Source organism: Coregonus clupeaformis, chromosome 1 (assembly GCF_020615455.1).
Source record: "Coregonus clupeaformis isolate EN_2021a chromosome 1, ASM2061545v1, whole genome shotgun sequence".
Lineage (NCBI taxonomy): Eukaryota > Metazoa > Chordata > Actinopteri > Salmoniformes > Salmonidae > Coregonus > Coregonus clupeaformis.
Window position 1 is genome coordinate 1,493,885 of NC_059192.1, and position 72,089 is coordinate 1,565,973.

The 72,089-nt window shown below is 44.9% G+C and overlaps 2 protein-coding genes and 2 long non-coding RNA genes across 5 annotated transcripts; 3 read left to right on the forward strand and 1 right to left on the reverse strand.

Annotated features, from left to right (window-relative positions):
- Positions 1-2,482: 2,482 nt before the first annotated feature.
- LOC121582482 lies at positions 2,483-6,979 on the forward strand. The gene is made up of 3 exons (XR_006003358.1): positions 2,483-2,551; positions 2,780-2,883; positions 6,897-6,979. It is a non-coding gene; the product is annotated as an uncharacterized LOC121582482 (long non-coding RNA).
- Positions 5,482-6,541, reverse strand: LOC121582489. Its single transcript, XR_006003360.2, has 2 exons — positions 6,095-6,541; positions 5,482-5,884 (listed from the first exon to the last, which is right to left on the reverse strand). It is a non-coding gene; the product is annotated as an uncharacterized LOC121582489 (long non-coding RNA).
- A 1,611-nt stretch (positions 6,980-8,590) lies between the features above and the next one.
- Positions 8,591-53,354, forward strand: LOC121568211 (adenosine kinase). 2 transcript variants are annotated; one of them, XM_041878769.2, is made up of 12 exons: positions 8,591-8,736; positions 9,066-9,290; positions 33,666-33,740; positions 37,203-37,256; positions 47,906-47,984; positions 48,131-48,303; positions 48,549-48,657; positions 51,934-52,104; positions 52,360-52,395; positions 52,479-52,593; positions 52,699-52,788; positions 52,935-53,354. In XM_041878769.2, the coding sequence occupies exons 2-12, from the start codon at positions 9,118-9,120 to the stop codon at positions 53,057-53,059; spliced, it is 1,200 nt and encodes a 399-aa protein (XP_041734703.1). In that variant the 5' UTR covers positions 8,591-8,736; positions 9,066-9,117; the 3' UTR covers positions 53,060-53,354. The 2 variants fall into 2 exon arrangements, with proteins under 2 accessions (XP_041734703.1, XP_045079222.1); XM_045223287.1 differs by lacking the exon at positions 8,591-8,736 and having other exon boundaries at positions 8,853-9,290.
- LOC121568200 (E3 SUMO-protein ligase ZBED1-like) lies at positions 17,708-19,631 on the forward strand. Its single transcript, XM_041878764.2, has 3 exons — positions 17,708-17,870; positions 18,388-19,016; positions 19,101-19,631. Exons 1-3 carry the CDS (start codon positions 17,798-17,800, stop codon positions 19,404-19,406), a joined length of 1,008 nt encoding a protein of 335 aa, XP_041734698.2. The 5' UTR covers positions 17,708-17,797; the 3' UTR covers positions 19,407-19,631.
- Positions 53,355-72,089: the final 18,735 nt, after the last annotated feature.

Sequence of the window (72,089 nt, forward strand, 5' to 3'; positions counted from 1 at the left end):
TTATCCAGAGCGACTTACAGTTAGTGAGTGCATACATTATTATTTCTTAGATTTTATTTTTTATACTGGCCCCCGTGGGAATCGAACCCACAACCCTGGCGTTGCAAACGCCATGCTCTACCAACTGCGCCACCTTCAAAGAATAGGCAAGAGGACCAACCATGGATAATAGTAAGACACTTAATTATTTATATAACTACGCTATATTGTTTGTCCTCATGCGTCTGTGCATGTTTCTCAGTATAAAGTACTCTGCAGCCACTTAATGGGGACACCAGGTGAGACCACACACAGATTCCTGTTGAACGTTGTCTCTTTAACAACCTTATTTTCTCAATAACAGTGTCTCTCCTTCACTTCATCCCTCTCCCCCCTTCTCCTTAAATCCTCTAGGTTATATCAGCTGTGTCGGTGAACCCCTCCTGCATCTGAACTAGCTGACAGAGGGCACAGCATGATCAGAGGTGAGTGGTCACTTGGTCGGGTCAACAAAGTATTATTAAAGAGATGCTTTACATTGAAATACAGAGAGATGTAGGAGTCCCAGAGTTATTGATACAAGGTCAGTTTTGCATTTCACCTCCTGATGATTATGATGACTGACAGTGTTAGAATAAAAAAAAAAAAGCCTTAATCATGCTCTCTCGTCTGCAGGTATGTTTTGATGTGAGAGAGGGTGCCAACCCCAAGTCCCGTCATCACCATCCCACCCGCTCTTAAGATAACCTTCGGGCCAACTGGGGGCCCAAGGCTGTTAGTTGACACCACTAGAGACACTATTATGTAAATGTGATGAACTGAGAGAATATAAAGTTAAGCAGCACTGTAATTCATTAATCATATGCTGTCTTCCCTGCTCCTCTGTTCTTACCTCTTTGCCTTTCTGTCTTTTACACTCTTTCTTACACCTCTCTACCCACCTCCTCTTTCTTCCTCTGTTTTTATAATGCACACCAGATGTGCATTGAAGTACAGATTTAACTTGTATTTAGGATATAATATTATAATATTTATAATGCATGTATTATGTATTTATAATACTTGGATAATTCACTTCTTTCAATAAAGCGTTTCACATTCTCTACTGGTTGAAATTAAGTCTCTCATTTGATGAAATACTACACCTATCCAGTGTCTTCAGATCAATGCAGATGAAGGAAATTAGATAGTGAGATGAACCTGCTTTAGAGTATTCACATGATGCATAGGAAGTGTAGTGTACTGTTTAAAAAAATAAAATGTTTCTGTATATATGAATGACAAATCAGCCTTTAAGTAGTTAAATCATGTTTGTAGTCTATTGCATAGTTACAATGTGTAACCATTGATGTCCCAGGATTGGTAAACACTGTTGAAGTGTATAATTGTAATACATACATGCAGACAAAGTGTTAATTAAAGTTTGATACTCTGATTATGATACTCTGATTATGACTGAAAAGGAATGTCTCACGGAAATTCATACCTGAACTGCACCTTTATTTGCCAAGGTAGAGTACGTGATCAGTGAATATATTCAATGTACAGGCTACAATGTGGGGATCTCATGCATGGTAATAACTACATGTATATACGACTTCTTGGCACAAAGTTATATTATATTCTACTCAATCCATAGGCTTCTTTAATGCCATTCAGACTGTTTTGAAGTTGATACAACCTGCTCTGATAGCTGAGGTTCATAGCTAGGTTCTGAACTAATATTTATACCAATATACGGGGCGGCAGGTAGCTTAGTGGTTAAGAGCGTTGTGCCAGTAACCGAAAGGTCGCTGGTTCTAATCCCCGAGCCGACTAGGTGAAAAACCTGTCGATGTGCCCTTGAGCAAGGCACTTAACCCTAATTGCTCCTGTAAGTCGCTCTGGATAAGAGCGTCTGCTAAATGACCAATTCATTCAAACGTTTTAGGGTCCATACACCGATCGGCTACATAGCTAGCTACACATCCATAGGCATACATGTATTTTTATCCTCCACTGCGCAATAAGCAAGAAAATAGTTGCTAGCTATGTTACTTCAGCTGCATTGCATAGCAAATATCAGCAAGGCAAGCATACAAAATTGTTCATTCAATTTGCAGTAAATGCTTTAGCTAGCTAGATTATTTACATCCACTGTTTCACAAGAGGACAACCTGGTTTGCTGGTTGTTTCAGGAGTCCCTAAAACATTAAACAACCAGAATTACAATTTCATACTCATGTCACAACGCCAATAAAGCTAGCCAGCTATTGAAAATGAATGTGAAGCGGTGCCACACTAGTACACGGTGCCGCGCGGTGAAGAACCGCTTCCCATTCATTTTCAATGGAAGGAAAGCGGTGAGAAGCGGAACAGGCAAGGGACCTTTGGGCGCCGCGAAGGTGGCGTGGGAAGTGGTGAAAAAGTTAAACCTTTCCCAACTTTATGCAAATCACCAGGGGCGACCGTTGGGTGATGACCAATCATATGGAGTGGTTCCCGTGACGAATTTGACGCTATGCGACCCAAGGCTGGTGACTTTCTTCAGCAAAGATGGCTGACAAAAATACTAGGATGGAAGCAAATTTAAGTAATTAAAATGTCATAACGAATCATGCAAAAAATGTACAGTTGAGAGGAATATGTTGGTTAATCTAGAGACAAACGATTATGCATATTTTTTTGTCATAAAGTTAATTTACGAAAATCGCTATTTAGCAAGCTAGCTTACTAGCTAACATTAGCCAGCTAGCTGCCTAGCTTTATTGACGTTGTGACATGAGTATGAAATTGTAATTCTGGTTGTTTAATGTTTTAGGGACTCCTGAAACAACCAGCAAACCAGGCTGTCGTCTTGTGAAACAGTGGATGTAAAGAATCTAGCTAGCTAAAGCATTTACTGCAAATTGAATGAACAATTTTGTAAGCTTGCCTTGCAGATATTTGATATGCAATGCAGCTGAAGTAACGTAGCTAGCTAACTATTTTATTGCTTATTGTGCAGTGGAGGATATAAATAACCGTATGCCTATGGATGTGTAGCTAGCTATGTAGCCGGTCTGTGAATGGACCCTAAAACGTTTGGTATAAATATTAGTTCAGAACCTAGCTATGAACCTCAGCTATCAGAGCAGGTTGTATCAACTTATTTATTTATTTATTATACATTTAGCAGACGCTCTTATCCAGAGCGACTTACAGGAGCAATTAGGGTTAAGGGCCTTGCTTAAGGGCACATCGACAGATTTTTCACCTAGTCGGCTCGGGGATTAGAACCAGCGACCTTTCGGTTACTGGCACAACGCTCTTACCCACTAAGCTACCTGCCGCCAGGTACAGTATGAAAACAGTATGAATGACATTAATGAAGCCTATGGATTGAGTAGAATATAATATAACTTTGTGGCAAGGATGCAAGTCATATATACAGTGGGGAGAACAAGTATTTGATACACTGCCGATTTTGCAGGTTTTCCTACTTACAAAGCATGTAGAGGTCTGTAATTTTTATCATAGGTACACTTCAACTGTGAGAGACGGAATCAAAAACAAAAATCCAGAAAATCACATTGTATGATTTTTAAGTAATTCATTAGCATTTTATTGCATGACATAAGTATTTGATACATCAGAAAAGCAGAACTTAATATTTAGTACAGAAACCTTTGTTTGCAATTACAGAGATCATACGTTTCCTGTAGGTCTTGACCAGGTTTGCTCACACTGCAGCAGGGATTTTGGCCCACTCCTCCATACAGAACTTCTCCAGATCCTTCAGGTTTCGGGGCTGTCGCTGGGCAATACGGACTTTCAGCTCCCTCCAAAGATGTTCTATTGGGTTCAGGTCTGGAGACTGGCTAGGCCACTCCAGGACCTTGAGATGCTTCTTACGGAGCCACTCCTTAGTTGCCCTGGCTGTGTGTTTTGTGTCGTTGTCATGCTGGAAGACCCAACCACGACCCATCTTCAATGCTCTTACTGAGGGAAGGAGGTTGTTGGCCAAGATCTCGCGATACATGGCCCCATCCATCCTCCCCTCAATACGGTGCAGTCGTCCTGTCCCCTTTGCAGAAAAGCATCCCCAAAGAATGATGTTTCCACCTCCATGCTTCACGGTTGGGATGGTGTTCTTGGGGTTGTACTCATCCTTCTTCTTCCTCCAAACACGGCGAGTGGAGTTTAGACCAAAAATCTCTATTTTTGTCTCATCAGACCACATGACCTTCTCCCATTCCTCCTCTGGATCATCCAGATGGTCATTGGCAAACTTCAGACGGGCCTGGACATGCGCTGGCTTAAGCAGGGGGACCCTGCGTGCGCTGCAGGATTTTAATCCATGACGGCGTAGTGTTTTATTAATGGTTTTCTTTGAGACTGTGGTCCCAGCTCTCTTCAGGTCATTGACCAGGTTCTGCCGTGTAGTTCTGGGCTGATCCCTCACCTTCCTCATAATCATTGATGCCCCACGAGGTGAGATCTTGCATGGAGCCCCAGACCGAAGGTGATTGACCGTCATCTTGAACTTCTTCCATTTTCTAATAATTTCGCCAACAGTTGTTGCCTTCTCACCAAGCTGCTTGCCTATTGTCCTGTAGCCCATCCCAGCCTTGTGCAGGTCTACAATTTTATCCTTGATGTCCTTACACAGCTCTCTGGTCTTGGCCATTGTGGAGAGGTTGGAGTCTGTTTGATTGAGTGTGTGGACAGGTGTCTTTTATACAGGTAACGAGTTCAAACAGGTGCAGTTAATACAGGTAATGAGTGGAGAACAGGAGGGCTTCTTAAAGAAAAACTAACAGGTCTGTGAGAGCCGGAATTCTTACTGGTTGGTAGGTGATCAAATACTTATGTCATGCAATAAAATGCAAATTAATTACTTAAAAATCATACAATGTGATTTTCTGGATTTTTGTTTTAGATTCCACCTCTCACCGTTGAAGTGTACCTATGATACAAATTACAGACCTCTACATGCTTTGTAAGTAGGAAAACCTGCAAAATCGGCAGTGTATCAAATACTTGTTCTCCCCACTGTACATGTAGTTATTACCATGCATGAGATCCCCACATTGTAGCCTGTACATTGAATATATTCACTGATCATGTACTCTACCTTGGCAAATAAAGGTGCAGTTCAGGTATGAATGTCTGTGCGACATTCTTTTTCAATCATATCCAATACCAGGAGTATCAAACTCCAGTATTTTAATGAACACTGTCTGCATGTATGTATTACAATTATACACTTCAACAGTGTTTACCAATCCTGGGACATCATTGGTTACACATTGTAACTATGCAATAGACTACAAACATGATTTAACTACTTAAAGGCTGATTTGTCATTCATATATACAGAAACATTTTATTTTTTTAAACAGTACACTACACTTCCTATGCATCATGTGAATACTCTAAAGCAGGTTCCTCACTATCTAATTTCCTTCATCTGCATTGATCTGAAGACACGGGATAGGTGTAGTATTTCATCAAATGAGAGACTTAATTTCAACCAGTAGAGAATGTGAAACGCTTTATTGAAAGAAGTGAATTATCCAAGTATTATAAAAACATAATACATGCATTATAAATCTTATAATTGTAATATTATATTCTAAATACAAGTTCAATCTGTACTTCAATACACATCTGGTGTGCATTATAAAAACAGGAAGAAAGAGGTGGGTAGAGAGGTGTAAGAAAGAGTGTAAAAGACAAAGGGAAATAGGGAAGACAGCATATGATTAATGAATTACAGTGCTACCCTAATATTTTCTTAGTTCATCATAATTACATAATAGTGTCTCTAGCGGTGTCTCCTTACAGCCTTGGCCCCCCAGTTGGCCTGAAGGTTATCTTAAGAGCGGGTGAGATGGTGATGACGGGACTGGGGTTTGGCACCTTCTCTCACATCAAAACATACCTGCAGACGAGAGACAGATGGAGGGAGAGATAGCATGATTAAGCCTTGTGTTTTTTTTTTTATTCTAACACTGTCAGTTCATAATCATCAGGAGGTGAAATGCAAAACTGACCTTGTATCATTAACTCGGACTACTACATATCTCTGTATTTCAATGTAAAGCATCTCTTTAATAATACTTCCTGTTGACTCAACCAAGTGACCTCTCACCTCTGATTATGCTGTGCCCTCTGTGTCAGCCAGTTCAGATGCGCGAGGGGTTCACCGACACAGGTGATATAACCTAGAGGATTTAAGGAGAAGGGGGGAGAGGAATGAAGTGAAGGAATGAGACTGTTATTGAGAAAATAAGGTAGTTAAAGACAGGAATCTGTGTGTGTGGTCTCACCTGGTGTCCACACTAAGTGGCTGCAGAGTACTTTATACTGAGATACATGCACAGACACATGAGGACAAACAATATAGCGTAGTAATAGAAATAATGAAGTGTCTTACTATTTTCAATGGTTGGTCCTCTTGCCTATTCTTTGAAGGTGGAAGGAGCAACAGTTATACACCTGAGCCTGCTTACCGCACAACACAATCCATTAATGTCTCCCGAGTGGCGCAGTGGTCTAAGCCACTAGAGATCCTGGTTCGAATCCAGGCTCTGTCGTAGCCGGCCGCGACCGGGAGACCCATGGGGCGGCGCGCAATTGGCCCAGCGTCGTCCAGGGTATGGGAGGGAATGGCCGGCAGGGATGTAGCTCAGTTGATAGGCCGGCAGGGGTGTAGCTCGTTTGCAACGCCAGGGTTGTGGGTTCGATTCCCACAGGGGGTATGAAAAAATAATAATGTATGCACTAACTGTAAGTTTCTCTGGCTAAGAGCGTCTGCTAAATGACTAAAATGTAAATGTAATTAATCAGATTGATACAAGTGTGTAGGTAGGTGTGGGTTACAGGGTGTCAAATTGTTCTAAATGTTTTCAATATGGGTGACTCTTAAAAGAGCTTGTTTTGTTTTTGTACAGACATTACCCTTACCTGAACAGCACCCTCACCTGAGAAGTCAAAATCAAAAGGAGAGAAACTGGGAATTGAATAACTGCTGTTGACATAGCTAAGTAAATAGAATAATACTCTTATTGCCATATGGATGGCTCTTAAAAATAGCATTTGGTTGTGCATAGTGTAGTCTATGGTGTTGCCAGGGAACAGCACCCTCTTCGAAGAAGTAGGAGGTGAAGATCTCCCGCACATGGATTGCCTCCTGTGCTGCGTTGTTGGCCCCCATCCTTGAAATATCCTGCAGAGCAGCAGACCTCTCCTCTGGCAAACGGCGGCGAGCTGCAGATCCCCTCCTGGTCCTCTTGTCCATCCTCATTAACTTATGCAGGACACAGGTAGCCTTCACATGCATGAATTCCCCCAGGAGGCAGTCCCAGATGGCCCTGGTCACCCAACATTCCAGTGCCCTACACAGTAACTGTAGGCAATCGTTTTGAAGGAATCTCCAGTTACAAGGTATCTGTAGGAATATGGAAAATTGCATTATTAGACTTTAAAATCACCCGGTCATTGTGGATTACTAAAGTATAACTATAACAAATCATGATAACATTGGATAGATATGTGCATGTGACAATAGCAGAATCATATCAAGGATAGTGTCACAAATGAATACATAAATACCACTTGAAGCTTGATGATGACTTGATCATTTGAATCAGATGTGTCGTGCTAAGGCAAAAACAAAACTGCGCACCCCTTTGAGTCCCCAGGACCAGGACTGAGAACCACTGCTCTTCATTGGGACCTCTTCATCTGCAGACAGGCTTTCTTAGCTCTCTGTATCTGTGTACAGAAAACCTCACAAGAAACAGACTTCATTATACTCAAATTAGACCGCACTGAATATTACGTTACTATTATCTCTGTCCTCACTTCTAGGGACTGGAACTACACAAACGTACCTGCTCTTTCCAGAATAGCCTACTCTCTCACTTTGACAGATGGGGCTGCTATCCTTTCACCCTCCTCCATGGCTGTTCGCTAGCTACCTACAAATGCATTTGGAATTTGTTTTTTACAGTGATAAATATATCAAGATAGCTAGCTAATATGAAGTTAGGTAGCTGGTAAAATGTAATTCACTTAGCTAGCTATCTATACAGTATGTAAAGTTTGCTAGATAACTTGCTACGTTAGCAGCTCATTTGAGTTAGCTTGCACTGTGGCTAATAATACATCGGTTTTTTTACATTTACAAAATAAATAATAAATAAATAATTGGTCATTTAGCAGACGCTCTTATCCAGAGCGACTTACAGGAGCAATTAGGGTTAAGTGCCTTGCTCAAGGGCACATCGACAGATTTTTCACCTAGTGGGCTCAGGGATTAGAACCAGCGACCTTTCGGTTACTGGCACAACGCTCTTAACCACTAAGCTACCTTGAATAGGTTCTCCCAGCCATGTGGACGATTGGAAACAGGGCAGCAATGTTTGGTTGTTACCAGAGTGGTTTAGAGCATATTACTATTTACCTGTGAATAACCAGACCTTCATACAAACTTGCTATGCTGAATTCTTGACGCACGATCGAACATGCTGCTATATGCTGCCAGCACGCCCACAAGTGAGCCACTCTGGGCGGCTGAAGCGGTACGCGGCAGGTCCCATGCTAGTGTACACGGGGCATTAGGCTTTGGCTCATCTCGCTCTAGCGACTCCTCGGTTGAACGGGGTTTCCTCCAACACATTGGTGCGGCTTGGTTAAGCGGGTGGGTCATGTTCGGAGGACGCATGACTCGACCTTCGCCTCCCAAGCCGGTTGGGGAGTTGCAGTGATGAGACAATATCGAAATTTGGGGTAAAAAAATCCAAAACATTTTCAACGGTCAACCAACTCGGAATTCCAAGTTGTCTTGAGTGCAACATACATTTCCGGCTGTTGTATTGGGTCGTCACTAGTTACAATAGCCACAAAGTCATGAACCCCGCCTATTTCTAAAATTTCTTCTTAAAGTGTGATTTTTAAACCAAACCACACTGCTAACCTTATGCCTAACCCTAACCTTAAATTAAGACCAAACATAAAAATAAATGTTTTCATGAATTGACGATATAGCCAATTTTGACTTTGTGGGTGTGGTAACCGTTGTATTGTCAATGATTCTTAAAGCCGTTTCCCCTGTCTAGATGCCTCTTGTTATTACCATCTTTACTCAAGGAGGTCTCATCGTAATCATTCATGGCGTCAGGCGAACCTAGTGCGAAGAAACTCCGACCGTCAAAGGAGAAAAAGGAGAACACCACAGAAAAGAAAACTCCAGAGAAAGCTCCAAAGAGGAAAACTCCAGAGAAAGCTCCAAAGAGGAAAACTCCAAAGAGGAAAACTCCAGAGAAAACCTCGACCAAACCCAGGTAGCTAATAGGTAGCTAGCTGAATGCAGCTCTGCTGGGCATGGCTGCTGACACTACTGGCTGCGAGAGTTTTAGCTAGCTTGCAGCTACAGTACACGTCTGTTTGCCAAAACCAGGGGCTAGTTTGTGAACTCAATGTAGCTAATTTACTAGCTGGCTTAATCAGTTCGGAAATGTGTGCACACTGCTACACACGGAAATCATTCATTGAGAGGCTGACTACGGAAATAATGTAATTTACATTATAGTTAGCTAGTTTATTCCAGGGTTTCCAAAACTCTGTCCTGGTGCCCCCCCTGGGTAAACGGGTTGCCCTAGCACTACACATTTGATTCAAATACCCCGGTTTATGCAATGGAACTCGCCAGTTTGTAATCCTAAAAACCGGAAATGATTTACCTTTGGTTCATTCAGCCATTCCTATTGGCAAAATGAACGGGGTTTTGAAATAAGGTCTGAGATTAACACAGGTTTATGAGCTCTTATATGTTTTGTTCTATGAGATAGTATCAGTCAGTTAACATGACCTTTATGAATTATGAAGCCTTTGTTTTTTATTACATTAATGCTTCAAAATTCACAAAGTGATGTTAGCTGATGAAGATTATCTCAGAACAAAACGTATAGCTACAATCTCCTAAACCAGTGTTTACCACAGACCTTATTTTCTGCATTTATCCAAAAACCCTACACATTTCCCCATAGATTTTGTTAAACGAACCATGGCGGAGTTAGTGCCTACAAAAATACACAATTACTATTGCTCTCTATGCGTACATGTTGTGTCCGCTAGCTGTGTGGAAGCATCATTTAGAGGAGAGGTCACAGTGTGTTCCGATGTATAAAGTCCACTGTGTGTGGACTTAGCTGGGTCATTCCTACAATGCCGTGCCTTTTGGACTATATAACTTTTTTGGGGGGAAGTGTGTGTGTATGTTGTGATGTCACGAGAGGCTACACAGCTTTCAGCGGGATTGCTCAAGTAGTGCAAGGAGACCAGGTTCAACCAAAACAAGGATTTTATTAAAGGTCTTGGGAAACTAACGAAAGTATAACACAATTCTGTTCTCTGGTGGCTCTTTAAGGGTTAACAGTTCAGGGATGTCTCTTCCACATCCAAAATCATAACTCTCCCTCGCTCAAATAACTTTTCCCCAGTCTTACTGTATTCCACGTTGCAGCTAGTGGCCAACCCAGCAAAACGTCCTTCCAAATGTCCCACACGTATTTCCACAGGTGCATATATCCAAAGGTGAGTATTTCCCAAAGGTAAGTATCTCCAAATCCTTATATTCCTCATGGAAGTGGACGTGCAGCACTCTTGTCCTCCAGAGAGCCCAGGTTGGAGACCGTGTCTCTTCCCTTCAACAAACCTTCAGCTCATCAACTCCTGATTGGTTTCAGCTGCGTGGGAAGATTGGCCATAGAGGGTTGGAGTTCCCGACCATACCAGCAGATGGAGCCATAGCTGTCTGGGTTTGCAGCCATCTCAGGGGGATGTAACGTCCCTCCAGGACACAGCCTCTCGTGACATCACACATCCCCCCTCTCGGGACCGACGTCCTCGTCGGGGTAAAGGCAGCGAAGAAGGCATCACGCCGGGAGAGGGCGTCCGCATTGCCGTGGTGCTTGCCAGACTGCTCTCTCTTCAACTCCTCCAACTCTAGGACCAGGGACTCAGCCTCCTGTTGTCTCTCCTTGAGTTTCTTACTGAACGCATCAGCCTTGGTTTTAGCAGAGTTTAGCTTCTGTTGAGCAGCTTTCAGTTCCTTCTCTCTCTCTGCCTCCGCATTCTTCATCTTGTTCTCCAACACCTTGTACTTCTCCTCTGCCTTCTTCTGGACCTCCTTACTACTGCGCAGGGTCTCCTCACACTCCTCGATGGTCCTGCGCAGCCTCTCCAGCTCCTCCTGTTGCTTAGGGAAGGAGCTCTGTTGGAAGTTAGCCTGGAGGATATCTAACTCTTCTGTCTTCATGTCTAACTGTTGCTTTAACAAACGATACCTCTCAGCGGTCCCCTTCAGACCAGACAGTTCTTTGTCCAGATTCTGTAGCTCTGTCTCTGTGTCGGTCTGGGCACCTGCCATCCCTATCAGAGCCCGGGGCGGGAGTGAGTAACTCGGAGGATTGCACCGGAGCCTTCCCAGGATGAGTCTTGCCTCTCCGTTTCCGAGGTACTCGGGTTATCCTCTCCTGAGACTCTCTCCAGAGTGGGTAAAAGGCTGGGCAGTCTCGTCCAATTAGGACAGGGACGGGGAGGGAATCAACCACCCCGCCGTCGTGTGTATGGTTCCCCGTGTGCTGGTCATTGTAAGTTCAGTAATGGGGTATTCTCTGGTGTCCCCATGGACACAGGAAACTGGGAGGACTTTCCCCGGGGTCAGACACGTTGGGCCCACCAAATCCTTACGCACCAGGGTGGCCCGGCTACCAGAATCCAGTAAGGCCTCCACATCATGGTGATTCACAGTTACCGGGCAGGTGGGGGGTCGATCTGGGCCGCCATCTACGACTCCCAAGAGCGAGGCAAAACGGTGTGTGGGTGCTGAGCTGGAGGACTCCGCAGTGGGCATAGGTTCATCGGCTGGTTTCCCACACTGCCAGGAGATATGTCCCATCTCCCCACACCGGTAACACTGTCGAGTTTCCCCCTCCTGGTGTACTCTTCTTGGACCCGCCTGGTTTCTGGCTCCCCCTGGAGCCGGGATAAGTCCTGACGTGGCTGGGTTCGAGACCTTGGGGTCCTTTGGACGGGTTCTTCCCATTTGTGGTGGGGCCGCACTCCTGGGGTCTTTTCGGGGAAGCATTCAGCATCTCCGCTGTGGCCTGGTACTTTTCCACAGCTTCCACGGTCAGATCAGCCGTGGTCAAGGCCTGTTGACTGATGAACCGTTTTTGCCTCATAAGGCAGGGCGCGTAGGTAACGATCCACCACAACGGCCTCCACCACCGCCGCTGCTGTATTCCTCTGCGGATCCAGCCATTTCCTTGCGATTCGGACAAGTTCATGCATCTGCGCCCGAGGAGGTTGGTCTGGTTGGAAGGTCCAACTGTGAAAGCGCTGGGCCATACCAAACTTTGTGAGTCCATATCTGCTGAGGATCTCAGACTTCAGGGCATCATAGTCAGTAACCTGGTCAGGGCCCAGGTCCCGGACAGCATTCAGCGCTTCCCCGGTTAGAAAGGGGGGCTAACAGACCAACCCACTGTTGCTTGGGCCAGGCTTCCCTAGTGGCCGTGGCCTCAAATGCATGCAGGTATGCCTCAATGTCATCGGTAGCTCCCATCTTAGATATAAAGTCACTTGCCTTTATTGGGCGGGTATTTTGGACCACCCTCTGTCTCTGCAACTGCAATTCCTCTGCCTTCAGAAGGTTGGCTTTCTTTTGCTCCTCCAAGAGAGCCACGTTTGCTTGCATCTGGGCTTGCTGGCCAGCAACAAGGGCTTTCAATATGTCCTCCATTTCAGTCGGCGGGGAGCCTACGGCCAACTTGGAAAACTGGGTGATCAAACCTTCGGTATCCTCCTCTGACATGCACTATTAACGCTTGAGCGTGCCCGTATTCTCCACCATCTGTGATGTCACGAGAGGCTACACAGCTTTCAGCGGGATTGCTCAAGTAGTGCAAGGAGACCAGGTTCAACCAAAACAAGGATTTTATTAAAGGTCTTGGGAAACTAACGAAAGTATAACACAATTCTGTTCTCTGGTGGCTCTTTAAGGGTTAACAGTTCAGGGATGTCTCTTCCACATCCAAAATCATAACTCTCCCTCGCTCAAATAACTTTTCCCCAGTCTTACTGTATTCCACGTTGCAGCTAGTGGCCAACCCAGCAAAACGTCCTTCCAAATGTCCCACACGTATTTCCACAGGTGCATATATCCAAAGGTGAGTATTTCCCAAAGGTAAGTATCTCCAAATCCTTATATTCCTCATGGAAGTGGACGTGCAGCACTCTTGTCCTCCAGAGAGCCCAGGTTGGAGACCGTGTCTCTTCCCTTCAACAAACCTTCAGCTCATCAACTCCTGATTGGTTTCAGCTGCGTGGGAAGATTGGCCATAGAGGGTTGGAGTTCCCGACCATACCAGCAGATAGAGCCATAGCTGTCTGGGTTTGCAGCCATCTCAGGGGGATGTAACGTCCCTCCAGGACACAGCCTCTCGTGACATCACAATGTATATGTATGTGTATATATTTGGGGAAAGTATGTATGTGTATATATTTGGGGAAAGTGTGTGTGTCAAATCAAATAACATTTTATTGGCCACATGCGCCGAATACAACAAGGTGCCGACATTACAGTGAAATGCTTACTTACAGCCCTTAACCAACAGTGAATTTATTTTTAATAAAAAAGTAAAATAAAACAACAAGAAAAAAGTGTTGAGAAAAAAAGAGCAGAAGTAAAATAAAATAACAGTAGGGAGGCTATATATACAGGGGGGTACCGGTGCAGAGTCATTGTGCGGGGGCACCGGCTAGTTGAGGTAGTTGAAGTAATATGTACGTGGGTAGAGTTAAAGTGACTATGCATAAATAATTAACAGAGTAGCAGCAGCGTAAAAAGATGGGGTGGGGGGGGGCAGTGCAAATAGTCCGGGTAGCCATGATTAGCTGTTCAGGAGTCTTATGGCTTGGGGGTAGAAGCTGTTGCGAAGTCTTTTGGACCTAGACTTGACACTCCGGTACCGCTTGCCGTGCGGTAGCAGAGAGAATAGTCTATGACTAGGGTGGCTGGAGTCTTTGACAATTTTGAGGGCCTTCCTCTGACACCGCCTGGTATAGAGGTCCTGGATGGCAGGAAGCTTGGCCCCAGTGATGTACTGGGCCGTACACACTACCCTCTGTAGTGCCTTGCGGTCGGAGGCCAAGCAGTTGCCATAACAGGCGGTGATGCAACCAGTCAGGATGCTCTCGATGGTGCAGCTGTAGAACATTTTGAGGAACTGAGGACCCATGCCGAATCTTTTCAGTCTCCTGAGGGGGAATAGGCTTTGTCGTGCCCTCTTGAGTTTGAGTTGAGTTTATTTTAATTTTTACAGGGACAGTGCACATTAATCAACGTTTCAGTAAAAGTGCCGGTTTTAGCCAGCCGGCTAAATTTTCAACCGCAGTCCCTGGGCAGGTTATTAAAAACAATTACAATATAGACAATAACAACATAGAACAAGACATAGCATACAGACATGTCTTGGTGTGTTTGGACCATGATAGTTTGTTGGTGACGTGGACACCCAAGGAACTTGAAGCTCTCAACCTGTTCCTCTACAGCCCCGTCGATGAGAATGGGGGCGTGCTTAGTCCTCTTTTTTTTTTTTCCTGTAGTCCACAATCATCTCCTTTGTCTTGGTCACGTTGAGGGAGAGGTTGTTATCCTGGCACCACACGGCCAGGTCTCTGACCTCCTCCCTATAGGCTGTCTCATCGTTGTCGGTGATCAGGCCTACCACTGTTGTCGTCAGAACTTAATGATGGTGTTGGAGTCGTGCCTGGCCATGCAGTCATGGGTGAACAGGGAGTACAGGAGGGGACTGAGCACGCACCCCTGAGGGGCCCCCGTGTTGAGGATCAGTGTGGCAGATGTGTTGTTACCTACCCTTACCACCTGGGGGTGGCCCGTCAGGAAGTCCAGGATCCAGTTGCAGAGGGAGGTGTTTAGTCCCAGGATCCTTAGCTTAGTGATTAGCTTTGAGGGCACTATGGTGTTGAATGCTGAGCTGTAGTCAATGAATAGCATTCTCACGTAGGTGTTCCTCTTGTCCAGGTGGGAAAGGGCAGTGTGGAGTGCAATAGAGATTGCATCATCTGTGGATCTGTTGGGGTGGTATGCAAATTGGAGTGGATCTAGGATTTCTGGGATAATGGTGTTGTGAGCCATGACCAGCCTTTCAAAGCACTTCATGGCTACAGACGTCAGTGCTACGGGTCGGTAGTCGTGGTCCTCTGTAGCTCAGCTGGTAGAGCACGGCGCTTGTAACGCCAAGGTAGTGGGTTCGATCCCCGGGACCACCCATACACAAAAATGTATGCACGCATGACTGTAAGTCGCTTTAGATAAAAGCGTCTGCTAAATGGCTTATTATTATTATTTAGGCAGGTTATCTTAGAGTCCTTGGGCACGGGGACTATGGTGGTCTGCTTGAAACATGTTGGTATTACAGACTCAGTCAGGGACATGTTGAAAATGTCAGTGAAGACACTTGCCAGTTGGTCAGCACATGCTCGGAGTACACGTCCTGGTAATCCATCTGGCCCTGCGGCCTTGTGAATGTTGACCTGCTTAAAAGTCTTACTCACATCGGCTACGGAGAGCGTGATCACATAGTCATCCGGAACAGCTGGTGCTCTCATGCATGCTTCAGTGTTGCTTGCCTCGAAGCGAGCATAGAAGTGGTTTAGCTCGTCTGGTAGGCTTGTGTCACTGGGAAGCTCGTGGCTGTGCTTCCCTTTGTAGTCTGTAATAGTTTTCAAGCCCTGCCACATCCGACGAGCGTCAGAGCCGGTGTAGTACGATTCAATCTTAGTCCTGTATTGACTCTTTGACTGTATGATGGTTCGTCGGAGGGCATAGCGGGATTTCTTATAAGCGTCCGGGTTAGAGTCCCGCTCCTTGAAAGCGGCAGCTCTACCCTTTAGCTCAGTGTGGATGTTTCCTGTAATCCATGGCTTCTGGTTGGGGTATGTACGTACGGTCACTGTGGGGACGACATCATCGATGCACTTATTGATGAAGCCAGTGACTGATGTGGTGTACTCCTCAATGCTATCTGAAGAATCCCGGAACATGTTCCAGTCTTTGCTAGCAAAACAGTCCTGTAGCTTAGCATCTGCGTCATCTGACCACTTTTTTATTAACCGAGTCACTGGTGCTTCCTGCTTTAGTTTTTGCTTATAAGCAGGAATCAGGAGGATAGAGTTATGGTCAGATTTGCCAAATGGAGGGCGAGGGAGAGCTTTGTATGCGTCTCTGTGTGTGGAGTAAAAGGTGGTCTATAGTTTTTTTTTTTCCTCTGGTTGCACATTTAACATGCTGGTAGAAATTAGGTAGAACGGATTTAAGTTTCCCTGCATTAAAGTCCCTGGCCACTAGGAGCGCTGCCTCTGGATTAGCGTTTTCCTGTTGACTTATGGCCTTATACAGCTCATTCAGTGCAATCTTAATGCCAGCATTGGTTTGTGGTGGTAAATAGACAGCTATGAAAAATATAGATGAAAACTCTCTAGGTAAATAGTGTGGTCTACAGCTTATCATAAGATGCTCTACCTCAGGCGAGCAAAACCTCAAGACTTCCTTAGTATTTGATTTTGTGCAGCAGCTGTTGTTTACAAATATACACAGACCGCCACCCCTTGTCTTACCGGAGTCAGCCGTTCTATCCTGCCGATGTAGCGTATAGCCCGCTAGCTGTATGTTATCCATGTCGTCGTTCAGCCACGACTCGGTAAAACATAAGATATTACAGTTTTTAATGTCCCGTTGGTAGGATAACCGTAATCTTAGGTCATCCAATTTATTTTCCAATGATTGAAGATTGGCTAATAGGATTGATGGGAGCGGCAGTTTACTCGCTTGCCGTCGGATCCTTACAAGGCACTAGGGCTGAACGATTAATTGCATTCGCGATAATATCGCGATTTGACTGAACGCGATTTTCTAATCGCAACGTGCGCGATTTGAGGTGGTCACGTGACGCGACTTTTCATGCTGTCCAGCGCAATGGCCTCTTGCTCGACGGAACAGTCAGAAACTGACACAGCTGATACTTTAATATCGAAGAGGAACAGCACGTCGGTGGTGTGGAACTATTTTGGTTTTAAAAAAGAAGATGCTGAGCAGCATCAGGTGTTGTGCAGAGCATGCCGTGCTCCGATTGCTACTTCACGGGGTAACACTACAAACCTGTTTCAGCACTTAAAAAATACCACAAATCAATGCATGACAGTTGTATGACCAAAATGCCGAGCATCAGTGCGCGAGACAAGCCAAATACCTCAAGACAGGGATCACTGACAGAAATGTTCGAAAGTGTCACTCCGTATGAACGTAATTCAAAACGGCACGGAGAAATCACTCGGACAATAACCGAGTTCATAGCCAAAGATATGATGCCTCTCAGCACGGTGACCAAGCCTGGGTTCATGGCATTAATACATACGCTTGATAAACGTTACAGTATACCCTCCCGCACATACTTCAGTCAGACTGCCATACCGGAGCTGTACAAAAAGTGCAAAGAGAAAGTCGCCGCGGAACTTAAAACGGTGGAGTTTTTTGCTAGCACTACTGATATGTGGTCAAGCCGCACAGCTGAGCCGTACCAGAGTCTTACAGTCCATTTTATTGATGAAGATTTCAACCTCCGAGCTCGCTGCCTACAAACTACCTACTTCCCAGACGATCACACAGGGGGAAAATATTGCAGCCGGCCTGAGAGAAGGGCTTGTCAGCTGGGATCTCCACGAGGAGAATCACGTCTGCATCACGACGGACAACGCGTCGAATATGGTGCTTGCTGCGCGGCTTAATGAATGGACGAGGCTCCAATGTTTTGGCCACAGATTACATCTTGCCATTGGTAAGTTATCGTGTGTGTGTGTGTGTGTGTGTGTGTGTGTGTGTGTGTGTGTGTGTGTGTGTGTGTGTGTGTGTGTGTGTGTGTGTGTGTGTGTGTGTGTGCGAGTGCGAGGAGAGAGAGATGCGTCGATTAGTAAAGCTGAATATACAAATATATATAAATGATATTATATAAATCGGATGGGATTAAATAAATTCATATTTCCACTCCTTTTCTAATATGTAAATTCATTTTACTTGCTTATATCATATGTCTGTCTGTGGTGGAATGCCCACCTGCATTTTTTTTCTTTTCTTGTTTTTGTTTTTTACATATTTTTTTAGTGTTTATGAGAGAGAGAGAGAGAGAAAGAGAGAGAGAATTGACATGCAAATAAAGACCCTTTGAATTGAGAGAGAGAGAGGATGTGTTGTGGATGTGTGTATTTCAGAATTACAGCTAATTTGAGTGTGTAATAGTGAGAGCCTTGTATCAAAACTCAAATTGTGTGTAATACACTACTTTTTATTTCTTTTAGAAAATGCACTCAAAGATGACAGAGTGTCAAGGGCAACAGCACTGTGCAGGAAGCTGGTGGGGCACTTTTCCCACAGTTGGAAGAAGAAAGCAGCCCTGACGGAGGCACAGAGAGAGCTCAAACTCCCTGAGCACAACCTCATAACGGAGTGCCCAACAAGATGGGGTTCTAAAGAAATGATGATTGCCAGAGTGCTTGAACAGGCCAAAGCCATTTCTCAGGTATTGTCTGGAGATCGATATGCACGCTCCCTTATCCCAACCTGGCAGGATATTGACGTGTTGGAGTCGATTCACAAGGCACTGCATCCTCTACTGGAGTTTACTGATGCTCTTTCTGGAGAGGAGTATGTAAGCATCTCCTACCTCAAGCCAGTTCTCCACCTTTTTGCCACATCAGTCCTGGCTGAAGATGCTGAGGACACTGACCTGACTAAATCAATAAAAACCAAAGTCCTAGCATACCTCAATAACAAATATGGAGACCCAAACATCCAGGAGCTTTTGGATGTTGCCTGTTTCCTGGACCCTAGGTTCAAAATACAGTACATCAGTACAGACAACATCCCTGCTATCAAGACTCGTCTGAAGACAGAGATAGTAGACTTGGCACAACGTACATATCATTGGGTAAATAATTATGTATTTCACAAAAACAAAAATTTTCTGTAAAATCTAACTGGAAAACTAATGGCTGTTGTTTTCATCTAATAGGAGAAGAGGTCTCGTACTGAAACTGTTCAGATGCCTCAAAGTGCACAGTCCTTGGGGGAAAAGACGAAGAGGTCTCTTGGCAGTTTTTTCAAGACCAGTTCAGCCTCTCCTTCTTTGCCTGTAAATCTTGAAGATGTCGCAGAGGCAGAGATAAACAATTACCTGATGACTCCTACCATTGATGGAGAAGATGATCCATTGGCTTGGTGGAGGGTGCACAAGATCAGCTACCCACAGTTGTGCACCATGGCACGCAAGTATCTTTGTGTACCTGCTACAAGCGCTCCCTCAGAGCGTCTTTTTTAGCACAGGAGGGAATATTGTGACTTGCACTCGCTCATCCTTGAAGCCAGAAAAAGTCAATATTCTGGTTTTCTTAGCAAAAAACCTGTGAGCCACTGAGAACAGAACTGTTGGATAAGTATGGCTGGCAGTGCCATACTCGTAGTGAACTTTAGTCTGTGTGGTGTGTTATTGTTGTGTACTTGAGATAAGTGAGGCTCATCTATTTTATATTATAATATTCAAATCGTTTATAAAAATAGTTTGTCTAAATTAAAAGTGCATTTCTCATTTTTTATTTATAACTTTATTTACTTTGATTTTACAAAATATTTTCAAAGCAAATTCCTTGTTTCAGTTGTGTGAAATGTTACTGACTTGGGAGCAGTAAGATACATACAATTTAAAATTATTTTTTTCTTAAGACTGTACCTTTTGCACACAGTGTTTACAAAGTTCATGCCTTTGTTTAAATTATTTAAATGCACAGTGGCAAAGCCACAGATGTTTCTGTAATGAGCAGTTCAATAAAAATGTCATTTATTTCAAGTCATACATGTTTGAATTTAATTCTAACAAATAGACCCAGCCTATGGGAAAGAACATTTCACACTAAATGTATATACTATTGTGTTGGTCATATTTAAATCATTCATTATGTTTTGTAGGGGAAAAAGGATAAATAAATTAAATCGCATATTAAATCGCAATCGCAATATTGGGGGCAAAAAATCGCAATTAGATTATTTTCCAAAATCGTTCAGCCTTACAAGGCACCCCGACCTACGTCCACGATATCTCCGTCTCTTCCTCATGCGAATGACGGGGATTTGGGCCTTGTAGGATATCCTTCGCGGCCGCCTCGTTGAAGAAAAAGTATTTGTCCAATACGAGGTGAGTAGTCGCTGTCCTGATATCCAGAAGCTCTTTTTGGTTATAAGAGACGATGGCAGAAACATTATGTACAAAATAAATTACAAATAACGCGGAAAAACACACATAATAGTACAATTGGTTAGAGGGCTGTAAAACGGCAGCCATCTTCTCCGGCGCTGTTCTGTTCAGACAGTGACAGAGTGTGTGTATGTGTGTGTGTATAATATATATATATATTATTTAACCAGGTAAGCCAGTTGAGAACAAGTTCTCATTTACAACTGTGACCTGGCCAAGATAAAGCAAAGCAGTGCGACAAAAACAACAACACAGGGTTACATATGGGGTAAACAAAACATAAAGTAAAAAATACAACAGAAAATATATATACAGTGTGTGCGAATGTAGTAAGTTATGGAGGTAAGGCAATAAATAGGCCATAGTGCAAAATAGTTACAATTTCGTATTAACACTGGAATGATAGATGTGCAAATAGAGATACTGGGGTACAAAATAAATAAAAATATGGGGATGAGGTAGTTGGGTGGGCTAATTTCAAAATGGCTGTGTACAGGTGCAGTGATCGGTAAGCTGCTCTGACAACTGATGCTTAAAGTTAGTGAGGGAGATAAGTGTCTCCAGCTTCAGAGATTTTTGCAGTTCGTTCCAGTCATTGGTAGCAGAGAACTGGAAGGAATGGCGGCCAAAGGAGGTGTTGGCTTTGGGGATGACCAGTGAGATATACCTGCTGGAGTTCAGACTACGGGTGGGTGTTGCAATGGTGGCCAGCGAGCTAAGATAAGACAGGGCTTTGCCTAGCAGTGATTTATAGATGACCTGGAGCCAGTGGGTTTGGCGACAAATATGTAGTGAGGGCCAGCCAACAAGAGCGTACAGGTCACAATGGTGGGTAGTATATGGGGCTTTGGTGACAAAATGGATGGCACTGTGATAGACTACATCCAATTTGCTGAGTAGAGTGTTGGAGGCTATTTTGTAAATGACATCGCCGAAGTCAAGGATCGGTAAGATAGTCAGTTTTACGAGGGCATGTTTGGCAGCATGAGTGAAGGAGGCTTTGTTGCGAAATAGGAAGCCGATTCTAGATTTAACTTTGGATTGGAGATGCTTAATGTGAGTCTGGAAGGGGAGTTTACAATCTAACCAGACACCTAGGTATTTGTAGTTGTCCACAAACTCTAGGTCAGACCCGCCAGGAGTAGTGATTCTAGTCGGGTGGGCGGGTGCAAGCAGCGTTCGGTTGAAGAGCATGCATTTAGTTTTACTAGTGTTTTAAGAGCAGTTGGAGGCTATGGAAGGAGTGTTGTATGGCGTTGAAGCTCGTTTGGAGGTTGGTTAACAGTGTCCAATGAAGGGCCAGATGTATACAAAATGGTGTCGTCCGCATAGAGGTAGATCCGAGCGTCAACAGCAGCAAGAGCGACATCATTGATATACACAGAGAATAGAGTCGGCCCAAGAATTGAACACTGTGGCACCCCCATAGAGACTGCCAGAGAATTCTCGATTATTGTAGATTTATCGGTGGTGACAGTGTTTCCTAGCCTCAGTGCAGTGGGCAGTTGGGAGGAGGTGCTCTTATTCTCTTTGGACTTTAGTGTCCCAAAACTTTTTGGAGTTAGTGCTACAGGATGCAGGTTTCTGTTTGAAAAAGCTAGCTTTTGCTTTCCTAACTGATTGTGTATATTGGTTCCTGACTTCCCTGAAAAGTTGCATATCACGGGGGCTGTTCGATGCTAATGCAGTACGCCACAGGATGTTTTTGTGCTGGTCAAGGGCAGTCAAATCTGAGGAGAACCAAGGGCTATATCTGTTCTTAGTTCTGAATTTTTTGAATGGGGCATGCTTATTTAAGATTGAGAGGAAAGCACTTTTAAAGAACAACCAGGCATCCTCTACTGACGGTATGCGGTCAATATCCATCCAGGATACCCGGGCCAGGTCAATTAGAAAGGCCTGCTTGCTAAAGTGTTTATGGGAGCGTTTGACAGTGATGAGGGGTGGTCGTTTGACCGCGGACCCATTACGGGCGCAGGCAATAAGGCAGTGATCGCTGAGATCCTGGTTGAAGACAGCGGAGGTGTATTTAGAGAGTACATTTGTCAGGATGATATCTATGAGGGTGCCCATGTTTACAGATTTAGGGTTGTACCTGGTAGGTTCGTTGATAATTTGTGTGAGATTGAGGGCATCTAGTTTAGATTGTAGGTTGGCCGGGGTGTTAAACATATCCCAGTTTAGGTCACCAAGCAGTACGAACTCTGAGGATAGATGGGGAGCAATCAGTTCACATATGGTGTCCAGGGCACAACTGGGGGCTGAGGCAACAGTGAGAGACTTATTTCTGGAAAGGTGGATTTTTAGAAGTAGAAGCTCAAACTGTTTGGGCACAGACCTGGATAGTATGATAGATCTCTAAAGTAGATTGCAACCCCACCCCCTTTGGCAGTTCTATCAAGACGGAAAATGTTGTAGTTGGGGATGGACATTTCTGAATTTTTGGTGGCCTTCCTAAGCCAGGATTCAGACACTGTTAGAACATCAGGGTTGGCGGAGTGTGCTAACGCAGTGAATAACTCAAACTTAGGGAGGAGGCTTCGGATGTTAACGTGCAAGAAACCAAGGCTTTTACGGTTACAGAAGTCAACAAATGATAACGCCTGGGGAGTAGGAGTGATACTGGGGGCTACAGGGCCTGGGTTAACATCTACATCACCAGAGGAGGAGTAGAATAAGGATACGGCTAAACGCTTTAAGAACTGGTTTTCTTGTGCGTTGGGTACAGAGAATAAAAGGGGCAGATTTCTGGGCGTTGTAGAATAGATTCAGGGCATTATGTACAGACAAGGATATGGAAGGATATGAGTACAGTGGAGGTAAACCTAAGCATTGGGTAACGATGAAAGAGATAGCATCACTGGAGGCACCAATTGAGTCGGTTTCCGCGTGTATGGGGGGTGGGACAAAGGAGCTATCTAAGGCAGGTTGAGCTGGGCTGGGGGATCTACAGTGAAATAGTACAATAAGAAATAACCGAAACAGAAATAAGCAAGGCATATTGACATGGGAGAGAGGCATAAAGCATTCACAGGTGTTATTCGAGAGAGCTAAGACAACAGCTGGTAATGGCGACAAAGTTTAGGCTGAGGCTAAACAGGATGCGGTACCGTATAAAGGAACAGTCCATTAGGCATCAGCTGTATAGTTGAGATATCATAAGATCCGGTAAACAGCAATAGGAGAGTTCGGAGGTAGTTCGGGGGCTGCTATAGCACTGGCGAGCAAGAGGCCACGGCTTGCGTGTGCTAGCGGGCCGGGGCTAGCAGATGGATCTTCGTGGTCGACATCGTAACGGGAAGCCTGTTGAAACCACATCAGACGGTTTCGTCGGCAGACCAGTCGTGTTGGATCGGCTGGGCTCCGTGTCAACACTAGGAGGTCCCGTCCGGTTGACAGAGAGGTAGATGGCCGGGAGATAGGCCTGGCTCGAGGCTAGCTCAAGGCTAACTGGTGCTTGCTAAGGGGCAATGGTAATTAGCCAACGACAGCAGCCATTCGGTTGCAGCTAGCTAGTTGCGATGATCCGGCGCTAGGGTCCAGTGATTCCGGCAGAAAATCCGATATGTTCTGGGTTGATAACACGCTGTGCAGACTGGCCGACAAATTGTCCAGGCTAGAGCTAGTGCTGGCTGGTGGGTAGTGCAGGCCACGGACAATGGTAAAGACGCTAACGGTGGCTAATTGCAAGTAGCTAGCTAGCTGGCTACCACAGCCATTCGGTTGCAGCTAGACTAGTTTCAGCTTAAGATTCTTGATAAAAGTTATAAAGAAATAATAGAATCCTTTCCACATTGGGTGAGGCGGGTTGCAGGAAAGTATATTTAGTTAAAGAATGAAAAGTAAAATTGAGAAATATTTACAAAAGACAAAAAACGAAGAAAACTGGCTATTTACACAAGGACACTACAGAAAACACTGCTACGCCATCTTGGATTAACTATGATATACAGATATATATATATACATACATATATACACTATAGGGCTTTTTAATGAAAATACTGTTTATTTCAATCATATCTAAGCCTGTCATCCTCCCTTTCTATCTGTCTTGACTTGAGCTATCACTAGTGAAGTGTAACATTGTCTCAAATCAATCAACTAGATCTGGCCTGAAGCTGCAGCTAGCGAACTTGCAACATTGTATCAACTAGCCTATTCTGGGCCCAGAGTTTCCCTTGCCAGTGAGCTCGGGACAGACAGCTGTTTTTGCGCAAGGGAAATAAAGTTATTTTATTATGTTTCCACTGGATATATGGGATCATCAGATTATGAGATTTTGCTCTTTCACACTGAGGCTTGGTGATTATTATGGGAAGATTTTTCAAATAGGCCTACTGTGAGGAACTATTAGGCTATCATTCGCAATGGATGTACAAAATAAATAAACTGGCTACATTGACTTACTGTGTGAGGTGAGTAAAAAATGTCTGAGAAGCTCAGCTTATTAGTGGTGGATATGGTGATTTTAAGACAATCAGAAATCAAACATCCCCAAATGGGCACTTTCCTAGATTTGCGCGCAGCAGGCCAGGTAGGCTACTTCTATGCATGCTCAGGCGTGCGTGCTTCTTCAACCCCCTATAGTCGATTGACGCACCGGTGCCAATCTAAGTAACATCATTAAAACAAATTCCCATCAAAATCTGTCCGTTTAAGCTGGAGATGTTTATATTTTTTGCATTGGATGCGTGTCCATCCGCCGATGTTGCACTTCCGCATAAGAGGTGAAAGGTGGCAGAGCTAGAGCGGTGTTTGTCAGACCATGAGACATCCCGAAAATTGGTCTTCTCATGAAAACGTCTGTAGTGTTCGAACGGTTTGACCTACAAATTATGACCACTATGGAAAGGGGAGACTCCCAAACACGATAGTGGAATCCGTTTTGCCCTACGACCCCCACAAGTGTCACGAGACTCGTCTAAAGGTAACCGGTTCCGGTTAAATAAACAAACAAAAAACACTTCAAAACTTCAAAATCATATGATTTATGATTTGACCGTTTTTTTTACATTTATGCATGTGTTATTGAATGCGTTTCTTTGGGCTATAGTAATAAAGGCTAAATTCATTATTTTATGAATTACCATAATCTAAATGTGATTGCTGTCATTCTAAGCACAGAGGGTGGGCACCCTGATGGGTTACACACCCAATGCATATGTGTCCGGTACATTTCTCAAATGGCCGGTAAATTTAAAATCTTCCCGGTCACGTTGTCCGGCGCCACATTTTCCTAATGGAAACCCTGGTAAGGTAATCGTTTTCAGAATTTACATTTTTATGAGTATCGACCAGTTAAAACTCAACTCAGTGACGACACGTTTGTGGTGACAGTCTTCTATTTACACACAGGAGTTTCGGAGACGCTAATTATCACAGGTAGTCGACTCCGTTTTCCATAAACAAGCATTGTAACATGTAAATATGGCCATGTGGAAACCCTAACCATATAAAGGTGTGTATCAATTTAGCGTTTTGTTTTTTGAAAATTGTTTCTTGCAAAACCGTACCGCAGGTGATGCGTGTTAATGTTCAGACCGAGCATCGGGGCCCTTAACAAAACTCCCCCTGTCACGGTTCAGACAGACGACCAGAGGACCACAATTGCGTCACACCAGAAAGTTTATTAAACTTAAGGGAAAAGGGAAGTAGGGAGTGAATGAAGGCTCCAGGGGTAACAGGGATCCCGTCCAATGCGCTGGGTCTGTGCCCCCCCCAGTGGCAGCGATGCGTCCTATGAAGCCGGTGGTGGGTGGTCCAGAAGTCCTGGGGGGGGGGAGACACAGACACAACAGGGCGGAATGAAACCAGGCAGCAGTACAGTTCAAGGGAAATCCAAAATACGTAGTAGCAAGGCAGAAGGCTGGTCAGAGTTACCGGGATTGAAGAGTAGTCAGGAGTCGTAATGGCAGAAGCAGGTCTGGATCTCCTGAGGCAGAAGAGTATCCAAAAAACAGGCAGGTCCGGGGTCACAAAACCAGGGTGAGCCAGAAGCGCGAGCAAACAGGTTCCGGGTGTGAGCTTTGCAGACGATCTGACACCGGAGAGCTGAAAGACAGGGCCTTAAATACTGGGAGAGGTTAGTGGGTAATGCAGCGCAGCTGGCAGAGTAATTAGAGCCGAGCAGAGCAGGGACAGGTGGAGCTAGTTAGGCTGAGTAGAGAGAGGGAGGTGAGCAGAGTGGAAGCAAATTAAGGTGGTAACCCGGTGGAGTGAGAGGGCTCATGACAGAACCCCCCAAGGGACGGCCCCAGAAGTCCCAAGAGCAACACCACGCCGGGCGGGAGGAGGGGAGCCGGAGGAGGGCTAGAACTCCTCCGAACGGTCCGAGTGAACGTCCTCATCCTCGGAGGAAGCCGGAGGGCCGTGGTCGGGAGATGGGACAGGTCCCGAGACAGGATCAGGCACAGGACAGGAAGCCGAGCGGGCCGGACGGTTAGGGACCCCTCTGGGGCGGCCCCCTACGGATTGCAGGTTGATCAGGATGCCGTTGGTGGAAAGCGGTGATGAGAGTCCTATCCACAATCCGACTAGCTGGCACCCAGGTCCTTTCCTCAGGTCCATAGCCCTCCCAGTCAATGAGGTACTGGAGACCCCTACCCCTCCGTCTGGACCGAAGCAGGCGGCGGACGGTGTAAACCAGACCACCATCGACGAGCCGTGGAGGAGGAGGACCAGGCGCAGCAGGGACCAGCGGACTCTCATGGATGGGCTTAATCTTAGACACATGGAAAGTGGGGTGCACCCTCAGGGGAATTAGGCAGTTGGAGCCGGACAACAGTTGGGCTAATCACTCTTATGATAGGGAATGGGCCAATGAACCGAGGTGCCAGCTTCTGCGACTCCACCCTGAGTGGCAGGTTCTTCGATGACAACCACACCCTTTGACCAACATGGTAGGTGGGAGCAGGAATTCTCCGACGGTTGGCCCCGGTAGTGTAGCTGGCAACGGACCTGAGGAGTGTGGCTCGGGCTTGTGACCAGGTGCGGCGACATCGACGGGCAAAAGCAAGTGCAGATGGGCAAGTAACCTCCTCCTCCTGGCTGGCAAATAGAGGAGGCTGGTATCCATAAACACATTGGAAAGGGGACATACCGATGGCAGAGCAGGTCAGAGAATTGTGTGCGTACTCCACCCATGTCAATTGCTGCGACCAGGAGTGGGGGTTGCGTGAAGTCATGCATCGCAGTGCCTTCTCGAGCTCCTGATTAGCCCGCTCTGACTGCCCATTGGATTGGGGATGGAATCCGGAAGTCAGACTGACTGTGGCTCCCAGCAGGTGACAGAACTCCTTCCAAAAAGCGGAGGAGAATTGTGGACCACGGTCAGAAACAACATCCCTTGGCAGTCCGTGGATCCGGAAGACGTGTTCCAGGGCCACCTGGGCGGTCTCCTTGGCGGTTGGGAGCTTGGGGAGGGGAATGAAGTGTGCCATCTTGCTGAAACGGTCAACGATGGTGAGAATGACGGTCATGCCACTTGAAGGGGGCAGCCCCGTGACAAAGTCAAGGGCGATGTGAGACCAGGGACGTCTGGGCACAGGCAGGGGCTGCAGCAATCCGGCTGGGGGCTGGCAGGACGACTTGTGTTGGTTGCAGATGGGGCAGGCTTGGGACGAATTCCCGTACATCCTTCCTCAGAGAGGGCCACCAGAACCTCTGGGCGAGCAGGTTGTAAGTGCGGGTGGAGCCAGGGTGACAAGCTAGGCGGGGAGTCATGTCCCCACTGAATGACCTGGGACCTCAGGTCTTCGGGGACAAAAAGGCGGTCAGCTGGGCAAGTGCTGGGACCTGGCTGGTTACGGAGAGCCTCCAGCACCTGTTCCTCAACAGCCCAGGTCAGAGCTGCAACGATGCAGGGACTTGGCAGAATCGACACAGGGTCCTTGGAGGGGGTGTCATCCTTCTGGAATTGACGGGAGAGGGCGTCTGGCTTGGTGTTGCGTGATCCAGGCCGGTATGACAGAGTGAAATTAAACCTGGTGAAGAACAGGGCCCAGCGGGACTGCCTGGAGTTCAACCGTTTGGCCGTGCGGATGTACTCCAAGTTCTTATGATCGGTCCAAACGAGAAATGGAATGGTGGACCCCTCCAGCCAGTGACGCCACTCCTCCAAGGCAAGTTTCACAGCCAGCAGCTCACGGTTCCCTATGTCGTAATTGCACTCAGAGGGGGGACAACCGACGTGAGAAAAAGGCACAGGGATGGAGCTTCCTATCCTCCGCAGCCCACTGAGAAATCACAGCACCAACTCCCACATCCGAGGCGTCCACCTCCACAATGAATTGCCGGTCCACATCAGGCATCTGGAGGATGGGAGCGGAGGTGAACCTCACCTTGAGGGTACTGAAGGCTTTGTCGGCTGCTGGGGTCCAGGTGAAGGGTTGCTTGGTGCTGGTTAGAGCAGTGAGAGGGGCAGCAACGGTACTGTAGTTCCGGATAAACTTCCTATAGAAGTTAGCAAACCCCAGAAACTGTTGCAGCTTCTTTCTGTTCTCCGGAACTGGCCATGAAGTGACTGCTGATACTTTGGCAGGATCCATTTGGATACTTCCTTCTGCCACTATGTACCCCAGGAAGGCCACTGTCTTGACGTGAAACTCACATTTCTCTGCCTTGGCGTAGAGGGAATTCTCCAGAAGACGATGAAGGACTTGCTGGACATGGCGGGTGTGTTCAGACAGGTTTCTGGAGTAAATTAAGATGTCATCCAGGTAAACGAAGACAAACTTGTTTAACATGTCCCGCAGTACATCATTCACTAGAGCCTGGAACACAGCAGGAGCATTGGTGAGGCCAAAAGGCATAACCAGATACTCGTAGTGGCCTGTTGGTGTATTGAATGCGGTTTTCCATTCATCTCCCTCCCGGATCCGCACTAGGTGGTAAGCGTTTCTGAGATCCAACTTGGTAAAAACAGTGGCTCCCTGGAGCAACTCAAAAGCAGAGGTGAGCAGAGGCAGAGGGTAACGGTTTTTCACTGTGATGTCGTTGAGTCCCCTGTAGTCGATGCAGGGGCGAAGAGATCCGTCCTTCTTCCCCACAAAGAAGAAGCCAGCACCAGCAGGAGATGAAGATGAACGGATTAATCCTGCGGACAGAGAGCCATTGATGTAGTCCTCCATGGACTTTCTTTCAGGAGCAGACAACGAATAAAGACGACCCCTTGGAGGAGCTGTTCCAGGGAGGAGGTCGATGGCACAGTCGTGCGGTCGGTGAGGGGGCAGAGATGTGGCTCTTGCTTTGTTAAACACCTCTCTGAGACCATGGTAGCATTCTGGGACATTGGAGAGGTCAGGAGCGGAGTTAGTAGGTACTGGCCGAGGGGGTAGTGCGGCAGCAAGCAGGCAGGTTCGGTGGCAGTCCTCTCCCACTCCCTGATCACCCCGGTCACCCAGTCGAGCTGAGGGTTGTGCCGGGCGGAGCCATGGGTAACCCAGGATGAGGGGTTGGCCTGGAGAGGGGGAGCAGGTGAAACTGGATAGTTTCTTGATGGTTTCCGGACAGACCCATCGAGACCGGGGCCGTGACATGAGTGACCGATCCGAGTAAGTGTCCGTCCAGTGCCCGGGCAGGAATAGGAGGTGTCAAACGGAGGTTCTCCAGTCCCAGTTGGCGTGCCAGCTTGATGTCCATTATGTTGGCTTCGGCGCCAGAATCCACCAGAGCAGCCAGGGTGTGAGTTGAGTCAGAGAGGCGGAGGTGAACTTGCAGCAGGGGGTTTGCGGTCGGAGGACTGGATGGTCATTGAACTCAACCGGGCTCCCCCTACGCCCGGTGAGCTCGGCCCTTTAAAGGGCAGGTTACCACACGATGTCCATCACCTCCACAATAGAGGCAGAGGTTTGAGGTGAGCGGCGCTGGCGCTCTGCAGGAGTGAGGGAGGCTCGCCCAATCTCCATAGGCTCAGACTGATCAAGCTGACCTGGGTGAGTGGCAGTAGATGACAGGAGCCCAGTCGGATCTCTCCGAATGCCGGTAGTAGGTGGACCTTGGCGCCCCCTCTCACGACGACGGGTCTGTATCCTTCTGTCGATCCTGACAGTCAGTGCGATGGCTTCATCAAGAGTGGAAGGCAGTTCATGGGAGACCAACTCGTCCTTGATATAGTCAGCCAAACTATGGAAGAACGCGTCCACCAACGATGGTGTGTTCCAAGAACTTCGTCTAGCCAGGGTTCGGAAGTCGATGGAATGGTCTGCGACTGTACGTCTGCCTTGTCGAATACTGAACAGTTCACGAGACGCCTCTGCGGTGGGTGAATCCAGGTCAAACACCTTCAGCATCTCCTCAGCAAACAGGTCGAAGGTAGCACATGCGGGGGTTTGACGTTCGAACTCTGCTGTTCCCCAGAGTCGAGCTCGGCCCGTCAGGTGAGTGATGGCATACCCAACTTTAGCCCCCTCCGTGGCGAAGGTCCTTGGCTGCAAGGAGAACTGAAGTCGGCAGCTAGTCAGGAATGGCCGGACCTGGGTTGAATCGCCGTTGAACCGCTCGGGGTTTCCAATCTTGGGTTCCGGAGCAGCGGCTGCAATGACCGGGGCAGGTAACTCGGGGGGCTGGGCTGGTGGGCAGACTGGCTGGGGTAAGGTTGGTGAGGAGTTGAATGATCATGGCGAGTTGTTGTTGCTGCTGCTGGAACTGCTGCTCATGCTCATCGGTTTCCATGTCGGGAAAGTGTGCGCTGAGTCCATAATGGTCAGATCGTACTGTCACGGTTCAGACAGACGACCAGAGGACCACAATTGCGTCACACCAGAAAGTTTATTAAACTTAAGGGAAAAGGGAAGTAGGGAGTGAATGAAGGCTCCAGGGGTAACAGGGATCCCGTCCAATGCGCTGGGTCTGTGCCCCCCAGTGGCAGCGATGCGTCCTATGAAGCCGGTGGTGGGTGGTCCAGAAGTCCTGGGGGGAGACACAGACACAACAGGGCGGAATGAAACCAGGCAGCAGTACAGTTCAAGGGAAATCCAAAATACGTAGTAGCAAGGCAGAAGGCTGGTCAGAGTTACCGGGATTGAAGAGTAGTCAGGAGTCGTAATGGCAGAAGCAGGTCTGGATCTCCTGAGGCAGAAGAGTATCCAAAAAACAGGCAGGTCCGGGGTCACAAAACCAGGGTGAGCCAGAAGCGCGAGCAAACAGGTTCCGGGTGTGAGCTTTGCAGACGATCTGACACCGGAGAGCTGAAAGACAGGGCCTTAAATACTGGGAGAGGTTAGTGGGTAATGCAGCGCAGCTGGCAGAGTAATTAGAGCCGAGCAGAGCAGGGACAGGTGGAGCTAGTTAGGCTGAGTAGAGAGAGGGAGGTGAGCAGAGTGGAAGCAAATTAAGGTGGTAACCCGGTGGAGTGAGAGGGCTCATGACACCCCCGTACAGAATACTCCTTCGTCCAATGACTCTTATGTGTAATGGAACGGAGTCATGATCAAGGGCTAGGCCTATCGTTAGTAAATAAATGCACGCATGCCTCCCGCTTGCTCACAACAATGGAATCTTTGATTATTAGCTATAGTCTTTTATTTATTTTTATTTTTAGAAAAAGGAAAAAAAAGTATTAAAACATTACAAAACATACACATACAAACAACAGCATACAGACACACAAACATCAACGACAGCACACCTACCCAGACCCCCCCCAGCTACACCCCCATCTCCAGCGCCCGCATCACTCTGCCACATGGCCTCAAACCATTTTGTTTCTCTGTCACCCACGCACTTTAAACATTTAGATAATAAAGCATTTTACCTTTGTTTACTATGGAGGATTGGTTGATTTCCATAACGATGGAGGATTGGTTGATTTCCAGTTAAGTTATACGTCTTTTCAAGATGATTGACGAGAAAAGTATCGTCCAACCCATCAGTATCTCACTGCACCCTCATATGCCATGTCTTGAAATATGCAGACAGATGGATTAAAAGTACATTTATATTGTAATACTTCTGACAGTCAACTTTCTAACTCTGCCCATAACTTTTGGACTTTATAGCATTCCCAGAAGGCATGGATTATTGAGTCATTGTTAGTTTTACACTTAAGACATGACTCTGCCGTTGTGCTGTAGAATTTGTGAATGTTGTCTCTTGTATAATAAATTCTGTACATTAGTTTACACTGGATTAAGCGTACATTTTCATGAACTATAATTTCATTAGTTATGTTCCGACATTCCCTCCATCTTGTGCCAATATCAGTTATATTTAAGTCTTGGGTCCAATAGTTTATATTTTGTTTCTAAGGTTTCTATGCCTTTAGTTTTCTATGTGGACCAATTTATCGGTGAATTCTGAAAAGCTATCCAAGGATTGTTCCATAGGGTTGTTTTTTTAGGGAGCGATATTGGTTCTTGTTAGAATACGTTTCACTTTTGTCCATATTGTTATAGTGTTCTTAACTATGAAGTTGTAAAGATTCTGGGGATGAGCATGCGCATCTTCAATATGTACCCATTGTTCCTCTTTAGTGCATTTAACCATATGTCGCAAGGAAAAGCCTTGGGTAGCGAGTTGATACAATTCAAAGTCTGAAAGGTTAAAACCACCCTCAGACTTAGGAAGATGTAAAACATTCCTTTTTATTCTATGAATTTTATTTGCCCATACAAAGTCTTATGATGGAGTATACTTTAAAGAATGTCGTATTACCAAAAATACACTGAACAAAAATACAAATGCAACATGCAACAATGTCAAAGATTTTACTGCGTTACAGTTCATATAAGGAAAGCAGTCAATTGAAATAAATAAATTAGGCCCTAATCTATGGATTTCACATGACTAGAAATACAGATATCCATCTTTTGGTCACAGATACCTTTAAAAGTGCAGCCACATTGTAGCTGTTGTTCAGTCCTGTTCTATTATGGGGTCTCTGAGGGGGACGAGAGATGTTGGTTTAGAAACATGTTTGGGATAACGCATGTCACAAGACTGTACAACTGTTACAAACTCAAGCTTTGTGTTAAACTCATCCCTGGAAGACACACACACGCACTGCTGTCCTCCTGATGGGACCTTTTTGTGAAACATGTCATATGATGATGCATGAGTGAAAATAGGACTTCTATTAAATATGCTCACACCACCAGTGTTCACACATCACAGTCCATATTCCCACCTATTTAATGTTAGATAGGTAGAGCGTCAGACCGTTTGGGCCTAAGCCTACTTATTATCCTACGGCCATGTGAATGGTACACTTGTGGACGGTCAATGGAAAGAATAGCCTATGTATGTTATTCCTCCATGTGCATATATTTTCTGATGGTTTGTAAAAATACAAAACTAATCTTGTGAATTATTTTAATGTGTGTTTTGCAGGCTTAATTCTGTGTTCGGGATGGGGAACCCCCTTCTGGACATCTCAGCCGTAGTGGACAAGGACTTCCTGGAGAAGTGAGTCACTGGAGGGAGGGGCTTAGGTGGCTTTCACACCTAGCTCGTTTGGCGTATTTTTTAAAATTATTTTACTCTGGAGTTTTTACCCTCCTATGTTCGGTTTGTTTGTACAGGTGTGAACACTATCCGCACTTGGATGTGCACCAAACAAGCGCACCGTGGTTCGTTCAAAAAGTGTAGTCTATGTCTGATTCCATTCGTACCATGGTGCGGTTAGCTGCAGGTGAGAACGCAGCCTGGATCAAACACAGGAAAAGAACCAGAGGCCGCAGTATTATTGGTTGTTTGGCCGCAAGCATTTTTAATGAATTGCACGTGATATCATAACTTGATTTCTCTGAAACATTTTGTTTATTTCTCAGATATAAACATTTCAACATTTTAATAGAAAGACCAAGGTCTTTGGTTGAAATGGGCACCCTTTTTTCCTCAAAGCTTATACCAAAATGGAGTTCTTAAGCCTATCTATCACACTGTCCACTTGAAATTAAGAGGTGGGACCAAGTCACTATTATTCGAGCCGCAAGTCACAAGGTTCGAGTCTCAAGTCGAGAGCATGCTGACCGGTTGCATCACCGCCTGGTATGGCAACTGCTCGGCATCCGACCGTAAGGCGCTACAGAGGGTAGACTGTTCTCATTGTATGTAAACCAGGGTTTGGCCCCCAAGACAAGGTTCTTATCAAGAGTTCATAACAGATCTCGTCCCTGGTACCTTACAGACACCAATTCAGTCTATGAAAATGCAGGCTCAGTCAGACCAGAGACATCTCCCTCTCACACACCATTAATCATGAAACTGAATAAATTTTTCTCTCACAATGGCCACACACTGATGGTACTCACTGTTATTATCTATGCATAGTCACTTTACCCCTACCTACATGTACAAATTACCTCAACTAACCTGTACCCTAGCACATTGACTCGGTACCAGTACCCCCTGTATATAGCCTCATTATTGTTATTTTATTGTTACTTTTTTATATATACACACACACACCTGCTCATTCAAGGGTTTTTCTTTATTTTTACTATTTTCTACATTGTAGAATAGTAGTGAAGACATCAAAACTATGAAATAACACATGGAATCATGTAGTAACCAAGGAAGTGTTAACCAAATCAAAATGTATTTGAGATTCTTCAAGGTAGCCACCCTTTGCCTTGATGACAGCTTTGCACACTCTTGGCATTCTCTCAACCAGCTTCATGAGGAATGCTTTTCCAACAGTCTTGAAGGAGTTTCCATATATGCTGAGCACTTGTTGGCTGCTTTTCCTTCACTCTGCGGTCCAACTCATCCCAAACCATCTCAATTGGGTTGAGGTCGGGTGATTGTGGAGGCCAGGTCATCTGATGCAGCACTCCATCACTCTCCTTCTTGGTCAAATAGCCGTTACACAGCCTGGAAGTGTGTTGGGTCATTGTCCTGTTGAAAAACAAATGATAGTCCCACTAAGCACAAACCACAGATGGGATGGCGTATCGCTGCAGAATGCTGTTGTAGCCATGCTGGTTAAGTGTGCCTTGAATTCTAAATAAATCACAGACAGTGTCACCAGCAAAGCACCCCCATACCATCATGCCACCTCCTCCATGCTTCACGGTGGGAACCACACATGCTGAGATCATCCGTTCACCTACTCTGCGTCTCACAAAGACACGGCGATTAGAACCAGAAATCTCAAATTTGGACTCATCAGACCAAAGGACAGATTCCCACCGGTCTAATGTCCATTGCTCATGTTTCTTGGCCCAAGCAAGTCTCTTCTTCTTATTGGTGTACTTTAGTAGTGGTTTCTTTGCAGCAATTCGACCATGAAGGCCTGATTCACACAGTCTCCTCTGAACAGTTGATGTTGAGACGTGTCTGTTACTTAAACTCTGTGAAGCATTTATTTGGGCTGCAATCTGCGGTGCAGTTAACTAATGAACTTATCCTCTGCAGCAGAGGTAACTCTGGGTCTTCCTTTCCTGTGGCGGTCCTCATGAGAAACAGTTTCTTCATAGAGCTTGATGGTTTTTGCGACTGCACTTAAAATAAACTTTCAAAGTTCTTGACATTTCCGGATTGACTGATGTTCATGTCTTAAAGTAATCATGGACTGTCGTTTCTCTTTGCTTATTTGAGCTGTTCTTGCTATAAAATGGACCTGGTCTTTTACCAAATAGGGCTATCTTCTGTATACCCCCCCTACCTTGTCATAACACAACTGATTGGCACAAACGCATTAAGGAAAGAAATTTCACAAATTAACTTTTATAAGGCACACCTGTTAATTGAAATGCATTCCAGGTGACTACCTCATGAAGCTGGTTGAGAGAATGCCAAAAGTGTGCAAACCTTTCAAGGCAGGTTACATTAAGGTTGGCTACTTTGAAGAATCTCAAATATAAAATATATTTTGATTTGTTTAACACTTTTTGTTGTTACTACGTGATTCCATATGTGTTATTACATAGTTGTGACGTCTTCACTATTATTCTACAATGTAGAAAATAGTACAAATAAAGAAAAACCCTGGAATGAGTAGGTGTGTCCAAACTTTTGACTGGTACTGTATATAAAATCTCACGGAGTGACAACATTAAGGACACCTGCTCTTTCCATGACATAGCTTTTACCTGGTCAGTCTATGATCCCTTATTGATGTCACTTGTTAAATCCACTTCAATCTCCTCCCTCACCCCTGTCCTATCAATGGGGTCTTGGCTGGCATAGGAACAGAGATGTCACGTGTATGTGTGAGATATAGCTGGCAGGCTGGCACAGTAAGGCTGGCCATAGTAAGAGATCAGATTACGTGTGTGTCACACTCCTCTGTCCTGTCCCAACACAGTGCCATGAAGCTGTATGACACCCAATGAAGAGCGGTGGGAGAGATGAGAGTGCAGAGTGGAGGAAACTGCTCTGACAGTGGGGTTACTTTCCTGCCACACTAGACGTGTAACGTTTGCCGAGCATGAGATGCTCCTATCCATTTCAAGGAAACCTGAGGCTCTCGCTGCTCAGTGTAAAATTGCGCTTTGGTTTTATTTCCAAGATTAGCATAGCTCACACCCAAGAACAATAGGATTAAGTGGCTCGCCCTCTGCTCACACCAACAAAAAGTGACACTTCTAGTGTAGCAGGTAAAAAACGTACGTAAACATTGGATTAAAACTAGAATGGGACCGACCCTTGAACATTATTTTAGGGAACAACAATACATTTCAGTCTAGACGAAACATTCAACACACCCACACACACATCCAGAGAGAGCTGTGGTGTCAAGTAATCCACTAGATCCTGATCATAGTGGAGTGGGTTTTAATCTTCTGTGTGGTGTGTAATCAGATAATCATGGGATATCTCATTGTTGTAGTAAATTACGTTTAAAGGGCACAGAGACTGTTTCTTCACCCTCAATAACTTTGAAAGATAATCTCTTTCCCCCTCTCTCTCGCTCTCTCCCAGGTACGGTCTGAAGCCTGACGACCAGATCCTGGCGGAGGACAAGCACAAAGCATTGTGGGTACTACTCCCATGTAGACATTCAATCCATCATTCAACATCAGAGGTTCATCTGTAGCCTCACGTTTGCCTTATCTCTCTGTTGCATGAATAGTTATTTTCCATTTTAGACTGCTGATTGTCTGTAGTAGCGTTGTGTAGTCACTGGGCAGGACAGAACAGGCATGTTCTAGAATTCACCAGGACGAGTTTAGCCAATGATGGGGCAGGAGGTTCAGAACTAGCCAATAGAAGGGCAAGAAACCTCCACTCCGGGCCAAAGCAGTTTGAGAAAGTCAACATTTAACCACAGAGCGATAAGAAGACTGCAGAGTGGAAGGGAGGGAGAGGGGGGCTTTCTCAAGGTTCAGTAGGGTACAACATTGTATTCAGATCAGATCTGTATATCATTTGGATGTGGTACCCTAAGACATTGAACACTTCTCCAGGCGTTGGGAGATCTGGGCCCGTATTCACTAAGCGTCTCAGGAGTGCTGATATAAGATCAGTTTTGCCTTTTAGCTCACAATTAATAAGATTACATGGACAAACGTTGTGTACGCACAAAGTATGCCCCAAAACAAGCGTGCGCATTCTGGAGAGAGACTCACCATATCTTCGCCCCACTCCCCTCCCCTTCTTCTTGATGCAACATTTTATACTACATTTTATTTAGACAGGAGTAATTATATTGGCAAAACATACATTTGCTTTAGGGCAATCCAGCATCCTAACACTGCACTGTGCACCCGCCAACTTTCCTTTCCAATTCGCAAGAGGCTGAAACCAGAGATCTCTATATAATGACGAGATGCTCATGTCGCTGCCCTAACAATGAGTATTTGTCCTAAAGGTGGGAAGGCAGGCGACAAGCTTAGGTCTGCATATTATTCCCATAGAAACGCATTGGGCTTATACTGGACAGAATTTGGCGAGAGAGCCCTCTCGCTTTGCGTCTTCCTCTCTGCTGAAAGTATATCACCGAAGAAAGCATCAGAGCGAGCGAAACAGCGCCCCTCTATATGTAGCCCATGTATCTGATGCTGTCTGGACAGAAATAGTATGACATGCCATAATCTTTTGGTCCAGACGGCATCAGATACAGTACATGGTCTACACATACTGAGACAGAGGGGCACTGTTTTGCTCGCTCGGATGCTTTAACTGAGATTGATTAGTCTTTCTGTTGGCGTGCGTCTCGGTTAAATAAATGATCAATATTTTTTTGGGACGGACAAGGAGGTACGGTAGGGCGGCCCAGGCCCCCTAAGGCCCGCCCATAACGCCGGCCCTGGGTTGAGCTGTGTTTGCGCTGTGCTCTCCCTCTTTCCCTGTCCTCAGTGTCAGTCCATTCCTGTCCAGATGTTTTGGGTTGTGACCAATACAGACCTTGGCTGTTCTGTTAGCCAACAACCACCCTGCTCTCGTTGAGTCAGCAAACAGACTGGGCCCAGTATCCCAATAACGATGGGACTTAGGCTTACGAGTGTTTTAACTAAGGGCCCGGGCTGGGTTTCTACTAAGCTAGCATATGGAATTGTTTTAAGATGGTCATACCAAGGATCATTTAGCTATTTGATTTGGAATTTTAGGACCCCTGTAGGTATATATATTTTCTGAATTACTGCTATTAGCATTGAATAACATATTCATACATGGCAAAAACTAAATATGTTTTGAAGTGTCTGTCCTATATCTGAGAGAATATTTATTTGGACCCATATTTAACCCCTTTTTTTGGCGCTAGAGTACTTACATATATACTTCCTTTCAATTTTTAAACTGGTACCGGGTTACCTTCAGGTGAGGCTTGTGGGCGTCGTAAATCAAAACAACCGACATGTACATGTTCCTGAGGGTCTCACCTTTAGTTTTGGGGTCATATATTAGTGTGTAGCCCAAACCGTTCGGACGCTACAGACGTTTTGTGAGAAGACCGATTTTCGGGATGTCTGCTGGTCTGACAAACACTGCTGTAGCTCTGCCACCTTCCACCGCTGATGCGGAAGGCGGATGCAGTTGATTGAGATGCCACCCATGCAGAAAAATATATCTCTAGTTTAAACAGACGGATTTTGATGGGGATTATTTTATTATGCTAATTTGAATTATGCTGGGGGCGTGGATATTGACTCTAGGGTGTTAACAATGCATCTTTCCTACAATAGCTGAAAATGTGACGTGTTTCCCAAAACCACGCAGAAAGAACGTTCGCTAAGTGCGTCGTTGGAGCATGTGTCGATACTGATAATATCGGAGGGAAAAATAGGTCTGCTCTCTGATCTGCTTTTCCATTCAAATTTTACCTTAACATTAGAATTATTCCACAATATTGACGACGGATCAGCTCCAGAGAGATATGATCATCTAATGGCTGCAAATATTGAGGTGGCTTATTCTAATGCTTACACTATAATAATGCACTCAATCACAGATTCATTTGGCACATCATTGTGCACATGTTACACATCATGAAATACACTGAACAAAAACAAACGCAACATGTAAAGTGTTGGTCCCATGTTTCATGAGCTGAAATAAGTGTGAGCCAAGATAATCCATCCACCTGACAGGTGTGGCATATCAAGAAGCATGATCATTACACTGGTGCACCTTTGTGCTGGGGATAATAAAAGGCCACTCTGAAATGTGAAGTTTTGTCACACAGCACAATTCCACATACAGTGCATTCGGAAAGTATTCAGACCCCTTCACTTTTTCCACATTTTGTTACGTTACAGCCTTATTCTAAAATTGATTCAATTGTTTGTTTTCCTCATCAATCTACACACAATACCCGATAATGACAAAGCAAAAATAGGTTTTTAGAAATGTTTGCAAATGTAAATAAAATTTAGAAAAAACGGAAATATAACATTTACTCAGTACTTTGTTGAAGCACCTTTGGCAGCGATTACAGCCTCGAGTTTTCTTGGGTGTGACGCTACAAACTTGGCACACCTGTATTTGGAGAGTTTCTCCCATTTTCAGGTCTCTCCAGAAATGTTAGTTCAGGTTCAAGTCCGGGCTCTGGCTGGGCCACTCAAGGACATTCAAAACTTGTCCCGAAGCCACTCCTGCGTTGTCTTGACTGTGTGCTTAGGGTTGTTGTCCTGTTGGAATGTGAACCTTCGCCCCAGTCTGAGGTCCTGAACACTCTGGAGCAGGTTTTCATCAATGATCTCTCTGTACTTTGCTCCGTTCATCTGTCCCTCGATCCTGACTAGTCTCCCAGTCCCTGCCGCTGAAAAACATCCCCACAGCATGATGTTGCCACTACCATGCATCACCGTAGGCATGGTGCCAGGTTTCCTCCAGACGTGATGCTTGGAATTTAGCCCAAAGAGTTCAATCTTTGTTTCATCAGACCAGAGAATCCTGTTTCTCATGGTCTGAGTCCTTTAGGAGCCTTTTGGCAAACTCCAAGCGGGCAGTCATGTGCATTTTACTGAGGAGTGGCTTCCATCTGGCCACTCTACCATAAAGGCCTGAGTGGTGGAGTGCTGCAGAGATGGTTGTCCTTCTAGAAGGTTGTCCCATCTCCACAGAAGAACTCTGGAGCTCTGTCAGGGTGACCATCGGGTTCTTGGTCACCTCCCTGACCAAGGCCCTTCTCCTCCGATTGCTCAGTTTGGCCGGGTGGCCAGCTCTAGGAAGAGTCTTGATTGTTCCAAACGTCTTCCATTTAAGAATGCTGGAGGCCACTGTGTTCTTGGGGATCTTCAATGCTGCAGAAATGTTTTGGGACCCTTCCCCACATCAGTGCCTCGACACAATCCTGTCTCGGAGCTCTACGGACAACCTTATGGCTTGGTTTTTGGTCTGACATGCACTGTCAACTGTGGTACCTTATAGGGCGGCAGGTAGCTTAGTGGGTAAGAGCGTTGTGCCAGTAACCGAAAGGTCGCTGGTTCTAATCCCCGAGCCGACTAGGTGAAAAATCTGTCGATGTGCACTTGAGCAAGGCACTTAACCCTAATTGCTCCTGTAAGTCGCTCTGGATAAGAGCGTCTGCTAAATGACCAATTTATTTATTTATTTATTTATTTATATAGACAGGTGTGTACCTTTCCAAATCATGTCCAATCAATTGAATTTACCACAGGTGGACTCCAATCAAGTTGTAGAAACATCTCAAGGATGATCAATGGAAACAGGATGTACCTGAGCTCAATTGAGTCTCGTAGCAAAGGGTCTGAATACTTATGTAAATAAGGTATTTCTGTTCAAAATAATTATTACAATTGGGAAAAAAATTGAAAAACCTGTCTTCGCTTTGTCAATATGGGGTATTGTGTGTAAATTGATGAGGAATATTTTTTATTTGATCAATTTTAGAATAAGGCTGTAACGTAACAATGTGGAAAAAGTCAAGGGGTCTGAATGCACTGTATGTCTCAAGTTTTGAGGGAGTGTGCAATTGGCATGCTGACTGCAGGAATGTCCACCAGAGCTGTTGCCAGAATTTAATGTTCATGTCTCTACCATAAGCTGCCTCCAACGTCGTTTTAGAGAATTTGGCAGTACGTACAACCGGCCTCACAACCGCAGACCACGTGTAACCACGCCAGCCCAGGACCTCCACATCAGGCTTCTTCACCTGCGGGATCGTCTGAGACCAGCCAGCCGGACAGCTGATACAACTGTGGGTTTGCACAACCCCAGAATTTCTGCACAAACTGTCAGAAACAGTCTCAGGGAAGCTCATCTGCGTGCTCGGTGTCCTCACCAGGGTCTTGACCTGACTGCAGTTTGGTGTCGCAACCGAATTCAGTGGGCAAATGCTCACCTTTGATGGCCACTGGCATGCTGGATAAGTGTGCTCTTCACAGATGAATCCCGGTTTCAACTGTACCGGGCAGATGGCAGACAGCGTGTATGGCGGCGTGTGGGTGAGCGGTTTGCTGATTTCAACGTTGTGAACAGAGTGCCCCATGGTGGCGGGGGGGTTATGGTATGGACAGCCATACGCTACGGACATTGTCGTGCCATTCATCTGCCTCCACCTCATGTTTCAGCATGTTAATGCACGGCCCCATGTTGCAAGCATCTGTAAACAATTCCTGGAAGCTGAAAATATCCCAGTTCCTGCATACTCACCAGACATGTCACCCATTGAGCATGTTTGGGATGCTCTGGATCAACATGTACGACAGCGTGTTCTAGTTCCCGCCAATATCCAGCAACTTCGCACAGCCATTGATGAGGAGTGGGACAACATTCCACAGGCCACAATCAACAGCCTGATCAACTCTATGCGAAGGAGATGTGTCACACTGCATGAGGCAAATCGTGGTCACACCAGATACTGACTGGTTTTCTGATCCACGCCTCTACCTTTTTCTTAAGGTATCGATGACCAACAGATGCTTATCTGTATTCCCAGTCATGTGAAATCCATAGATTAGGGCCTAATGAATTTATTTCAAATGACTGATTTCCTTATATGAAATTGTTGCATGTTGTTTATATTTTTGTTCATTGAAGCAAAGATTAGACTGTTTAGTCTACAAATAAAACTCAATTTACTGGACATTTTACATTTAAATATGATTTAAATATATAGGCCTATGTAGGCAATAGGCCTACTGTATTTATGTTTTCATGCAGTCATCTCTGTTTTCATTTTAAGCATTTTTATCCTTTGCTTGTTCAATTGCAAAGACATCAGCAACTTCATTCCCAAGTTATTGGCGGTCACAGAGCGACAGATACAGTAAACAGCTTGAATATATGTTTAGCGGAGATCTTCTGTGTATAAAGTGACTAGGAAGGGCAAAAAAGCATCTAACGATGCACTTAGCTGTTCTACGAGTGGTCTGAGGCAGTCGGTAAATAGCCAGGGTTTTTAAGTGTAACTTTACTAATGATAGTTTTGGGAAAATGCTCAGAGATTGAACGATTTTCCTACGACTGTTCTAACGATGAACTTAGCCTTAAGATGCTTTTGGGAAACCGGGCCCAGGTCAGTAAACAAACCACTGAGGTTTGGAAATAGCCTAAGTGCTGGAGGGCGGAGGCCTCTGATAATGTCCTGTGCAGAGTGTGTTTCACTCAGCCAATGGTGCTAAAAGTCTCTCAATCTCAGCCTCACCTCCTTGGCTCTGTATTCTGCGGGCCCGGTCCTGTTGTAGTCCATTTCCCTTTCTTCCTATTGGTTCAGCTGATGTTATGTTAATTATACCATGCTGTCCCCTATTGGGTAGAATATCGTGACCTCGGGACTATAAGATTCTAACTGCGCAAAGCATAGTTCTGAGATATGGAGCATCAAACTTTTCACATCTCAGAACTGTTTTGTAGTAAATTCTTCTTTCATAACTGTAGTGACGTGACCTAATTTAATGTCTGACTGTTATTAATCGAATCACCTAACTATGTTTAATTGTCACTCGATTAAATTAATCATGTAACAATTAATTCATTAGGAATTTGGGGCACCACAGAATAAATTGTTTAACGAGTTACCATCTCCCAAAATAAACTCTTAGAATATATATAACATATCAATAAGTCACTTATCAAATAATTACCTCTTATCAGTCTGTCACGAGAATGTATATCTCTAATTAATCAAACTTAATGCTTTGAATAATTCCCAGAGGGTGTAAGGCTCTGGTTTAATCATGAATGAAATGAAGGTCCGCAACCAACGAGTTATCTGTATGTTTTAATCATGGAGAGCTCTGGCGCCAAAAAACATACATACAGCTTTTATATCCCTTGACACACAAAGGCACTTTGCTCCGCCTACCTTTTAAACAGTTTCTTAGTCCCCTTCACCCTGGAATGCTTTCTCAACAGTTTCTAACTTCCCCCCTCTGTTAGTGGGTTGACACTACATTATAACTCTAACACCGTTCACACACTTATACTGTATTTGGGGTGAAATTATTCTTAAAATACAAATTAATCTATCACAGTCTCATTCTGAGTGTCGCATAATCCTTGAACCTGCAATAACCCTAACCTTATTGATGAATCAGCAATACACAAATTGGCTTAATTATTTATTTACTAACTAACTAAATAATAACACTACAAACATACACAGGTTATTGATTACTAACGTAATACAATGAAAACAGGTCCTTAGTGGACTGGACTAACATTAGCATGAATGCTTGGGTAGTGGAGGGGTCAGAATGGAAGGGAGAGACAGATTCAAACTATCGTAGTTACTTTGGAAACTACGTTCACAGTAATCATAATACTTATGCACCCTAATAATCGCTCATTCGGATTAGAAATGCAACATGTTGCTGTCGTCGATAGTTGAGTTGGTTATGTAGGACTCTGGTTTGCCCACCAGAGATCTCAATATCCTTGGTAGAGTTTCTGGTCGTAGTGGTGGTTAGAATGGATACTTCAGATGTACAAGGGATTGTCCTCTCCTCTCTCGTCTTTAGTTAAAGTTCTCTAGACGACTATACATGCCAGCTGTAGACTAAAATGGTCTAGTGCATTGTCTTCTTCTTCACCTCGTGTAGAGGTTGAGAGTTTGAGTTTCTCCATTTCAAACGTGTGGAGTAACGTCTCACGTTTCCTTGGCTTCCTGGTCTGGTAGAAATTCAACCATTTGCAACGTTTAGCTCACGCTTCACGTCTGCTGGTCTAAAGGTTGATTTTGTTTTTCCAAGGCTTTTTATGCCCTCTGGATAAAAGGGGCATTCCATCGTGATGACACAATCTCTGATGTCACTCGGGGCGTGGCTAGTCACTGTGCATAGTTTATATGAAAAACTTATCTCATTAGAAGACTAAAATCACATTCCTATCTTCACCAAAATACTCTCATACTTAATCATATATTTTATACAACATTTAGATGTAAACTTGATAGATAGAATGTCTACACTTTCCAAGTTAGTTATTACTTGATACCATCCTTAATGACATCACAAAATAATAAACAATATGACATGATTATTCTTTAGATCCCCACTGACCATTCCAAACACTTGGAGGTCAGGAATAATGTCCCAATGTCCAATCTTTTGATTTTGGAGTCTTGGCGGGAAGACTTCCTTTGTTAACAAAGGGGTCCTTTCTCCCAATACTTTATGGCAAGGAAGAGAAAGTCTGCACGGTATTTACGACCGGTCATAAAACTGGCCCCCAGGAAAGGGGGTGTTCAAACCTTTGCCTAGCCGGCATGTTTGATCCTCAACCCATGAGGGCAAGTCATGACATAACCTATTAAGGTCCTCACCTGAAAGGTACCTAAAGTGCAGAGTATCAAACTCGAGACATTTGTAAAAATATATATACAGTCAGGGGGAAAAAGTATTTGATCCCCTGCTGATTTTGTACGTTTGCCCACTGACAAAGACATGATCAGTCTATAATTTTAATGGTAGGTTTATTTGAACAGTGAGAGACAGAATAACAACAACAAAATCCAGAAAAACGCATGTCAAAAATGTTATGAATTGATTTGCTTTTTAATGAGGGAAATAAGTATTTGACCCCCTCTCAATCAGAAAGATTTCTGGCTCCCAGGTGTCTTTTTATACAGGTAACGAGCTGAGATTAGGAGCACACTCTTAAAGGGAGTGCTCCTAATCTCAGTTTGTTACCTGTATAAAAGACACTTGTCCACAGAAGCAATCAATCAGATTCCAAACTCTCGCCCATGGCCAAGACCAAAGAGCTCTCCAAGGATGTCAGGGACAAGATTGTAGACCTACACAAGGCTGGAATGGGCTACAAGACCATCGCCAAGCAGCTTGGTGAGAATGTGACAACAGTTGGTGCGGTTATTCGCAAATGGAAGAAACACAAAAGAACTGTCAATCTCCCTCGGCCTGGGGCTCCATGCAAGATCTCACCTCGTGGAGTTGCAATGATCATGAGAACGGTGAGGAATCAGCCCAGAACTACACGGGAGGATCTTGTCAATGATCTCAAGGCAGCTGGGACCATAGTCACCAAGAAAACAATTGGTAATACAGTACGCCGTGAAGGACTGAAATCCTGCAGCGCCTGCAAGGTCCCCCTGCTCAAGAAAGCACATATACATGCCCGTCTGAAGTTTGCCAATGAACATCTGAATGATTCAGAGGAGAACTGGGTGAAAGTGTTGTGGTCAGATGAGACCAAAATGGAGCTCTTTGGCATCAACTCAACTCGCCGTGTTTGGAGGAGGAGGAATGCTGCCTATGACCCCAAGCACACCATCCCCACCGTTAAACATGGAGGTGGAAACATTGTGCTAAGGGGGTGTTTTTCTGCTAAGGGGACAGGACAACTTCACCGCATCAAAGGGATGATGGACGTCAAATCTTGGATGAGAAACTCCTTCCCTCAGCCAGGGCATTGAAAATGGGTAGTGGATTGGTATTCCAGCATGACAATGACCCAAAACACACGGCCAAGGCAACAAAGGAGTGTCTCAAGAAGAAGCACATTAAGGTCCTGGAGTGGCCTAGCCAGTCTCCAGACCTTAATCCCATAGAAAATCTGTGGAGGGAGCTGAAGGTTCGAGTTGCCAAACGTCAGCCTCGAAACCTTAATGACTTGGAGAAGATCTGCAAAGAGGAGTGGGACAAAATCCCTCCTGAGATGTGTGCAAACCTGGTGGCCAACTACAAGAAGCGTCTGACCTCTGTGATTGCCAATAAGGGTTTTGCCACCAAGTACTAAGTCATGTTTTGCAGAGGGGTCAAATACTTATTTCCCTCATTAAAATGCAAATCAATTCATAACATTTTTGACATGCGTTTTTCTGGATTTTTTTGTTGTTATTCTGTCTCTCACTGTTCAAATAAACCTACCATTAAAATTATAGACTGATAATTTCTTTGTCAGTGGGCAAATGTACAAAATCAGCAGGGGATCAAATACTTTTTCCCCTCACTGTGTGTGTGTGTGTGTGTGTGTGTGTGTGTGTGTGTGTGTGTATATATATATATATATACACAAATTTACAAAAATGACATTTTGGGGGGTACATTCGCAGATAGAACCTGATGGCTCTGAAATGTCAATCTGGGTTTAGCCATAAGGTTCTGTCTGACACTTCTGAATTAGACATGGCCAGTTAAGAAAAGTGTAGCTATTTGAATACCTAAATGATAATGACAGAATAACACTATTTTACCAAGATAGTCAGAACACATCAAATACATTAAGAAATGTATTATCATCAGACGAATTACTGTCATCACTGAACAACGATGTGACAACCTGTACTTTCTGACTGTTGTTTTTTGCTTGCCTGCCATTTATTGCTGTCTAGACTAGCTTAGACGTTTGCAAAGACGTGTTCTGATTGGTCGGTCTGTAATTGTTCAAGCTTGTGAATGGATTGCAGATCGAACCTTAGCGCCAAGTTCAACTGGGTTTATGCAGATGGAACTTTCCGTTTTATTTATTTTTTCACTTCATGTACTTTCTCACAAATCTATTAACTTCACAGACATATGAACAACCATCCTAAAGATCAATTATATGTGACGAACTCATTTTTGGCAAAAATGTCAGAACCTTATAGCCCAAGGTCTCTATTTTATTGCACTATACTTTTGCTGGTCAGCCGTCCTCATTGGGAGCTATTGGATGAATGTGCAGGCTTTCGATCCTTGCTCTTAACACACCTGATTCAGCTAATCAATGTCAATGATTTAGTGGATTATTTGGTATTTTCTCTAAACAATGTGTTGCAGGTTTGAGGAGATTGTCAAAAAATTTAAAGTAGAGTACCATGCCGGAGGATCGACGCAGAATTCTATAAAGGTCGCCCAGGTATGACACACACACTTAGTCATTACACTCTATCCCACTGTGCCCTCTCCGAAATGTATAAAGGTCACCCAGGTATGTCTCATTCACACACACACCACACACTCTAACCTACTCTAACACACACACACACACACACTCCTCTCCAGTGGATGATCCAGGAGCCCCACAATGTGTGTACGTTCTTCGGCTGTATTGGGGAGGATACGTTTGGAGAGATTCTGAAGCAGAAGGCCAAGGAGGCCCACGTGGACGCCCACTACTATGAGCAGACAGAGGAACCTACTGGGACCTGCGCTGCAGCCATCACCGGCAACAACAGGTACACACCGACACACACACTATAACTCTCCTAATACACACGCACACTGTCATACACACGCACACACACTCATAATACACACACTCACGCTGTCATACACACACTGTCATACACACATACTCTCACTCTCATAACACATACATACAGTCTCACATACACACACCAAGGACAACAGGTCAAAACTACTCCATCTAACTCTCATCAACTCCACTCTTTCTCTCTTCCCTCCCCCCTCCCTCTCTCAGGTCTCTGGTAGCTAACCTAGCAGCAGCTAACTGTTATAAGAAGGACAAACATCTGGACTTGGAGGAGAACTGGAAACTGGTGGAGAAAGCCAAAGTCTACTATATCGCTGTAAGACCACACACACTGAGTAGCATTGATAATAACAGGCTGTGTAGCATTGATTATAACCGGCTCTGTAGCATTATTACAGGCTGTGTAGCGTTACTACAGGCTGTATAGCATTGATGATAACAGGCTGTGTAGCAGTATTACATGTTGTGTAGCATTGATAATAACCGGCTCTGTAGCAGTATTACATGCTGTGTAGCATTGATAATAACCGGCTCTGTAGCGTTATTACAGGCTGTGTAGCATTGATAATAACCGGCTCTGTAGCAGTATTACATGCTGTGTAGCATTGATAATAACCGGCTCTGTAGCGTTATTACAGGCTGTGTAGCATTGTAACAGGCTGTGTTGTAGGATTGGGCGATATTACGATGGCATTGTCTATCGACGACTTCGTGATGTGACAGATGATAGTTTAGCCTATCTGAACTTGACTGGCGCCGTGCAGTAAAAAACAGAGTCTCACAGCGCAGGGCAGCTCAGAAGTGGCATTCCGAGTAATTTGCCTATTCCTATTTGCTATAGCCTATTTCAATAAATCTGTTATATAGCCTACAGAATGCAAGAGAGGAATGTAGGCCGGACATAGCGGAGAATTCCACCAAAATGTCCAGTCATATAATATTGTTTCTCTCTCGAAGGCATGGGCATAAGCCTAAACCTTTTTATTTTATAATGGACACTCCTTAACTATCTTGTCTAGCTGTTTTATTCCCTTCTCTCTTCATTCGATAGGCTATGAATATGACGGAAGGCTACGCTTCATCGTTTTATGCATTGCTTTCTCCCGTTGTAATGAAGTTATTTGAATAGCCAGAGGACTAATACTGAGAGAACAAACTATCATTATCATCAGCCTTTAGAAAAATCGAATGACAAGCTTATTAAGAAATAAATGATCTATGCGGGCCGGGAAAATCCCTCCACGAGGTTGAAAACCAAATGCCCAATAACCTATCCTCCTACTAGGCCTATCATAAAAGCTTTAAGACAATTTAAAGTTATGAACAGTAGCTTATTTCTCAGATATTCTAGCCTATGTAGGTGTTGTCCTAAAGTTGTTGTGGCTTTCAAAAATAACAAGAATGAAAGTCTATAGACTAGGCATAGGCTATTCTCAAATCACAGCTTTATGAGAGATGGAACAAACAATTAGTATTTTTTTCTCTATTATTGTATGAGGTAAATAAAGCAATTATTATCCAGTTCTGAAGACTGTAGACTGCTTCTATCCAGCCCATTATGTAGGCCTACAACGTAGCTCACAGCCCGTTCCTCATCAGTCACTGCTCCATCATCAGTGCGCCACACAGATCGACACACAAACCTGTTCTGCTCCTCCAACAGAAAGGAATATATTTTTTTTAATTGCCGTTGCCTGCGCTAGGCTTTCAACAACATCATCTTTCGTCATGTTTCATCCAGTTGCATTCGATTTCACGCTATAGGCCAACTGTAGTTTTAGCTGAGATTTCTTTATTAATTTTTTCAACAACAACAAATGTATCATTTGGGTGGTGGCCAATAGGGGCTATTAGCATCGTGCACTGCTCAAAAAAATTAAGGGAACACTTAAACAACACAATGTAACTCCAAGTCAATCACACTTCTGTGAAATCAAACTGTCCACTTAGGAAGCAACACTGATTGACAATAAATTTCACATGCTGTTGTGCAAATGGAATAGACAACAGGTGGAAATTATAGGCAATTAGCAAGACACCCCCAATAAAGGACTGGTTTTGCAGGTGGTGACCACAGACCACTTCTCAGTTTCTATGCTTCCTGGCTGATGTTTTGGTCACTTTTGAATGCTGGCGGTGCTTTCACTCTAGTGGTAGCATGAGACGGAGTCTACAACCCACACAAGTGGCTCAGATAGTGCAGCTCATCCAGGATGGCACATCAATGCGAGCTGTGGCAAGAAGGTTTGCTGTGTCTGTCAGCGTAGTGTCCAGAGCATGGAGGCGCTACCAGGAGACAGGCCAGTACATCAGGAGACGTGGAGGAGGCCGTAGGAGGGCAACAACCCAGCAGCAGGACTGCTACCTCCACCTTTGTGCAAGGATGAGCAGGAGGAGCACTGCCAGAGCCCTGCAAAATGACCTCCAGCAGGCCACAAATGTGCATGTGTCTGCTCAAACGGTCAGAAACAGACTCCATGTGGGTGGTATGAGGGCCCGACGTCCACAGGTGGGGGTTGTGCTTACAGCCCAACACCGTGCAGGACGTTTGGCATTTGCCAGAGAACACCAAGATTGGCAAATTCGCCACTGGCGCCCTGTGCTCATCACAGATGAAAGCAGGTTCACACTGAGCACGTGACAGACGTGACAGAGTCTGCAGACGCCGTGGAGAACGTTCTGCTGCCTGCAACATCCTCCAGCATGACCGGTTTGGCGGTGGGGTGGGGTGGCATTTCTTTGGGGGGCCGCACAGCCCTCCATGTGCTCGCCAGAGGTAGCCTGACTGCCATTAGGTACCGAGATGAGATCCTCAGACCCCTTGTGAGACCATATGCTGGTGCGGTTGTCCCTGGGTTCCTCCTAATGCAAGACAATGCTAGACCTCATGTGGCTGGAGTGTGTCAGCAGTTCCTGCAAGAGGAAGGCATTGATGCTATGGACTGGCCCGCCTGTTCCCCAGACCTGAATCCAATTGAGCACATCTGGGACATCATGTCTCGCTCCATCCACCAACGCCACGTTGCACCACAGACTGTCCAGGAGTTGGCGGATGCTTTAGTCCAGGTCTGGGAGGAGATCCCTCAGGAGACCATCCGCCACCTCATCAGGAGCATGCCCAGGCATTGTAGGGAGGTCATACAGGCACGTGGAGGCCACACACACTACTGAGCCTCATTTTGACTTTTAAGGACATTACATCAAAGTTGGATCAGCCTGTAGTGTGGTTTTCCACTTTAATTTTGAGGGTGACTCCAAATCCAGACCTCCATGGGTTGATACATTTGATTTCCATTGATAATTTTTGTGTGATTTTGTTGTCAGCACATTCAACTATGTAAAGAAAAAAGTATTTAATAAGATTATTTCATTCGTTCAGATCTAGGATGTGTTATTTTAGTGTTCCCTTTATTTTTTTGAGCAGTGTATATCACTGTGTTTTATGAGTACATAATCACGATAGGACAAAGGTTGACATCGCCCAACCCTACTGTGTGGCATTGATTATAACTGGCTCTGAAGCATTATTACAGGCTGTGTAGCATTATAACAGGTTGTGTTTATTTAACAGGCTTTATTATCTACAATGTAGGGTTTCTTCCTGACAGTGTCTCTGGAGTCCATACAGAAGGTGGCCAAACACGCGTCTGAGAACAACAAGCTCTTCACTCTGAACCTCTCCGCTCCCTTCATCTCCCAGTTCTTCAAAGACGCCCTCATGAAGGTCATGCCCTATGTGGACGTGCTGTTCGGAAATGAGACGGTACACATACAAAACACCCTCATTCGATCATTCATCCTGTACCTATGTCTTTCTAGAGAGAGAGACCAATAGAAAGGCATACAGATGGGTAGAGAGCTTGTGAGAGAGAGAGTGACAATGGGATCCTACGGGCAGATGGGTAGAGAGAGAGCAACAGACAGATGGGGAGCGAGAGGACGATGGAGAGAGAGAGACAGGTAGAGGAGGCACATGGATAAAGATATGGAGAGTAATGGGACATTTTCTGTTTTTCAGGAGGCGGCCATGTTTTCCAAAGAGCAAGGCTTTGAGGTGAGTGGACTGCGATTTCAAGCGCAAACACACACACTTGTATTTTAGTATAGCTTGTTTGTGACAACAGTGCGTGTTTGTAGACTGAGGACATCAAGGAGATTGCTAAGAAAGCCCAGGCTCTTCCCAAAGTCAACAAGAAGAGAGCGAGAATCGTTGTCTTTACTCAGGGGAAGGACGCAACCATCATGACCAAAGGTAACTACACACATACTCGCTCACTGATATGAGTGTGGAAACTAGCCTGCCTTCAGCAGCTCTCTTTCACGTTTAATGTGTGTCTATGTCTGTGTGTTTGTGGAGGAGGTGACAAGATAGAGATGTTCCCAGTGCTGAAGATTGACCAGAAGGACATTGTAGACACAAATGGAGCCGGAGATGCCTTTGTAGGAGGTACGTGTCCTTGAGTGTGTCTTTGTTTGTGTGTATGAAAGTTTTGGGTGGCTTTCTGTAGGGATATCTGTCTGGTCCTTGAGAAACAAAGAATCGGTGTGTCTTATTGTCTGTGTGTGTATTTTAATGGCGTGTGTGTCATACAGGATTCCTGTCAGAGTTGGTCCAGGAGAAGGGGTTTGAACAGTGTGTGAAAGCAGGACACTACGCCGCCAACGTCGTCATCAGACAAGCAGGATGCACCTTCCCTGACAAACCAGACTTCAACTGATGACCTGTAACCTTAAAGGGAAGTTTGCAGAATTAGGTTGCTGTTAGACATTCTGATTTGTAAGACATCTCACTTTACATTTATATTTTTATATTTTTATCCGAATTTGACCGAAGTCATGTCGGAAAAGCGGTAGGAAAGTGACGTCAAGAGAGAAACACACAAGTGAATACACAGCAGGCGAGAAGCCACTGTCCACATAAGACGGTAAAGACCCACATCATACCTAGTCCTCCTATTGTTTTTGATAAATATTTTGGCACTCTGAATAAAGCCAACTTATCATCTGACCATATCCTGTGTTTTCTTTATTCTGTATCAGCTAATTTTCTTATTTTTGTATTACATATAATGTTAGCGTGCAGGCTTTAGCATAGCCCCTTTTACACCCCTGCTGGCTTACGTTACCCCTAGCACCCTTGAAACGCATCACTTATTATGAGTACAGCACATCAGCATTTCTCGTACTGTTACACAAAATCAAGATAAACCTTTACCATCATAGTAGACATTGAACGTCTATAACCAAACTGGCTAAAACTATTTTGTTTGCCGATGGTAGCTATAGCTAGCCACATGCTAACCTGAGTGCTACTACTAGCTAGCGGCAGTAAATCCAGGTATAGTGGCTACCATGATATCCTGCAAGTTATTGGCAAATGGAGATCAGGCAGTTAAGCAAAAATACATTATTACAAGACATACCTTGTAATAAAGAATTACATTAATCCGATTGGTATTTGACCATTCATTTCTACAAAATGTGCAGTATTCTGTTGGAGTTGTTGTAGCTAGCTTGCTTGCTAGCTTATTCCATCCCCAAACACCATGCTAGAGCCCGTGTGGGTGGGCCAGTTTGTTTTGCATGGCCTGGTGCACTTTGATATATGGCCATCTTAGTTTTTTTATCATCTACTAACCACATAACATGACAAAACTCTTTGGGCACTGTAGTACCTACTTACCCGATTCACATCCATCACCGAAGCCGGCTGCTGTGGTGCTGTAAGACACCGGTGGTATCAGTGGACTTCAAATCAAATCAAATTTGATTGGCCGCATGCGCCGAATACAACAGGTGCAGACATTACAGTGAAATGCTTACTTACAGCCCTTAACCAACAGTGCATTTATTTTTAAATGAAACAACAACAAAAAAAGTGTTGAGAAAAAAAGAGCAGAAGTAAAATAAAATAACAGTAGGGAGGCTATATATACAGGGGGGTACCGGTGCAGAGTCAATGTGCGGGGGCACCGGCTAGTTGAGGTAGTTGAAGTAATATGTACATGTGGGTAGAGTTAAAGTGACTATGAATAAATAATTAACAGAGTAGCAGCAGCGTAAAAGGATGGGGTGGGGGGGCAGTGCAAATAGTCCGGGTAGCCATGATTAGCTGTTCAGGAGTCTTATGGCTTGGGGGTAGAAGCTGTTGAGAAGTCTTTTGGACCTAGATTTGGCACTCCGGTATCACTTGCCGTGCGGTAGCAGAGAGAACAGTCTATGACTAGGGTGGCTGGAGTCTTTGACAATTTTGAGGGCCTTCCTCTGACACCGCCTGGTATAGAGGTCCTGGATGGCAGGAAGCTTGGCCCCAGTGATGTACTGGGCCGTACGCACTACCCTCTGTAGTGCCTTGTGGTCGGAGGCCAAGCAGTTGCCATACCAGGCGGTGATGCAACCAGTCAGGATGCTCTCAATGGTGCAGCTGTATAATTTTTTGAGGATCTGAGGACCCATGCCAAATCTTTTCAGTCTCCTGAGGGGGAATAGGCTTGGATCCTACATTGACTGTTCTTTTTTGCCTCATCTCCATGTTGAATCCACTCTTCCACTGTTGGTAGCCGGTGTATTCATAAAAGTCATGCCCGCATATGACTGAAGCTCCCCTGACCCAGTCTGTCCGACGCGGTAGTACTTTCTTCCCATCTATCTACTCACATTTTGACCAAACATGCATGCCGGTAAACAGCGCACTGCTGCCACCACAAGTTCTTCTTTTGATGTCAAAGCCCCAATGTATTGTTGTTATATGAGTTTTTGATCAATGTAAATCAAATTGTGAAAGTAGAAGTGTATAATTAAGCAATAAGGCACGAGGTGGGGTGGTATATGGCCAATATACCACGGCTAAGGGCTGTTTTTACGCACAACGCAACGCAGAGTTTTGTCAAAAATAAATGCTTTGGAGGGCCTCCCGAGTGGCGCAGCGTCACTACAGACCCGGGTTTGATCCTGGGCTGTGTCGCAGCCAGCCGCGACGAGAGACCCATGAGGCGGCCCACAATTGGCCCAGCATCGTCCGGGTTAGGGGAGGGTTTGGCCGGCTGGGATGTCCTTGTCCCATCGTGCTCTAGCAACTCCTTGTGGCGGGCCGGGCGCATGCACGCTGACTTCGGTCAGCTGTATGGTGTTGTTTCCTCCGACATATTGGTGCGGCTGGCTTCCGGGTTAAGCGGAATTGTTGGTCATATCAACCCCGCAAGTGATCAAAGTTGTACACTCGCTCACTCAAGCAAAATCTAGGGTCGAGTGGGAAACTTTTGTGAATTGGACCGCCAATTAAGATGGCAGTCAAACTGCATCTGGTTTTGATGGGATTCTCCTGAGGGAAAGTTGCTAGCGTGAGGGCTGAGGGGGTACCGCAAATTTTGACGGTGATGGTGGGAGTGGTTTTGCCTAATGGAATCATGGGAGTTTGAGTCTTGAACAGAAAAATATTGGCGTAAGCTGACTAAATATCGTTCTATAGGTTTTTGAGCATCTATTTAAAATATTCAAAGATGTTATTAGACCAAGACAACCAGAGCAACATATAGCAGGGAGTTCCAATATGATCCGAAAATACAGACGGGATATATAAATAGCTGAAATGACTGTTAGTCATTTATTTTATTAGTCATCTCAGGAATCCTACTTGAAAACGTCACAGAGAAGCAATTTTTGGTTTTGCTCATAACTAAACAGTCAACAGACCTGAAATCATACAATTACACATGGTGTAGGACCTCATTAAATACTTCATAATAACCTCTTACCCCTACCCCTAAACCCATCCACTCATACCCCTACCCTAACCCTCACCCTCCAACTTAATGAAACCAGTTCCCCCCCTTTTTTAATCAACCATCTATCCATGCTTTCATCCAATTCATCCATCGATCATTGCTTTCATCCCTCCTTCGCTTGTCTTTCTGCAACCAGACTTCTGTGCCTGTTCTTGTCCTCCACTAGGAGATGCTCTCGGGCCACACTGCCGGATACTGCAGTAAGTGTTTATACTGATGTTCAACTATCCTCCCTACTGACTCTGCTGAAGTCTACTGACCTCTGTACACTCAGACTGATGGTACTCACTTAATACTGCCCGATTTGCCGTTTACTATCAGCCTCTCTGGTAACTGTCATCTTTACACACACAGCAGATTGCTGCTGGAATGAAGACCAAGCTAAAGCCAAGTTTGTGGGTGAGGGACACAGTTAAGGTTGGTTAATGGGTTAGTTAGGGATAGGTGGTATACTGTAATTTGATGGAAGACATTTCTGTTAAATCTGTAGTGAAGCCGCTCTATCAGAGATAATAAGGAGACTGCACTTAAATGAGATGGGCAGTGTCATTATGATTTAGATTTCCCAATTTTGTAACTGATTGTTTGATTATGACTGAAGGCTTATTGAAGCGGAGAAGTGTTGTTGTAAAACCGAACAGATTCCTTAACCTTAAAGGGATAGCTCACCCAAATTACAAAATGACATTTGGGTTCCTTACACTGTAAACAGTCAATGGACAAGGTATGAGAGTAATCCATGCTTTGGTTTACTTTCCCTGGTACCATTTCCACATGCTAACGTTTTAGCATTTGTGGCACAAATCCCATTCAAGTCATGGGACCGATATTAGCATTCTTCACGCATCATGTTCAAAACATATAAGTGACTGTTGAACTTCACAATCAATTTGAGACACTTTCGGATGATTTCGACATGATGAGTGAAAAATTATAATATCCATTCAATGACTTGAATGGGAATTGTGCCACAAATGCTAAAACGTTATCATGTGGAAACGGTGGCAGGTAAACTAAACCAAAGTATGGATTGCTGTCATACCTTGTCCATAGACTGCTTTCAGGGTAAGGAAACCAATGTGTAATTTGGGTGAACTATCCCTTTAAAGCGCACACTAAACGTTTAAAGTTCTCTGTACACTTTGTAAACGTGTAAAGGCCTCTGCACTTTATAAGCGTGTCAAAACCTCTGTACACTGAGTCAAATGATTTGTCTGTTTTACGAAATATTCATATTTAAATAATCTACAGGTGTAGCCTGTAGATATTGGCTAATAAACACATTTCAGTTGGTCTAAAACACAATGTTTTATAACTGGCTGTTTATAATTTCATAACAGGCGGTATAGTGTCATAACACACTCGTACCTTTTGTGTGAATGTTTAGTTCGTAAAAGTGGAACTTGGTGTGCAGGGGCTTAGGGAAGTAAGCACCTCCTGTCATGTGTATGGTTGTCGATGTCAAGTGTTTTATGCTGCGTTCAAAACAACTGGGAACTCGGAAATCTCAGACTTCCCACTTCAGTGTGTTCAAGACAACTGGGAATTCAGAATAAAAACGAGCTCCGACCTACTCGGAATTCCAACTCAGGAACTCGGGCCTCTTTCTAGAGCTCCAACTTTCCGACCTGAAGTTCACTGACGTCATGATTTGACCTTGTATTTTTCAGAGTTCCCAGTTGTCTTGAACGCACCATCAGTTCGATGCCTCAACTGACGATTTGAATCTCCTGGTGTGTGTATGTAATTTGTGTGGTATGGTGACTTGCTGCGTCTACTTCTTGCATCTGTGTTTTCGCAATACTTCACTCACTGTCCATTGACACTGGCTAGTAATGCATGTTTTATAAAATTGCTGTTATGATTCAGGAAAAGATCCCATGAGCCGATGTATCCTCAATATGAGCTGCTAACCCAAATGCTGACCTCAAAATACAAAGGATATTTCATTAATGTATTTGTCTTAATTTCACCAGGTAAAGTAATTGAGAACACATTGTTATTGATAGGATCCGTCACCATATTGCTTTCACCAGTCAGTCTAACATCAAGAACATATTAATGAAATTACAATATGGTTGATTTGTAATAGTGTAATGGCAATACACATATTTCAAAAAGTTGAGTAAACTATGATATAGTTTCTACTACCATTCATGTTGCTTATAGTCTGTCTCCTGTTTGCTTATTTACTGTTGGGTCTGTGTGTCAGTCTTAATCTGTCCTCCTGTAGTTTTAAATCCAGGTCTCTCAGTTGTTTCAGGAAGCCTCAATTGGGAAGGACACAATGCCGCTGTTGCACATGCCCAATAGCGTCAACCAGTGTTAACCCTCGCTCGATCATCATGTATGCCAGGACCATCGTCACCGACCGACTGCGACCCAACACACAGTGCACCAACACCTTGTCTGATACATACATACAGTGGCTTGCGAAAGTATTATATATTTACATATTTTCATTAAAAACGTTATTTTGATTAATTTATTCATCCTTCCATAGTCCCGACACAGATCTAGGGTTGCTACCCAAGCCGGCTGGTCGTTTGTTCTATCAGTTTGGTTGCCAGAGACACAACCCAGTCGTTCTGTATCTATGGATGTGACCCAGTCGTTCGTTCTAAATGTTCTGTTGCCATACTGGCTGGCAATGTTCTTATCCCTTGCTTGCTAGCGTGCCAATTTATGGCTAACTTACAGTCACATCAAACAGTGCAGTCAGAATAACAACAAAGTAGCTGCATTTGCATTTGTTTAAGCTGTTTTCTAGTGACATTTATTTGGATACATCCATAACAATGAGCTAATGAGGCGAGATTTCACCTGACATAGAAAATGTGCTCTCTCGCCAGGACACTGTTGTTCAGAGGAGCTAGCTAACACAATCACAATCACTTCCAACTGAAGCTGTAAACTAGCCGCACTTCATTTAGTTTTACCTGTTTTCTATTGATATTTCTTTGTTAATATCCATAAAAATGATGCTGATTAATGATTTCGACTGGCTGAGAAAAGCTGCCTGCCTGTCTGTCTCATCCCGACACGTTCATTACTATGCGACAGCTGGAGATCGAATTTGAATATTGAAACAATGTTGCAAATGTCGGAGAGACAGACAGCAAGGTTTATACAAGTCTCCGCTATTGAAAACGAATTGTTAGTCTAAAAGAAATATGAGATAATGTCTAGATGCTTTTTATAGTGGAGATCAAGTTTATAAATTGCCTGGCTGGGCTGATGAGACAGTGGATTGCGCAGTCAGATGGAACAGAGTAAATAGGCATCATAGATTTAGCCGGTGGTAACTTGTGGAATAGACACAGGCTGGAATGTGATTTTAACCAATCAGCATTCAGGATTAGACCCACCCGTTGTATAATAGCTAATGTAACATGTCAGTTACACTACTAGCTCAGCACTGGGAATAAATACTTTTTTTTTCTGTCAAACAGCAGTTACCTTGCCAGCTCGATCAGTCAACTAAAGAGTAGCCAGTTTCTGCTTGCTTTTACAACTCTGAGAAAATGCACAACACACACAGACAGCAGCTGCCTCTGTTCATCTCTCCCGTGCTGGTCCTATATACCAGCCTTTCAGAAGCTTTGCCTTTACACAGCCAGCCTGTCCGCACGCTCTGTGCTGTGGTGTCCTGTAGTGTCCGTGTGGGTTCTAAATCCAGCCTTCTAAAACCGGAAAACAGCCTACCCAACCCAACCGCTCTGAGGCATCTGCATGGTCCTGAAGCACAGCGGTGCCGTGTTTTGTATGACAGTGCAATAATACAGGGGACGACAAAAATGCAATTTTAAAATGTGTGGGGGGGGTCAATGAAAGTTGCGCCCCTGTTAGAATATAACAGTGGGCACTTTGAATAGTGTTGTTTGACATGACAACGAATTAAAATGCCAGGGAGGAGTTAATGTGACAGAGTATGAACCAAAATGTTGACAAGTTTTTCCTAGGTGACCCTATAATCTTTGGCTACATTGAATGTAGCTGTCCAGTTGTGGTTAAGAAAACAGTGTATGCTTAGTGTTGGGCTATGTGAAGAGATGGGCGAAGTGACATGCCTTCCAAAGCAGGAGGATGGTTAAGGGGCACTGCCTAGCAACCATCAAGAGTTTAACCCCCTAGAGTCGATTGACGCACCAGTGCGTCAATCTAAGTAACATAATAATAAAATCCCCATCAAAAGATGTCAGTTTAAGCTAGAGATATGTCTTTTTGCATTGGATGCGTTTCAATCCACCGCATCTGCTGATGTCGCACTTCCGCATCGGCAGTGAAAGGTGGGAGAGTTAGAGCGGCATGTTTGTAAGACCATGAGACAACCAGAAAAATTGGTGTTCTCCCAAACGGTTTGACCTAGAAGTGTCAAGAGACTCGTCTGAAGTTGGTACCGTCGATGTGCCAACTTCTGTTTGTAACGTCCGAATCGTTTGGGCTACAAACTAATATGACCCCACTGTGGAAAGGGGGGATACACACGAACACGATGGTGTTCTCTGTTTTACTCTACGACCCCCATAAGTGTCATGGGACTCGTCTGAAGGTAAGTGGTACCGGTTCAAAAAAATGAATGGCCGTATGAAGGTATACTGAACAAAAATATAAACGCAACATGTAAAGTGTTGGTCCCATGTTTCATGAGCTGAAATAAAAGATCCCAGAAATGTTCTATATGCACAAAACGTTTATTTCTCTAAAATTCTCAAATTTGTTTACATCCCTGTTATTGGGCATTTCTCCTTTGCCAAGATAATCCATCCACCTAACAGGTGTGGCATATCAAGAAACTGATTAAACAGCATGATCATTACACAGGTGCACCTTGTGCTGGGGACAATAAAATGCTACTCTAAAATGTGCAGTTTTGTCATACAACACAATGCCACAGATGAAAGCCAGTCAATATTTAACTATAACAGCCTCCACTCTTCTGGGAAGGCTTTCCGCTAGATGTTGGAACATTGCTGCGGGGACTTGCTTCCATTCAGCCACAAGAGCATTAGTGAGGTCGGGCACTGATGTTGGGTGATTAGGCCTTGCTCGCAGTCGGCGTTCCAATTCAGGCCAGTCATGTTTTTCCACACCGATCTCGACTAACCATTTCTGTATGGACCTAGCTTTGTGCACGGGGGCATTGTCATGCTGAAACAGGAAAGGGCTTTCCCCAAACTGTTGCCACAAAGTTAATAGCACAGAATCGTCTAGAATTGCATTGTATGCTGAAGCGTTAAGATTTCCCTTCACTGGAACTAAGGGGTCTAGCCGGAACCATGAAAAACAGCCCCAGACCATTATTCCTCCTCCACCAAACGTTACAGTTGGCACTATGCATTCGGTCAGGTAGAGTTCTCCTGGCATCCGCCAATCCAGATTCGTCCGTCAGACTGCCTGATGGTGAAGCGTGATTCATCACTCCAGAGAACGCTTTTCCACTGCTGCTGACTCCAATGGCGGCAAACTTTAAACCACTCCAGCCGACGCTTGTCATTGCGCATGGTGATGTTAGGGTTGTGTGCAGCTACTCGGCCATGTAAACCCATTTCATGAAGCTCCCTACGAACAGTTCTTGTGCTGACGTTGCTTCCAGAGGCAGTTAGGAACTCGGTAGTGAGTGTTGCAACCGAGGACAAACAATTTTTACGCGCTTCAACGCTCCCGTTCTGTGAGTTTGTGTGGCCTACCACTTCGGCTGGGCCGTTTTGTTGCTCCTAGACATTTCCACTTCACAATCACAGCACTTACAGTTGATCGGGGCAAATCTAGCAGGGCAGAAATTTGACAAACTGACTTGTTGGAAAGGTGTCATCCTATGACGGTGCCACGTTGAAAGTCACTGAGCTCTTCAGTAAGGCCATTCTACTGCCAATGTTAGTCTATAGAGATTGCATGGCTGTGTGCTCGATTTCGTTGGCTGTGTGCCCTTTCTACATCATACATTTCACAAAATAATAATACATGTTCTACCGTTCCCTCTACCATACAGCCATTACACATTCCAGTACCATGTTTCCCTATCAATTTCAAAGAGGTATTTATTTTCCGTATGCCCTCATCCTACACAACATAACCTCTCCTGTACAGATTTCCTTGTACTATAAAAATGTCTGCCCTTACTACTTTCATCCCATTGTCTCTGCCAGCAATCTAACCCATTTTCCCAGAATCAATGTTTTAATTTCCCCTCTACCGAATGGCACCTGTATATCCACAATATTATTTGTCACTGCTTTTTTTGCTATTATTTCTACTATATAATTTACATGAACTCCTGTATGAGCCGGAATCCAACAGAACTGAATTTCAATACCATTTCTTTGTAAGCCCAACAACAGCATCATTATTTCCAACTATAAATCCTCTCATTCTGACTTTCCAGATCTTAAACTATGCAAAACTGATGCAGAGTCCGAACATATTACTACTCTTCTTGGTTGCACCTCCTCTATCCATTGCAATCCAACAATTATCGCAACCATTTCTGTTGAAAATACAGATAAATAATTTGTTAATCTCTTGCATAGATTAACATCGAACTCAGGAATAAATACACCTGCTCCTGTCTTTTCGTTCATGGGATTCTTTGAACCATCTGTATACACTGCAAGGCAAGAATAAAACGGATTTTTAATATATTGATCCACTATTGTTCCTACATTATCTTCTTCACACCACTGTTTATTTTCTTCTATCAGGCTAAGATCAACATGTGGTCTTGTCTAACACCACAGTGGCACATTTCCTATTGCCACAGATGGCCCTATTCATCAACCCGTTTCCCAATCGCTGGGCCAAAACCCCTCTTTTGATATTGTTCATATTCCCAGCAGTCTTCCAATACTGTCAGTGTAGCATGATCTACCGTACTACCCTTCAGTCTTGCCCAGTATGCCAGGGCTAGCTTAACTCGTCTAAGGGATAGTGGCATTTCCCCAGTATCTACTCGTAAAACCTCAACCGCTGTAGTTTTAAATGCACCATCACACATCCTGAGTGCCCCCGCTTGCATCCTATCAAGGCGCTACAGCGATGTAAAAGCTGCAGAATCATATACAAAGCACCCATAATCTATGGACGATCTCATTAAAGTACGATAAATATTTAGTAAAGAGTGCCTATCTGCCCCCCAATCATGCCCAACTATTGTGTCACGCATTCAGCCGAGGCTGTCCTTCCTCCTTGCTCGGGAAGGCTTCGGCGTTCGTCGTCACCGGAGTACTAGCTGCCACCGATCTATGTTTCTGTGTTCCACTTGTTTTGTCTTGATTGCACACATGTGATTCCCATCACGTTCATTTGTTTCCCTATTTTACCCTCTGGTTTCCTCATGGTGTTGTACATGATTGTTCGTTGTTTTGCTGTCTTTCTTGTGAGCTGGTATTTTTCTTCCCTGCGTGGAAGATATGCTCTGTTACTTTTGTTAAGTAAAGTACGTTGTTTACTAAGTTCTGTGTCCTGCGCCTGACTCCGTCCTACCGCTACACACTGACGCATGACAGAATCACACACCCATAATGGAGTCAGCAGGCACATTCATTCCTCCAGTATCAGTGGAGGAACGCATCCAGCAGCACTCGACCATGCTACAGACTCTCGGCACAGCCATGGATCGAGTACTACAGTCGATGGAGCGATGGGAGAGAGGGGGTTTGCCTACACCTCCTCCCACTACAAATCCCCCCACATCGCTGTCTACTTCTTCACCACCTGGATCCAGTGGGATTCGGCTCTCGCTCGCGAGGGCATATGATGGAACAGCTGCCGGGTGCCAGGGGTTTCTGCTCCAGGTGGAGCTTTACCTGGCAACCATCCACCTGGCTCCCTCAGGATACGAGAGCGTGTCCGCCCTCATCTCCTGTCTGTCGGGGAAAGTGCTCGAGTGGGCCAATGCTGAGTGGGGAGGTATAGACGCAGCATCGGTGCGCTATGAGGATTTCACCCGCCGCTTCCGGGCGGTATTTGATCATCCACCGGAGAGGAGAGCGGCGGGGGAACGGTTGTTCCACCTCAGAGAGGGGAGGTGGAGAGCACAGGACTTCGCACTGGACTTCAGGACCTTGGCAGCCAGCGCGGGATGGAATGAGAGGGCCCTGATCGACCATTACAGATGCAGCCTACGGGAGGACGTTCGTCGAGAGCTGGCCTGCAGGGACACCATCCTCAACCTGGACCAGCTGGTGGACTTATCTATACGGCTGGATAACCTGTTGGCCACCCGCGGACGTTCAGATCAGGGTCCGTCCAGTCCATCTCCCAGCACTTCCGACCCTACACAGATGGAGCTCGGAGGTCTGATTAAAGGGTTACCGGAAGGAGGGCTGTTTCCTGCACCAACTGTGGCCACAGAGGACACACTGCTGGTCGGTGCTGGAGAGGGTCCTCAGGGAATCGAGGCAGCAGGCAGGGCACTGGATGACCATCCCGGGTGAGTAGGCACCCGACTCACCTAGAGCTCCCTGTTGCTCACATGTGTGTTCACGTCGAATTTCCTGAGTTTTCCCCGCATTCCCAGCATAAGGCGCTTGTAGATTCAGGCGCAGCTGGGAATTTTATAGACCGTCTATTTGCACATAGATTAGGGATTCCTATTTTTCCTGTTGATGTGCCCTTCCCTATACATGCCTTAGATAGTTGCCCTTTAGGATCAGGCCTGATTAGGGAGGTCACAGCTCCACGCTGGATGAAAACGCAGGAGGGTCATGAGGAGAGAATCAGTCTCTTCCTGATCGATTCTCCTGCGTTTCCCATGGTGTTGGGGCTTCCCTGGTTAGCCTCTCATGACCCCAATATTTCGTGGCAACAGAGGGCTCTCAGGGGATGGTCACGTCAGTGCTCGGGGAGGTGTGTAGGTGTTTCCGTAGGTGCAACAACGGTGGAGAGTCCAAACCAGGTCTCCGCTATGCACATTCCCCCCCGAATATGCCGATTTGGCTCTTGCCTTCTGTAAAAGGAAGGCGACTCAATTACCACCCAATCGACAGGGGGGTTGTGCGATAAATCTCCGGGAGGGCGCTGCACTTCCTCGGAGTCACGTGTATCCTCTGTCACAGGAGGAAACGGCGGCTATGGAATCATATGTCTCCGAATCTCTGGGACAGGGATACATTCGGCCTTCCACTTCCCCTGCTTCCTCAAGTTTCTTTTTTGTGAAGAAGAAGGATGGAGGGTTGCGCCCGTGCATTGACTATCGAGGTCTCAATCAGATAACTGTTAAGTACAGTTATCCACTACCGCTCATTGCGAGTATGACGGAGTCATTGCACGAGTCAAAATGACCGCATTTCAGCCGTGTGTAATTGGCCGACTCCAACCACGGTAAAGGAAGTGCAGCAATTTTTAGGGTTTGCCAACTACTGCCGGAGGTTTATCTGGGGCTTTGGTCAGGTAGTGGCTTCTATTACCTCCTTGCTGAAGGGGGGACCGGTGCACCTGCAGTGGTCAGCTGAGGCGGACAGGGCTTTTGGTCACCTGAAGGCTCTGTTCACCTCGGCTCCCGCGCTGGCTCATCCGGATCCTTCCTTGGTATTCATAGTCGAGGTGGACGCGTCCGAGGATGGGATAGGAGCTGTACTGTCTCAGCACTCGGGTACGCCACCAAAGCTCCGCCCCTGTGCTTTTTTTTCGAAGAAGCTCATCCCGGCGGAGCGAAACTATGATGTCGGGGACCGGGAGCTGTTAGCTGTTGTTAAGGCTCTGAAGGCATGGAGACATTGGCTTGAGGGGGCAAAATACCCTTTTCTCATTTGGACTGACCACCGCAATCATCACGTTAATTTGTTTCCCTATTTTACCCTCTGGTTTCCTCATGGTGTTGTGCGTGATTGTTTGTTGTTTTGCTATCTTTCTTGTGAGCTGGTATTTTTCTTCCCTGCGTGGAAGATATGCTCTGTTACTTTTGTTTTATGTAAAATACGTCGTTTACTAAGTTCTGTATCCTGCGCCTGACTCAGTCCTACCGCTACACACTGACGCATGACATATTGTTCTCATAAGACTTAATACTTTCTTACATTTAGTCTCAATACATGTAATATGATGTCTCCATGTAAGCTTTTCATCAAACCATAGCCCCAGATACTTCAATTCTGTTACTCTTTTCATTCGTTCTCCACATAATCGAACACTGACATCTTCCTTTATCATTTTGTTAGCGAACAACTTGTGTCACGACTTCCGCCGAGGCTGCCTCCCCTCCTTGTTCCGGCAGGCTTCGGCGTTCGTCGTCACCGGCTTACTAACCACTGCCGCCCCAATTATCATTATCACATTTGTCTTGTCTTGTCAATCACACACACCTGGTTCTAATTAGTCCATGTATAAGTGTTCCCTCTGCCCCCTTGTCCTTGTGGGTGATTGTTTGAATGTGAGAGTAGTGTAGCTCGGTGGAGCTACTCGTACCATTTTGTTGCCAGGGTAGACATTTCCCCTGTGCCTATGTATTGTATGGAGATACCGTTACAGTGTATTGCCAGGGTAGATAGTTTCCCCTGTGCCTGTTTCATTTGTCACTGTTTGATAGAGGAATTTGTATGGTTAGAGTAATGACTAAAAGTTTTCCACCCCGATACTGTATGACTGTGTAAACTGTGTTACAGTTATAAGACAATAAACCCACTAACAGAGAAGGGTTAGAAACTGCTGAGACAAACATTCCAGGAGAAAGGATACCTAGAAACTGTCACACTTAAACATTCTGTACTGTGGAAATTTACAGGCCGCCTAAAGGTGGGCGGAGCAAAGTCCTTTGTGTGGACGCATATAAAAAGGCTGTGTGTGTTTTTAGCGCCAGAGCGCTCTCTGAATAAAATTGCTGATCTCTTGCAGACTGGAGAATTTGTTTAATTCTTAATTAACCAGAGCCTTACAACCTCTGGGAATTATTCAAAGCTTGAGTAACTGTTAGAGATAGAAATTCTTGTGACAATTGGTCCTTCGAGCCGGTGTAAGATCTAATTGAGAAGGGTGGGTCCGTACCTGGGCGGCAGGTAGCTTAGTGGTTTAGAGCGTTGTGCCAGTAACCAAAAGGTCACTGGTTCTAATCCCCGAGCCGACTAGGTAAAAAATCTGTCGATGTGCCCTTGAGCAAGGCACTTAACCCTAATTGCTCCTGTAAGTCGCTCTGGATAAGAGCGTCTGCTAAATGACTAAAATGTAAATGTAATGTAATGACTCATGGTAGTAGAGGCCATTACCAAAAATAAACTAACCTTGTGTTGAGACAATCTGGGATTGTCAATAAGTATACAAGAAGGAAGTAAACTTTGGCGTTTTTAGACGTTTATCTAGAGAAAACCCATGCGCCAGTATTCTAGATAAATATAAAACGGGGGTGAAACTTCAGGGATGAAATGGTGATAGTAAGACGGTCAGGGACCGTCAATAAATATAACATCTAGATAGTCGACATGGGAAGTAAATCCTCAAAGGAAGTCCGGGAATTAACCGGGGTTGAAAGGTATATGGAGTTAAAGGATAAAAGGCATGTATACAATGGACCCAGATGGAGGAAAAAGTATGGGTTTATTGGACGTCTCGATGTAGACAAGTTAGAATCTATGATTAAACAGATGCATGTAAACTGTGGTACTGATCTAAAAAAAACAGCAGGCAGAGGCCTTAGATACAGCCAAGGTATGGTTATCAGAAGCTAGAAAGAGAGTGGAAGAAAACAAGAGAAAGGAAGTAAGGGAGCAGGAAAGTAAAGAGGAGGTTAAGGCCCATCTGCTCCGCCGGGGACAAAGAGGTTGTATCCAGTTCTGGCAGAACAGGCTTGGAGGGAAAACCCAGATGATGAGGTTGTTGTGTGTAGAAGATTAGGACAGGTCCCCGCACCTCCCCCGCCATATGACGGCCAAGACGGGGGGACATTAGTGAAGAAAAGGGGGAGGGGGATGTGTTAGAAAAGGAACTCAAATTCAGAGAGAGTAGGGAGAATGTAGACAGACTGGGTAGGGAACTGGAAAGAGAGAGAAGGGTAGGAAAATGTAGGGAGTCTAAGCCCAGAGAGTTGAAAAGATTAGTGAATTATAACAAGCCAGGGAGAAAAGAGGAGAGCTGGGAAACAGAGTGGTTAGAGGATGATGAAGAGGCACAGTATCCACTCATAGCTTTGCCCAACCCCCGGGCCGGGGACAGGGGAGAACCAGTTACCCTAGAGGTCTATAGAGCTTGGACTCAAAGGGATGTAGTAAGGGCTGTAGAAGGCATTGTGCATCCTAAAACAGGAATAGAGGGGTTCCGGAGAGATATGGAAGTGCTCACTGCAAGTTTTAAGTTAAACACGGGGGATTACCAAAACAGTTGAAGATAGCCTTCTTACAGTTTTTTCCAACTGCTTACACAAAATCTTTTCATGTCACACGATTTTTGAAACCTCTCACTCAAAGTGCAAAACTACACACCAAATCTCCAAAACTATAAGCTATTTCTCAGCCTTTGACTCAGTTGTCAATTGCATAAAACACTTTTTTCAAAACGATACACACAATTCTCTACCTAAAACACAAAAATCTAACAGGAAGTGACTTGCTTTCCTTTTCCAAACACAACCAATCAAAATGCTACACTTATTCACCAGGTCACACACACACTCCTCACATATGCAAACACTAATTGCTTAACTGATCACTAACCAATCACTGCTTTACTGTAGTATAGGCCTATAAATAGGTCAAAGGTCAGATTACCTGTTTTGAACAATGGATGCCAACAATGGACAGAGAGCAAGAGGAGTAGGAGGGAGAGGCAGGGGACAACAACAAGGACAAATTCAAAGACGAAGAGGAGGAGGAGCAGTAGGAGGAAGAGGAAGAGGAAGAAGAGGACGAGGGCAAAGAAGAGAAGGAAGGAGAGCCATCTCTGATGAGATTAGGGCAACACTTGTTGATCATATGATCAACCACGGTTTGACCATGAGAGGCTGGACTGAGAGTCCAGCCCAACTTGAGTCGATTTACAGTGGCGTCCATAATTAGAACCTTCAGAAATGAGAACAGGTATGCAACTATCTAATGACTATTTTAGCATTACAGTAATGTACTGTAAAATACGTATGACTGCATAGTATTGCATAAACATTTGTAACTCTAAGCCATCCATTTACTGCACTGCATTGAATGAATGAGGTTGGTTATCATGCTGTACTACATTTTTTTGTACATTGTTTACTGTTCCTATGCTGAACACATACTGTGTTTGAATTCTGTACAGAGTGGAAAGGCAAAGACATCATGGAGGACGAGGACGCTTGTTTACAGATGTACAAGAGACTGCAATTATAAATATGGTTTTGGCCAACAATGCAATTAGGATTCGAGAGATAAGAGAGCATATCTTGAATAATGCCATCATATTTAACAACATCAATGCTGTAAGCCTGTCGACCATACAACGCATCCTCCAACGGCACCAAGTGACGATGTAACAACTTTATAAGATGCCATTTGAGAGAAACTCTGACAGAGTCAAGAATCTGCGACATGACTTTGTAGAGGTGTGTATGCAACACTACTTCCAGTACTTCAGACATACCATATTTACTCATCTGTATATCATTTTGTCTGTTACAGAGAGTATTGGAGATGGATGCCCATGTAATTCGCCAAGAATTTATTGATGTGGATGAGGTTGGCTTCAACCTCACCAAAACCAGGCGCCGCAGAAGAAATGTAATAGAGGGCAATTACCAATGTCCCTGGACAGCGTGGGGGTAATATAACTATGTGTGCTTCCATCACTCAAAACGGGGTCCTCCATCACAATGCCACACTGGGTCCGTACAACACTGGCCATATGCTCACTTTTCTGGATGCAATTTGCACAATGCTTGTCCCTGATCCAGATCAGGAGCCTGCTAGATTTGTGGTTATATGGGACAATGTTAGTTTTCACCGGGCTGTTCTGGTCCAAAACTGGTTTGCCACCCATCCACAATTTGTAGTTTTGTACCTACCCCCATATTCACCTTTTCTAAATCCCATAGAGGAATTCTTCTCAGCCTGGCGCTGGAAAGTGTATGATCGCCAACCCTATGCCCGCATGCCGCTTCTCCAGGCAATGGAGGACGCATGTGGGGACATAGAGGTTGCCTCTGTCCAAGGTTGGATACGCTATGCTAGGAGATACTTCCCTCGATGTTTGGCAAGAGAAAATGTATCTTGTGATGTGGACTAAGTATTGTGGCCAGACCCAGCCCGGAGAAGAGATTAAGCGTAGCTTAGCACTGGTGACTGCCCCCCGCCCCCCCTTACCAATTCCTGGACTAGCCGAGAAGAGAGAGGGGGGTTACCAAGTGAGGAGGCAGTATAGGGAAGGAGATGAGAGGAGGTGTTACAACTTTAATAAAACCGGTCATTTTATAAGAGAGTGTAAGGTACCTTGTACTTACTGTAACAAGAGAAGGCATCAATCCCGACACTGTAAAAACAAAGGAAAAGGCAGACGAGGAGAAAAAGAAAGGAAATCAGGAGTCAGAGGGGGAGGATGAAGCATGATTAGAACAAAGGGAAGATAGTAGTACAGATATTGGAGAAAAGGAGGCTGAGGAACCCATTGATCCGGGTTGTGAAGTGTTTGAATTGGCAACAATTGAATTAGCGCTGCAGCAAGAACAGAAACTATACCTCACTTTAACAGTATTGGGGAAAAATATTAAATTATTGTGTGACACAGGGGCATGTCGCACAGCGATCTGTGCAGCCGACAGGCCCGAAGGGATTAGGATTAATGGGGGGAAAATGCTGGTACGCTCGGCCTTGGGCCATCAATTTATAGAGCGGTTATCAGGTCCTGTGACTTTACAACATAAAAATTCAGGAGGAGAAATATGCATACCTGTACTGATATCAAGCCTGTGTCCAGTTAATCTACATGGAAGAGATGCTATGACTCAGTTGAACGTAGCTGAAACACCGACAGAGGGGTATGAAGGCATATGTAGTAAGGGATAACATGGTAGTGAGTGGAGAGGGAGAGCCATGCTGTTGGTATAGCCAGGATTTGCTGAGAGGGGGACTTACAGACATACCTAAATCACTGGTAGACCTCACGAATGATTTAGTGACTGGACCAACCAAGATGACGGTAGATGACTTACACTGTACATTGTGGTATAATGAGCACCCAGGCCCTGACCCAGTTTATGAGGAAGCATTGTTCAACACCGCAGAAAGAACAATTGGGTTAAAATGGGTTCACTGGGATAACACATGTGCAGCTGTAGAGGTGGGGTTGGGACCACCAAGCCAGAGACTGTACAGAGAAAGGTGGAGCCCCCATGTTTCCCTAGTGAAAGAACCTTCAGAGGAATGGGTATCACTAGGAAAATGGGTAACGCAGGGTAAGATCATCACTGACTGGCAGAGTGCACCAAATGGGGATCAGCATAGCCACTCCACTGGGAGATACAGGAGAAAGTTGAATTGGAGAGCAAAAACCCAACCTGGGGTCCACCTAGAGACAGGTTTTAACAAATGACAGGAAGATATTTTCTTAACTCAGGAACAGGAAGATGAGTTAGCAGCAATCCTGTTCAGTTTATGGTCACAAGGACCTGCCGATGTGGGGCTAATTAAGGGAGTAGCTCCAGTGCAAGTGGTTCCTCGATCCGATCACAGGCCATACCAAAAGCAATATCCTATGAAGCCAGAAGCAATAAAAGGGATAACACCTACATTTGAGCATTTACTTAAGGGAGGGGTGATAATTCCTGGAGATGAGGCACAATGCAACTCTCCAATATTTCCTGTTAAAAAAGCAGCACCCAGCGCCGACTGGAGGATGGTCATGGACTTGCAGGGTGTTAATAAAAATAGAATTCCCAGAGCTCCATGTGTACCAGATCCACATACATTGCTGAACCAATTGAAACCAGATAATTCCTATTTCATGGTGATTGATTTAGCTAATGCTTTCTTTAGTATCCCAGTTCATCCAGATAGTCAGGGGTGGTTTGGCTTTA

What these genes read in the sequence shown, in the direction of transcription:
- LOC121568211 (XM_041878769.2), top strand. Translation starts at nt 9,118, where the DNA reads ATGGCGTCAGGCGAACCTAGTGCGAAGAAACTCCGACCGTCAAAGGAG. An exon ending in GACAAGGACTTCCTGGAGAA is followed by an intron (nt 33,741 to 37,202) that starts GTGAGTCACTGG and finishes GCTCTCTCCCAG; the next exon opens with GTACGGTCTGAAGCCTGACG. An exon ending in CGCAACCATCATGACCAAAG is followed by an intron (nt 52,594 to 52,698) that starts GTAACTACACAC and finishes GTGTTTGTGGAG; the next exon opens with GAGGTGACAAGATAGAGATG.
- LOC121568200 (XM_041878764.2), top strand. Translation starts at nt 17,798, where the DNA reads ATGGTGCTTGCTGCGCGGCTTAATGAATGGACGAGGCTCCAATGTTTT. An exon ending in CAGATTACATCTTGCCATTG is followed by an intron (nt 17,871 to 18,387) that starts GTAAGTTATCGT and finishes TATTTCTTTTAG; the next exon opens with AAAATGCACTCAAAGATGAC. An exon ending in CACAACGTACATATCATTGG is followed by an intron (nt 19,017 to 19,100) that starts GTAAATAATTAT and finishes TTCATCTAATAG; the next exon opens with GAGAAGAGGTCTCGTACTGA.